This window comes from Sturnus vulgaris, chromosome 3 (genome assembly GCF_052056855.1).
Source record: "Sturnus vulgaris isolate bStuVul1 chromosome 3, bStuVul1.hap1, whole genome shotgun sequence".
NCBI lineage: Eukaryota > Metazoa > Chordata > Aves > Passeriformes > Sturnidae > Sturnus > Sturnus vulgaris.
Genome location: NC_142245.1, coordinates 42,532,809 through 42,593,756, shown reverse-complemented (window position 1 = coordinate 42,593,756; position 60,948 = coordinate 42,532,809). Strand labels below are relative to the sequence as shown.

Here is a 60,948-nt window from a genome sequence, read left to right as displayed (position 1 = left end):
TCTATTGGAATTTCAAATTGTGATGGGCAAAGTTAATGGGTTTCTGTGCTGGTTTTTTTTTTGTTTTCATTTTTGTTTTTTTTGGGGGGGGGATTTGTTTTTTTGTTTGGTTGGTTCTCTTTTTTTTTTTTTTTTTTTTGTGTGTGTGTTAAGATTTGTGAAGTTTGTCCACCTATGCATTTGAAAGGGCTACATTTCTTGGATTCTCTGGGCAACTGAGCGAAATCCATGCATCTTCACAACAGCTGCAGGATTCTTTCACAGATATTCTCAGATATTCTGCAACCCCAGCTCAGGACTCAGCAGCTGAGATCATGATCTTCTCCTTTCACTTCTGAAATGTATCTGCATGTCACAGCAGGTTCTATGTGTAGACCTGCTACAGGGATCCATCCTCCTGCTCCCTTTGGAACGTGATGCTGGAAGCTGTGCTGGCTGTTCCTCAGCATGCTGACCTTTAAAATCCAATGGTTGTGACGGGAGTCCTTGCTTGTGGAGATAGTTCCCAGTTCTCCTAAAGTGACTAGGATCAGCCTAAGAGTGAGGATTCTTGCGTGCCGCTTTCACTAGCCCCGAGCCAAGGCTTCCTCCACAAGGAGCACACTTCAGTAAGCCCTCAACGCCTTCCAGGGAATGAAAGGGGATGGTGCTTCTGGCGCAGAAGAGCGGGACCGAGGTGCTGGGCTCACTTGAGGAGCTGCTGGCTGGCATCCAGCGAGCACTTTGCCGACTGACCAGGGGACGGGGCACGTCTCGGCTCTGGGCTGTTGTACAATTAAAAAAGGATAAAAATGAGAGAACTGAGCCCTCCAGAAGGCCGGGTTTTGCCGCGGTGGCGGCAGGAAAAGAGAGCTCTCAAGCGACAAGTGTCCCCGGGAGAGCCGGGCCGGCCGGAGGGGCCAAGGACGCGCTTCTCGCCCGCAGGGACCGGGCCGGGCTCGGCCCGACGGCGGCTCCGGCCGCGCTCCGGCCCGGCCGCGGGGCCTGGCGCCGCCTCCCGGGGGCTCTGCCGCGCTCGGCCCCCGCCACACCGACGGGACGGCGGGCCGGGCTGGGCCGGGCTGCCGTCCCCGCCCTTCCGCGCCGCTCCGCTCCCCACGGGGAGGCCGCTGCCGCCCGGCCCGCCCCGCGCACCGCCCCTGCACCGCCCGCCGGGGCGGGCCGGGCCGGCGATGGCCCCGCAGGTAGGCGAGGTGGGGAGGGGGCGGCGGGGGTTTATGTCACCGCCGCGGAGGAGCGAGCCGGGGGCGCGCCCCGGCGCCGCTGATTGACAGCGGGGCCCGGCCCGCAGCCCATAAAGGCGTCGGCGCGGGGCGCGGTGCCGTGGAGGGACTTGCGACGGTGTCGGCAGCAGCGCATCGATCGCATCGCGCTCCGCTCCGGACCGGCCTCTCCCCGCAGAGCCCCAGCGCACCGCCGGCTCCCCGATGCCAGGTGAGGCGCCAGGCGGGGAGGTGCCGTGCCCGCCGCGAAGCAAGCTCGGGGGGCAGAGGATGCTCTCCGCCCGCTCGGAGCTCGCCCCGGGCGGTCGCCCCGCTGCCGATCCCGCGGGGGCTCGGGGTGCGGGGATAGGGGAGCAGCCGCGGGGCAGGCGGTGTGTGCGGCACCTGCCCGCAGCAGCCCCGCCGCCGCCCAGGCAGGGTCTGTCCCGCCGGGATCCGCCGGGTTCGAGAGGTGAGAGAGGCGTCCCGGCGGCTGCCCGTAGTTGGCTGTAGCGGTGGTACCCTGGGGATGCCAGGTAATAAGAGTTCCTCGTAGAACAAAGAAAATGTAGACAGGGAGCGCTGGCGGCATCCCTGAGTCCTTGCAATAGTGTGTGGAGTTGGCAGTGCTGAAGTTATTTGGCTGTACCCAGAGAACTGGATTTTTGCACATTCCGGAGAATGCTTCTGCTCCATTCATTGTGAGCTGAGACACATATGGAGATGCAATTATGTGGTTTATAACTGCACAGTGCTACAGGGCAAACCCGGCATCACGGTAAGAGTCACTTTATCCAGCTACGGTTGGGTACAGAGGATTGTGTGTATATACATATATTTATGGAAAGAGAGGAGTTTATATCATGGCACTGAAAAAAGTATTGAAAAGTACCCCTATTACTCAGAATCATCATCTAGTTTAGATCTCATTATCCTACAAGGATTTTTGGCTGAATATTGTGCTCCAAAGTAAAGATGTGCTAGCAATAAGCTGTGTCTCTTGTAGTGTCATATGGTCTCTATGCCAGCTAATGAAATTTCATTAAGAAAATAATATTGTATCTTTTCTGTGTGTCTTTCCTTTTTATTAAGGTAACATTGTTTTATGGACATTTCCATAAAAAGATCTTTAACTTTTAAAATTCCTCTTCCCTTCACCTGATGTCACATTATACTTCTGCCATCAAGAAAAGACCCAGGATAAGTGTTACAAGAATCAGTCAAAATAAAAATTCTGATTATATATATAGTTGCTGTTTATGGCATTTTATGAGGAAAATTGCACTATTGATAGTTGATAAATATAATTTCCCTAATACTTGCTACTTTTTGGTTTATACATAGGAGTTATGCTGAAGAGGAGAGGGTTGTTGTGGCTTGCTGTCTCGATAACCCTGTGGCTTTCCTCAAATGCTCAGGGTAAGTTCAGACACTTCTTAACTGGATACAGAATAACTCCCAAAGTTAAAAGTTGTAAAGTGTTGGCTTACTTGAACCATTGAGCAAAGTAATCACAAAGGATGTTTTAGAAGTGCCTGGGGTATTTTTGGTAGATATACCTTGCCAGTGCTAAATGAAGATTTCTCACTATATCTCAAAATTGCTTTCTTTAGAAATTTTTGGTTAATATGTATATAATCCCAGAAATAATTGATGTTATACTTTTCTGTGTGGTGGAAATGTATGGTGAAAGTAACATAAACAGAATCATAGAGATGAACATTTAAAAAATATAGAGGTAAAGAAATAGACTCCTACAGACCAAATATTAGTAGAATACAAATTGGCACAGTGCCAGACTCTCATTTACATCTTTCTTGGTTGCAGTCTTTAAAAAGAAAATCTCTTTTTTTTTGGGTCATTGGGTAGGCACATGGATTCTCATAATTTGATTTTCTGCTGTCTGATGATCAAAATATAGAAATTGCCTCAAATTCCTTATCCATTCATATATATTAAAAATACTTAATGAATAAATTGCTACATGCATCCGTGTGTAGGCATTTAGATCATACATATATATGTGCAAGTATGTACTATATAATGCCATAAAATATGAAACCATATGTATAAGCATATAATCAAAAGTATTTGCATGCACAGAAGGAGAGAATTGTCAGGTAAAATGAAAATATCACGTAGAAAATAGGATTCACTTGCCTGCTTGTAGGAACAGTTCCATTTGTGGAGGCAGGAAAGTACTGGGTTTACTCTGCTGGTCCTTGATGTCTGTCATATAATCACAGTTACTAAGTGTACTGTACAGAGCTGTTTCTTGTAAGGCTTTTTGTAGACACATTGTCACACACTGTTAACTTTTTCAGATGGTGACAAGGAAGAGGAGACTACCTTTGATTTACTTCAAGTCAGTAACATAAACCGAAAGACAATCGGAGCAAAGGTGTTCCGGGGCCCAGACCCCGCCACGCCAGCATATCGTTTCATTCGGTTTGACCATATACCTCCATGTAAACCGGAGAAACTAAAAAAGATCATAAAACTAATACGGCAGAATGAGGGCTTTATCCTTTCAGCCACCCTGAGGCAGGACAGGCAATCTAGAGGCACTGTCCTTGCTTTAGAGGGTCCCGGCATCAGTGAGAGGCAGTTTGAGATCATTTCCAATGGCCGGGCCAACACCCTGGACCTCATCTATTGGGTGGATGGCTTCCAGAACGTGATTTCCCTGGAAGACGTGGACCTTGCTGACTCACAGTGGAAGAACCTCACCGTGCAGATAACAGGGGAGAACTACAACCTCTATGTTGGCTGTGACCTTATTGACAGCTTCATCCTGGAGGAGCCTTTCTATGAGCAGCTGAAAGCAGAGAGCAGCAGGCTGTACGTGGCGAAAGGGTCCACTCGGGAGAATCATTTCAGGGTAGGTGACCTGCTGAGGCTGGGGTCTCTCGTGTGGTAAGAAGGTAACTGCAAGTAGTTTGGGAAAATGCAGTAGGTGCAGTTCTGTTATCCCAATGCCTCTTGGATTGGATGGGGTCACAGGTGTTCCGAAGTAGAGTGTGCTTTTATTAGTTGACGGATTTCTTTTGTGAGATTTTGGGGTTCCTGAAAGCAAGGGCAAAGCAAAGTCTAAATCCAGAAAAAGTGTGCAAAACCAAATTTTTGGGCTTTCCTATGCAACCATCCCTTTTCTCTCCAGATGTAAGACTTCTAGAGATGTTGGGTTTTTGTAGTGATTTTTAGATTTTTTTGAAAATTTCTTGAATTGTTTTTCCATTGAAATATATCCAAATCATGAGAACATGTCAATATTTTTATTTTTTATTTGAAAGAAGAAGAAAAACCAGAATTTTTAATGGAGCTAAAGCACGTGGTGTTGGTCCCTCCTGTAACAGAACATCCTGGTTTGCTATTTTGAATGTTTCTTTTCAATTTAAATTTTAAAAAGAGGAAAAATTAGAAAAAAAGAAATATAATTCTATTTTTGATCAGTCCTGTAAATGAGATTATTTTTCGTTTTGTGGAAAACATTTGAGGTGCAGCAATTATAAGCTGTCTGTTTTTCCTATCAAATGAAAATGACCTTCTGCCTCATATAATCTAGTGATGTGATCTGGCCCAACTGCTTTAAGGGTGGCTTCTTTTCAGTCACAGGTGAAGTCAGACTTGAACTCAGGGCTCCAAAAATTTCAAAAAGCCCTTTCTTTTTCATCATGTTGTGCCATCTAGTTTTCAGCCAGAGCCTGACCTCCTGGAGTTTGGCTCCATGGGATGACCAATTTTGGCAGGAACTTCAGAAGTTCTTGCCCACAGCCTCTCCATTCCTGCCTCCCTGAGAGTAGTGCTCATACAACTGGTTCTGAAGCTGTACCATTAAATGGCTCACTGAAACAATATGATTTTTACTTAATTAATTAATTTTCTTTCTTCTTTGAGGTTTTTGTTTTTTTTTTTTTACCCAAGTGAAAAGATCCCAGTCTGGTTTTAGAGTGTTGTCTCAGAGTAGTGTCAGCACAGCTGAGGAAGCAATGAGCTATGGTGCATGGGAATGACTGGCTAAGGATGGAAGTGTGATGGTGCAAGAAAGCTGGATTTGACCCTATGACAAGTCTAAAATTCACTATGAAAATGGAGATTTGAGCTTGTAGCAGATTAATATCTTTTATTATGACATGTTTCAGAACATACCTGGTTTTGTGGTTTATAATACTGAAATTGTATATAACAAAGCTATAACCACTTTTTTTTTCTGTGTGTTAGGTTTAATGCCTTATAGATAGTTTTTTTTTTTTTATGTATTTGCTTATGTCTGAATCCAGTCAGTAGCATGGAATTAAGACTGATCAGTTATTAGTTACTCAAAAATTGATCTTACTGCTTTTAATTGCTTTTTAAAATTATTATTACAGGGTCTTTTGCAAAATATTCAGTTAATCTTTGATACTTCAATAGAGGATGTTCTGCGTAAGAAAGGATGCCAGAGAAGCCAGTCAAGTAAGGCTTTTGTTGTCTTGTTAATACTGTTCAGTTGAATCTGAAAATTAGAAACGTCAGTCATGAAATATTGTCCTAAAACCATGCAACAGATCCCTTTGAAATGAAACGGAGAATGAGTTGCTTTTTGGTGATAATGGGAACTTATATGTTTATAAGATGTCATTTCTACTCTCTAGCCTATTATTTTAGTTCAGTACTTAGGTTTATAACTCTAAGACTCTGTTTTTAAGGGGGGAAAAAATGTTAAGCAATAAATTAGTAGAAATTGAAGGGGAAAAAGCATATGTAGGAAAATATATATTTTCTTACATGAGTTTTCTGCAATTCTTTGCATGCAAGACAGGTGGTGTTGGTTCTGAATTCTGCTGCTGACTGTCAATGGGCCCACAAACTAGTCTGCCATTCTTAAAGACACTTAGTTCCTTGGCAATACCTTTGACTGAAAGAGGCTTTGGGTGTGACTCCCAAAATATTGTTAATCAAAACAACCTCAGGAAAATAAGAAATCAAAGGAAGAGATATGGAAGGCATGTGTGTTATGGGCTGACATGTGTCATTGTTAGTCCAGTTCATGCTTACCCTGCCAGGAGGGGAGCACTCTGTGTATGAGTGTAGTGGATTCCACATAAAAGAATTAGGATTGTTTGTCAAATATGTGCTAAGGTTTTGTACTCAAGCTCATAGGAGATGGTGACTGTTTTACTTCCCAGTGCTTCTAGCTGACAAAGGCTCAGTCAAGAATCAGAGCCAGCTCAATCTGTCAGAGGAATGTTGTAGGTGCACAAGGCAGGACTTCAGGGTTTTGTTTGAAACTCCTGCCACCTGAAATGCCATTATTTCTGTTACTTTGCTAAAATATGTGACATACAGTTAAGCAGATTGAACTCAATTTTTTCCTTATTTATGCAAAACCCAGAAATTAAACCATAGCAGATCTTGACTTCTTCAAAGGAATACTAAATGTTTTGAAGTATCACCAAGAAGAAATGGGATGTTACTGTACCTATACTATGAAAAGGAAACCAATGGGAGCCTAAAGAAATAATTGAATTCTTCATGCTAGTACACACCTTAAGAGGAATTTTTGTACAGTTGCTGATAACTAACAAATAATATTTTCTTAATGTATTTTTATCACATGTCAATTGCCACATTTTCAGTTCTATAAATTATACGGATTTGGGGTTTTTGTTTTATCCTTCCTGGAAATTATTTAGCAAATAACTCAATTCACAGTATTTTTGCTTTTACTTTGCAACACCAGGAGAGCACTACAAAATGGAAATTTCTTGTGCAGTAACAAAAAGGAACTAATAGCACGGTGAGGCCATCAAAATTACTTGAGAGGTTTTTCATGTGCATATCAGATTCTAACATTGCCCATCCAGCTTAATTACATACTCATGGACTGTGTCAGGTTGAAAAGGACCACAGGGCATCATCACTGTAACCTCCCTGCTCAAGCAGGATCATCCAAGAGCACGTGGCACAGGATTGTGTCCAGATGATTCTTGAACATCTTGAATACCTCCAGTGAGGGAGACTCTACTCTCTGGGCAACTATTCCAGTGCTTGGTCACCCACACAGTGAAGAAGTTCTTCCTCTTATTTCGGTGGAACTTCCTGTGCATCAGTTTCTGCCCACTGCCTCTTGTCCTATTGCTTGGTGCCACCATAAAGCCTGGTTCCATCCTCTTTAGATATTTATACACCTTGATGAGGTCCCCTCTCAGTTGTCTCTTTTTGAGGCTGAACACGCCCAGCTCCCTCAGCCTTTCCTCATGAGAGGGAAGCTCCAGTCCCTTAATTAATTTTGAAGTCCGTGACTGGACCCAATCTAGGAGTTCCCTATCTTTCTTTTACTGAAGAGCCTAGAATTGGACACAGCACTGCAGATCTGGGTGAGGATGAGGAGAGGGGCAGAATGGTTCTTCTTTGGCCATCTCTTCAGCCTATTGAGATTCTTCTGAAGGTCTGCACAGCCCTCTGGGGTATTGGTCACTCCTTCCAGATTTGTGTCTTCAGAGAACTTGCTGAGGAGACATCTGCCCCTTCATCCAAGTCACTGATAGATGGTTTAAACAACACTGGGCCCAGTACTGAAGCTTGGGGGATGCTGCTAATGACAGCTACCACAGTTGAAAAGCCATGAATGACATTACTCACCACAAGATGTTTTCCCATTTTGATGGCTCGCTAATTGAGCTGAAGTACAGGTGTTAAGATGATGTATTTATGTGTTAATGTCCCATGACAGCAAGGCTGATGTTACCAATGAAGTTCCCTCAGCCCTAAGGACACAAAAGGAGACAGGAGTGTGTTTTCCCAATGTATCTTTAAGCCTAATATGGAAATGTGAATATGGTGAAATGGTGGCTTGGGAGTACTCTTTGGTTGAGGCTAGGAAAGAATGTCTGTAGTGTGGTGGCTGCAAAACCTTTAGGCAGGATTTATACACTGCACTGGATAGGAAAGATGACAAAAACACACATAGGTACATCAATAAAATCCCTTCTTGAGTTATATCAACAGAATGATATTTGCATATGTGAGAGGATGCACATTTTGCTCTTATGGTTTCTCATTTTAATCATCTGGTCCTTAGGAAATTAGCAGGAAGCCAGCAGCAGAGAACTGATTTCCCAGTGATCCCCAGGCATCTTCTTTCAGTCATTGCCAAGTACCAGTAGGAAGTGAGGATTTAGTTCTTCTAACATAGTTTTGGTTTATGTTTCCTGCTGAGATTGCAACTTTATTAATGTCCTCAGAATGTTCCGGTCAAGGCACACTCCATACTGGCTTGAAAAATATGAAATTAATGATCTGAGAAGTGCTGTGGGGGGATCTGAGAAATCTAATGTTTCAGTGTGGTAGGAAAATTGCATTCTTTCCAGGGAATCAAAAAGCAGCTGAAATAAACTGTTATGACACAGAGAGTTCTGATTTGCTGTGTGGTTTTCTCCCATCCTGAAAATGAAGCTGGACAATTGCTTCAACTTTGGAAAACTGCGAACAGCTTTTTGTAGACCTTGGCTGGTGGCAGATGTTTTATAGCTAATTTAGAAGCACATCAAGCCAATAATTTTAAGTTTGGTTGAGAAGTAATCACTTAATGTCATACTGTGGGTTGTTTTTTTAATCTTTTATTTTTAGCCTTCCAAATGAATTAAGAATACTTTGGTCCTGTTTTCATTTCCTTTTATATTTATATATAACACTTTACATTTTGTGCTAAAGCATCAAATCAAGCCTGTAACATTTCTGAAGCTTTGCCACCTTTGATGATTTGTCAACACTGAATGGTATTGGGGTTTTGATGCATAAGTTTTATGGCACATGTTCCTGTGCTGATTTCTTCTTTCTAAAGATATAGCAATTTAAAAAGAATCTTTTCTGTATGGTAATCTTGAGCTATTCCAACATCACTAAATCTGGTAAAGAAGTCTTTATTAAGAGATAGGGAAGTATGGATTGCTGTATAGCTGATGCCAACTGTGAGTTTATCATGGAATCCTTAGAGAAAGCATCCACAGAATCCAAGACATTTACCTGATGGAGATTTAATCCCTTAACAGAATAGACTGTTTTATTTAGTTATCTATGTACTATTTTTATTAATTAAAATAATGCTCTCTATTATGTTCTTTTTCAGGAATTTACTGTAGACAGGGATGTCTTTTAAAATTATATTAGAACACATCCAGTTCTCCCTGTCTAATGCATGCAAAGTTCTGTTTTAATTACAATCTGCCTTTTGGAGGAGTGTTTGGAGTGACAAATCAAATAATCTGTCTGATCTTAGCTTGACCTCCATTTCTCTTCAGAAAGAAACTATTTTTATAACAGCTCCTCCAAGCTTAACACTGGGCAGTGCAATATAGAGCAGCCCAAAATCTGGTGTACATTGCATAAGGGTCCAAATTTGATCCAACCATGGAATTTATGGACAGAACAAGGACAACAACTTTCTGCAAGGAAACTCTCCTGCCTTTTTCTCTGCCTTGAGGAAATGTGATAGTTATGAAAAAACCTGAAACCTCTTATGTCTGAGTGGATAAAATAGGTTTGCTTTTTTGATAATGTGTCCTTTTGTTAGCCTTCTTCATAAATGAATGTGTTGCAGTGCCAACAATTTTGAAGTGAGGGCCACGTGAGACACAGCTTAGCTCTTAATTTTGAAAAGGGAAAGCCTATAATTGGAACCAGCTGACATCTAACCCCTCTTTTATTCATGGGTATAATAAGCATGAAGCTGTGCCAAAATAGATGTGTTTAAACCCTGCCCATGGGTGCCAATCTGTGATTTCAGCAGGAATCTGCAATCTGTGGAAGAGCTTTGTATATGCTCCTCTCTTTCATTCTCTTTCTGCCAGCTGAAGTGAACACCATCAACGAGAGCACTGAAATCCTTCACTTGAGCCCTGCTGTCACAACCGAGTACGTGGGTGAGAAAGCAGAGAAGGCCGAGTTCTGTGACCGCTCCTGTGAAGAGCTGGGATCGATGTTCACAGAGCTCACCGGCCTGCGCATCGTGGTCAACAACTTGGCTGATAACCTCCAAAAAGTGGTAGGTACCTGCAAGTCTGGAGCACTGACAGAGGTCTGCTGTGCAGGGCTCTTTCCTTCCTTCTTTTATGCTGGGCCATTTAATAGAGATTTCTGTATAACAAGTGAAGACTTGTTAGTATATCTACATATATGTAAAGATGCCCTCTTTTCGCTGAGACTAGTTTGGTAGTTCTTGAGAATAACACTCTAATCAAGGCTTGGTTTTCACAGACTGAGTTTAAAAGAGCACACACACATGCACTCATACACGAGGGATATCCTTCTAGGGTTTGGAAACTGAAAGCTAGCAATCCCAACCTTGCTTGCACACTGTTAAAGCCTTATTACCATGTTTACACCATTTATGAATTCATCAGTAAGTGGCTCCATGAGATACCTAAACTGCAAGTAAATGTACGGGATTTTCATAGTTGTAGTATGATGGTGATGTTTTGCTGAAGTCTGCCCCTCTTCTTTTTCTGAATTGGCTAATTATTTCTGAAGGAATTTTATTAGCATGCTGTATGTGTCAGGAGTAAAGTCTTCTCACCTAAAGATAAGCTGTACTAGAGGAAAGCAAAATGGCTAAGAACAGATTTCCCCTAATAATGTGTGATTCTGCACCATTGCTAGAAGAATTGTTATGCAGGACTGCAATACTTAAGATAATCTTCTTTATGTACATAAATATATAAAAATACATTTTTAATGGAAGAATTAAGTCCAGTTATGTCTCAGTTTTGTCTATTTAAAACAGTTTGGTTATGAAACGACATACAATTTGTTTTCATTAACTTCATCTTCTAGTCTGAAGAGAACCAAATTATGTGGGAACTGATTGGGCCTAACAAAACGCTGAAGAACCAACCAGTTTGCTGGCAGGATGGCCGTGTCTTTGCAGATAATGAAAGCTGGATTGTGGATAGCTGCACCAAGTGCATTTGCCAGGTAAGGTTTTGGAAATATTCTTCTCTGCAGAAATGGAGTTCAAGCTCAACTATCCATGTTAATGACATTTATAAAAAGTAGTCCCCATATTCATGATAGAACAAATCAAAGCATTTCCACACATGAAACTTCCCCAGATGCCCACCTTCATTTACCTCTCTGTGAGCATAAATCAGTAAATTGGTTTTTTTGCCTGTAGGATTCCAAAATTGTGTGCAATCAAATCACCTGCCCAGCAGTCTCCTGTGCTGATCCAGCTTTTGTTGAAGGTGAATGCTGTCCAGTCTGCTCTCACTGTGAGTATTTAGCTGAGGAGAAAGATAAATAGTCTTTGGCATTATTTAAAATCACTAGTAGTGTTTTTCAAAGTTCAAAAGAAGTAAGATGTCAAGGCAGGTAAGATCAAATATAGAACTCTTATATATACAAAGATCTTACAAAGTAACTTGGGTACTTGAAGTTAGCCTCTGAAGGACTCGATCTGTCTTCATTGATTATATTGGTTGCTTAGAATTAAGATGATAACCTGTTTAGCTACCTTGGACATAAAATGTTAAAAGCATGCTTCTTCCCAGTCATATTTCCCAATTCAGAGCATAGGGCTTATTCATACAATGAGCTCTTGATCATGTTCACCATTATGCACCTTTCAAAGGTGGGGCCACATCTCATCATACTGACCTGTGTTCTGAAGCCAAAGGATTCAGGTTTTGGCTCAGTCCATTCTAGAGATAAGATGTTCTTCCTTCAAAGATCAATGCTTCGTGCAAGCACACTGCACACAAGTTCATGAAGATCCAGGATTCTTATCTGAGCCTAACCTCTCATTATATTACACCATAATTCCATAATGTCAGTGGCAGCTTGGGAACGCAAAATTAGAAAAGTAGATCTAAATGTTGAAGTGCATATTCTTCAGAAAAAGAGAAGAGAATATCTTCTAAATAGGGTAAGAGAGCAACTTTCAAAGCTAAGCACTTTTTCTTACCTTTTGCTCTGCAGCTGATGACAGTGAGGAGGGCTGGTCACCGTGGTCAGACTGGACAAAGTGCTCAGTTACGTGTGGCTCTGGGACACAGATGCGAGGGAGGTCATGTGATGTCACCAGGAGTGCTTGTACAGGCCCACACATCCAAACAAGGATGTGCAGCTTTAAGAAATGTGACCATCGCAGTAAGTAATACCTTTTTTCCTTTTTAAAAGCTTCTTTGGGGTATCTCAAAGCTAAACCAAGTGTAGTCAGGACTGTATGTACTTGAGAAATCCTATATGCACAATTAACGTAGCTGTCATTAGATTTTTTGCCAATTTTGCCCTTTCAAATATTCCTCCCTTTCCTGACAATTTAATAGGTATGTACATTCTGGGCTCAGCTATGTTAAAAAAAAAAAAAGATGAGTGATCCTTTCTTTAACATTATGGAGTCTTTCGCTTGGACTCAGCTTGGAGACAACACTTTGTAAACGTGATATGCAAGGCTGTGTTTATGTCTGTCATTCATTCCATTAACTTAGCTGTGTTTAGGAATACAGTAATCATGGAAGATTTCTGCAAAATATCAAACTGCTTTTATATTTAAGGTGCTTACAACGATGATATTCCAGAAGTGTAGTTAACGCTATTGCAAGTACCTGTGATATCCAGGCTAATGTAGTACCTAAGGCAATATCTAGCAGCTGAGACTGCTAGATGTCCCAATGTGCATTTTGAACAAGGGTTTGTTTCATTGGAAAAGTTTATTTTTAAGTAAAATGTCTGACATAGTTGTTAGTCATACATTGGTTACTGAAATTCCTAAGAAAGCTGTTCTTGACTACCTGAGCTGGTGTGTTGGACTTTGTAAGTGAAATGGTGGGAAAGAGATGGGACATTCATCAAATGTGGTGAGAGGCTCATTAGAAGGCTAACCTCACAAGTGAGTTTGTGTTACTGCTGCAGGTGGGCTGCTTGCTTGAGTTTTGCTCTTTTCTCTGGCAGTACGTCAAGATGGTGGCTGGAGTCACTGGTCTCCCTGGTCTTCCTGTTCAGTTACCTGTGGAGTGGGAAATATCACCCGCATCCGCCTCTGCAATTCTCCTATTCCCCAGATGGGTGGGAAAAACTGTGTGGGGAATGGACGTGAAACAGAGAAGTGTGAGAAAGTTCCATGTCCAGGTATGTCCGTGATCTTGAATCAAAGGTGGCACAATAATATTCCAGTTGAATTCCTTCTCTTTATTTCTGAATAAAATAAACAATTTCTGCCATTTCTAAATGGCAGTGAATTTCTACGATGGAAAATACAATTTTATCTTACAAGTGAAATAGCACACAAGGGTGTTTTGAAAATTAAGACAACAGTGCAGTCAGAGGTCCTGTAAATCTTCCAAGTTATAATTTGGCTTTAAATGTTAAGAGTCTGAGAAATTTCCATTTTAGAGATATATCTTCTGCATATCAAAAATAAACACTTCCTTTCTAAAAGGAAGCTGTCTCTGTACTTGTTAGGAATAGACATAGAATCTCCCAATAGTCAGATTTCTTTGATATTTGTGCAACATTTTTTACACATTTGACACGATTAATTGCTATTATTCTTTCTTACTCATCTACACTCTTAAACTTTTTTTAGAAACCTTTCATTCCATACACTTTTCCTCTTTTTTCTCTTTGCATATCTGGTGGGCATGGCATGCTGTTTTGAATTATTGGCCAAAAAATGACTATGAAGCAGTTGGGTATTTTTCATTTGTTTCTTCCTGAAATATTTAATATCTCAGTGCAAACATCTGCCATCACCTTTTTATGTACATAGTGAGCAACTGTCTCTAGTCAGGGGTCTGATGAAGGGTTGTTGTCATTGGCACCAGATGTTCCCACCTTATTGCCTGTGATTCTCTGCTCTTGTGCATATCTTAGTGAATGGCCAGTGGGGTCCTTGGTCTCCCTGGTCTGCCTGCACTGTAACCTGTGGAGGAGGAATTCGTGAGAGGTCTCGCCTCTGTAACAGCCCAGAGCCACAGTATGGAGGAAAGCCATGTGTGGGAGATACCAAGCAACATGATATGTGCAATAAGAAGGATTGCCCAATTGGTTGGTATTCGTTCTCTATTCAGTCTGAGTAATTGTTATTGCTGTTATCTCTTTGATGGGTAATTATGAAGTGACACTACAGGAATCTGCTAATAATACCTTTGTTACAGTAGAGGACATTTAACTATTTTGAGTGCTGTTTAGTAGGATTTCATATACATTCGTGATACCAACTTTCTTGAACAAGTATGCCTTTCTTAGATAGGGTTTGAATATGCTGTAATGTATTCAACTGGATGTAGATCTGTAATTTTTTCATATTAAATCAATAGTAATTAGTCTTAAATGCACTTAATAACCCTAACTTTAGGGGTTTTATAAGAGTCTGTTGCATCCAGTGTGATTTAAGCTAATGATAAGAAGATACCTGTTTCTTAAATGAAGTTTTACATGCTTTTTATACTCCTTACTTAATTTTCAGTTTTGTGTGTCTTTCCCAGATGGGTGTTTGTCAAACCCTTGCTTTCCTGGAGCAGAATGCAACAGTTACCCAGATGGGTCTTGGTCATGTGGGGCATGCCCAGCAGGATACCTTGGCAATGGTACCGTCTGTGAGGATCTTGATGAGGTATAGACTTTGTTTCCATTAACATCAGGAAATCACCATGAAAAATACATTATTTGGGAATTACACAACCAACTAATTGGTTTCTCCTTTCTTTCTTTCTTTACCTGCAGTGTATAGCTGTGTCAGATGTTTGCTTTAAAGTGAACCAGGTCCATCGCTGTGTGAACACAAATCCAGGTTTCCATTGCTTGCCATGTCCTCCACGCTATAAAGGAAGTCAGCCCTATGGAGTAGGGCTCGAAGTTGCCAAGACAGAGAAGCAAGTAAGTGATTTTGAAGGGAATTTGATAGCTTTGAGAAATTCTTATCTGAAATATCTTTGAATGATGGCATAAGATAAACTTGGGTACCAAACAAAAATAGCCTGAAATAAATAACTGTTGTTTCAGAGTATTTTTGTTTTGAGTAACAAAACACTGAATTTGGGATTGGCTTTTTTAAGGGTTTGGCTTTCTTCAGGGATTCGCAATGTTGTACCAAATGAGCCTAAAATTCCAGGAGTGAGAATTTTCCCTGCTTTGCACTCCTTTCTCTGAGATTAACATACCTGTTCTGGAGAGTGAAAACTGAAGAATTAGGATTGTTTTTTTCATAAATATGACGCTGTTGATGTCAGTGTTATCAGAAACGTCTGAAGTTCTCACCCCCTAAATTCCATTGGGACAAAGCTCATCAGTGGTGAAGGACAGCAGGAAGTAAAAGTGAGGTTGAAGACTACAGTTTCCTAGGAAAGACAAAAATGTTAAAGTGGAAGTCATAATCTGTGTTCTCTTTGTTGCTGTTGAATCAATCTGTGGTTAGCTCAGCTTGTGAATTCTACATGTGAACCATATGTGTAAGATTCTCAAATACTGTCAATGAAAAATATAATGATAAAGAAGAGGTAACAAAAACCTTCATGAAGTGAACACAAGAATTCCTTAGGGTCTCTTTGATTTAAGAAAATTAGATAGTCCTTTTAGACTGTCAGGCAGAACACTAAAGAAAAGAGGTGAGTACAACCTCCTTTCTGTTGCAGGTAGTTTCTGGGGTTTAATGATATCTGGAAGAAGGCAGATACAGTTCTGAAATTGATAACCACTTTAATTTCTTTTTAAATAATGTCCAATTTTTCCTGTGGTTTGTTTTAATTATTTTTATTGTACATATTTGTCGGAGTTGTGAACTGACAGAGCAGTATGATTTACTAACCACAATCAAATAAAGTTTCTGTCTTCAGACCTCTAAATAACTGGTCTGATTTTGACAAAGTTGAGGCACACACAGCTGGCTATGATTATCAGGTTTCAGTGAATATGCTCCATCATTTATAGGTCTGTGAACCTGAGAATCCGTGCAAGGACAAGACACACAGCTGTCATAAATCTGCAGAGTGCATCTATCTGGGCCATTTCAGTGATCCAATGTACAAATGTGAATGTAGGACAGGCTACGCTGGTGATGGACGCATCTGTGGTGAGGATTCAGATTTGGATGGCTGGCCTAATAATAACTTGGTCTGTGCTGCTAATGCAACATACCACTGTGTGAAGGTAGGTGAAAAAGGTTGATAAAAATTCCATGTGTTAACAAAACATTCATTTTTTCCTAAATAGTTGTGACGAACCCTTTTAATTCATGAAACTGGTGATTGCTTTCAGTAAGCTTTGACTGTTACAGCATGCTCATTTTTATGAGATGCTGTGAAATGTGTCTTCATTTAATCTGGTAAGATACAGTAAAGGATTCTCAAAATTAAATCCAGAGTCCTCTGCTTTGGATTTCTTCCTACTTGGAATACATGGACAATTGGGATGCTTGTGAATGGAGATAGCACACTGAGCAGGAATTGCCTAAAGCATGGATGTGAAGCATATAGCTAGTGAGAACCAAACAGGGATCTCAGGGCGCAGGTGAGTGTGAAATCCTACCTGCAGGGCAGCTATATAAGGGCTAGAGTTCAAAATGCTGTCTTGAACTACCCTTCATTTTAAAAATTTAAGCATACCACACACTGTGAAAACTGGACTCAGAGCCTGAGATAATTTTTAATAGGAGCCTAAGAGAGGAATGAATGTGACTAATTAGAGGAGTTCTCCTTATTGCAAAGGCTCAGGGGCACAGGATGAGAGATTCAGCCTCTTTCACCCTTCAGAGATGTGAAATCCCAGTCCTCACCCTCCCAAGGGAATCATCTGCCTGCCACCATTGGCTCTACACCTGGCAAATGGGACCTGCCCAATCTTGCTGTGCTGCTGTAGTGAGCAATGAAACATTACTCCTCCAATGAGAAAAATCAGCATCAGGGAGCCTAAAAATGGTGGCATAAAGGTTTAGTAGAGTGTCCACATGCTATGTTCCCTGGGACCTGTTTCTCTGCTCATCTGAAGCACACAGTAAGTCCTTTTCCGTTTCATGGCCTGAGGTTACCTCCAGTGGGAATTGCTCAAAAATGGTGAGCCTCCTTGTAGGTCTTATCCTGATGCTGGATGAAACTAGGCTGAAAGTTGTTCCACCAGTTTAACAATGGCCCAGAAGCTGAGGGGCAAAGGCACACCCTGACAGGCAATTCCCTGGATCCTAGTTCTGAGTGGTGGCCTTGCTGATGGTTGGCTGACAGGCACAATGCAGAGGGGCATACACTGTGTGCAGCAGCAAGTTAGGCAGCCAGGATGGAGTTTTGTCAGAGTACAAGGCATGTGCAGATGTCCAATTTTAAACATCTACCTATGGGACCACTGACAACACTGGATTGCCTGTTTATGTTCTCTAGGCAGATGCTCAGGTATTTTGCTAATCAGTCATGGCTGTAAGGGCAAGCTTTCTCTTCTGAGGTTTTTAAGGATTTCTTTTCCCAGACCTGAAACATTTTTTTGCTTCTCCTTCTCCATGTTAAAGTGATCTACCTATAAATCTTGAAGTTTCAGCACAAAAACGTCTGCTTAAAAAAATGAGGAAAGAAATTCAAAAATGACTGAGCTCTAAACTACTATAGTGATTAAAACAAATACAGACCAAGAGACTAGGAAAGTTTGAAATCAGGCTGTTTGAGAGAATAAGTCACTCGTGTGAATCTGGGCTCTATCAGCCAAAAAGCTTCAGATATGGATAGAAATTTGGGCCTCAAATGTTGCTCTTCCTCACTGTAATCGATGTCTGTTCATTGTGGATTCAGCCAACTCAGCTGTTGCAGTTCATATATACTTCTCTCAGTTCCTGTGATCAGAATTTGCACATGTTCACTCATGATGTAACACAAAGCATTAGTTTTGGTTAAACACAGCATGCTGAACCCATTCAGGAAAAAAAAATTGTTTCCAAAGATTGTTTCATGCTTTGTGTAATATGTGTTGCTCTAATAGACACAAGTACTTCCTTTAAGGGGATCTCTCCACCCGCCAAAAAAAATCCCTTAAAAATACCACAAATGTTCAGGCTTTCATATTCTTTATAAAATATCCTAGGGGAGGAATTTGATTTTTATAAACTTCTTTCCTTAAGCTGATAATGATCGAAAAATAACTTACTCTTGTGACTAATTTCTTTCATTGTTTCAATAATTTTTTTGTATCATTGGTAACCAGTGTTGAGGTGGACAGTTAAGACTCTTCACATGTATTAGGTAAAAATTTTGAAGATTCGATATTTATCACAATATTTCCAGTTGTTTTTTTCTTAAATTGTCTGTACTATTAGAACTACGGAGATTGAAAACATCTTACTATAATATTCAGGGTATGTGTTGCAAAAGATATTTCTGCATTCTTTTGACAGATTCAGTTTTGGGTGAGGTAGATCTGGAATGTCAGTAAAAATTCCTAGCAAGTGATAGAATTGCAATCCATTTTAGATGATTTTATTATATTTTAAACAATGTGTAGTAAAATTTGGCAAGCTAATTTACTTCTTATTTTTCAGTGTAACTTAAGAATTGTTTATTTAAAATAATCGTTCATTACAAAGCTGTGATAAAAAACAAAGATCTGTTAGTCTTTTATTTTTAAACCCATGGGAGTGCAAAGGTAGTGTTTTGCAGAACAGTATAAAGACATTTTTTTCAAAATCCTTTCTTAGAGTGTTCCCCTTCATTGCTGTGTAGTCCTTTCCCTTGCTGTGTAGTAACTTTCCATATGAACAGCTGTTTCTGAAGACCTTCTCTTGGCTTGTTTTTTTATTTTTCTGGCAAAAAAACTTGGCCATTTTTTATGTAATCTTCAAACATATCTCATGAATTGTCTATAAAAAGTTGGTGTAAGAGTGCATGTCTGTGCATGTGGTGTGTTTGTTCTCTGCTAGTTCCCTCTAAAATTTACTAGAAACGTGACTTTAATAGCAGCTGGGATTTCCCAGAAAGATTTTCAGCTGCATTTTTCTTACTTTACAATATGAAAGCAGAAAATGAATGCTACCTTTGGCAACAAAAAACCAGGCACTTTAAAAAGTACTTTGCTGATTGCTCTTGTTTCATAGTCTCTAGTGTACCATATCTACTCTTCTGTCCAGGCGAGTTATTCTTACATAATGTAAACATGATGGATTGATTATTTCTTTTGGCCAGGATAATTGCCCCCTTCTGCCTAACTCTGGCCAAGAAGACTTTGATAAAGATGGCAAAGGAGATGCCTGTGATGAGGATGATGACAATGATGGTGTCGAAGATGACAAAGTAAGATGTGTATCTGTCTGCAGTACCTTTGACCTAAACATCTGATTTTAAGGAAAACCATTACAATAGATGTGAACTTTATTGTTCAGAGCTGCAGCTGAGTTATTCTGCACTCTGCTCCCTGAGTGATGTGCAGTGCAGAGCAAAGCTGTGTTCAGTCAAAGGAGAGCAGTACTGTGCAGAGCAAAGCAGCCTGGGAAACCCCAGGAACTATGTTGTCTGTACCAGTTTTGAGTTCAGTTTTGTACATGGAAACGGTTCAGTGGAAAGTGGTATTGGATTTTTTTGTATTGTAATGGGAGAATGACAAGTCTTCTATGTTTGAAATCTGATAAATATTACATATATGATGTTATTGTTTATTCACTGTAACTTGTTTCTAAAAGAAGTATAAACACAGACAGTACCAAAGGAAAATGACGGGAGGAAAATACCTATCCTGGTTCATACTTTGCTTCAGATCTGCCCAGAAGACAAAGTAATTTACCTGCAGAGCCTAAAAGATAGCCACTTAATCTAAAACTGTTGCCTCGTACATTCAACAAAAAGATAGAGGCACTTTGAGAGTTTGCTTCACCCTGTCTTTTCAGAACAAGTTTAGGATGAGTGAATTGGTATTAGAATTTTATTGTTCCTCTTTGTTCCCTTCAGAGGGACCCTAGATGCTCTAGAGCTTCAGATGGTTAAAGATGGGTAAGAGTTGTGTTCATTTGGTCTCTATTTAAAAAACTTTAAAGACCCTCCAAAGAATCATTTGATAAAATATGATCTAGTATGTGTATTTTTTTAAATTGTAGTTAGAAATTGTTTTATGAACAGCATAAGATTTTGATTTGCTTCTATATGTTGCCCTTGATTATATTAAATGTATTTCTGGGGAATTTAAAATATTGTGCTAAAAAATTACTATTAAATGTGGGGTTTATCTATTTAGCAGAGGAAAAAGCAGTTTAAAGATTTTTTTTTTCCTTTTGACCTCCCTTCAGATTCCATGACACTGATGTAGTCCTCACTCCCACTGTTTTGTTTTTCTTTCTTTCTTCTTTGCATTTCACACTGAGTACTTTTTTGTGCCTGTGCAGAAGTCCATGTGCAATTTGGGAATGTGTGAAATGTAAGAATTATTCTGCTGGCAGTTTTTGAAATTAAAGTGATATGAAATTTTCAAAATTCCATTAAGTCTCAGGTCTTATGGACTCAGGAAAAAAGATTTTTGGTAAATGAGAGAATTTCATTTTAACGTTTTTTAAAAAAAAATTACATTTTATTATCTTGGTCAATACAACACAACCAACAAGAAGTCAATATTTGTTTAAATTGAAAAATACAAAAAAGTGATAAAAACTTGACTGACTAGTTTATTCTAAAAAAGTCAGAGTAACAATTCTAGTTGCTTCCTTTATGTTTTTCAAAAGTTCTAAGATGTAGCTGAAGTTGACCTGACTTTGCAACATGTTCTGATTTTTTTTAAGTGCGTGTACCAATGATAAACCTTTATTTAAATGTCTGAGTACATATTCAGTTTAAAATGCCTGTTGCTCTCCCTGTGAGATATGGAACACAATTCACATGCTTTGTACAAAACAGACAGTGAGCCAGGCTGTCCAGATGCCATCCTATTACCACCAAGACCTTCAGTGTAGGTACAGCTTGTCCATTGAAAAAATAAGGGATCAGTATTTGATTTTTAAATTCTGTCAAAGATGAACAGGAGTTACCACTTCATAGTATGCTCTCATGAGTTGTGATTTATATTGTGAAATCTGTTTTTTCTTACTAGGACAATTGCCCTCTTCTGTTCAACCCTCGCCAGTTTGATTATGACAAGGATGAAGTTGGTGACCGCTGTGACAATTGCCCCTATGTGCACAACCCTGCTCAGATTGACACAGACAACAATGGGGAGGGTGACTCATGTGCTGTGGACATTGATGGAGATGGTATGATTTCACTTTTGAGAATTAGGTGCTGTTCCTCAAGAGCAGTTTGCTTTATGTCCAGTGAGGTGGGCTACTTGCTTTTATACATGGAATAAAATTGGGTCTACCAGCTCAAAAATATAGAAGACAGAGAAGGCTGAGGTTCATCTGCCCTGTGTAGTATAGTTGCCCATACAGTCCCTAAATGACTACAATTAATATTACTAAAGAATAAATCACAGCAAGTCTTTATCAGTGTAATCTTAGATGAAGGAAAGATTTTTTTTTTTTTTGTGTTCCAAAGTAATCAGGTTTAATATGACACTTCTGTTGACTTTTCCTTTTAGGGAGAGAAAAGAACATCAGAACATTCACACAGTTAAGACAATATCCATAGTAAAGTAATCTGCTTTTCTGTAAATGTATAAAAGTATGCAGAACTCAAAGTAATCCAAATACACATTTTTTGTATATCTTAAAATATTGTTAAAAGTGCTTATTTCCTTCACCAGTACATTCCTGTATAACCCCAATTTGGTCAGAATTAAGATGGGGGGAAAGACCTTGAATATTGTTCAGAAATCATATCATGTGGCATTTGAAATGTATGAGGATACAGAAATACTAATTTGGGTTTTCCTCAATAAGGTTGTAAACATTTGGATGCTTATCTGACTTTAGCTTCTGAACAATTTGGAGTTCTCTCATCCTGATCATCAGGTTCATACTAGTACTCATGGTAGTTCTGCATTTGAGGAAAAATCCAATCATTTGTTATTGGCTGAAAGATTATGCAAATATACAGGGACCATGTAGTACAGGGAAGAGTCCTGGTATCTTTCCCAGACAGATATGCCAACATGCGTTTGTTTCTTTTCATTGTATAATTTTGAAGTAGATTGTTGGTTTTATAATGAAGTTTCCTGAGTAGTAATAGTTTCTTTTGAAAATTTAGCATCCTATAGAATTAATGATGCACATGTTCTGGTAAAATTAAGTTATTTAATGCTGAGGCAGCTGAATATTGATACAGTTGCTTCTATACAGAAGTTCAGGAGTTTGAACCTGATATAGCTGGGAGTTCTATGGCATTTCTTAGAGCAGGGGAATGAAATCCAAAACAAATTATTAAAAAAAAAATCCCACCCCTTTACTTGTTATTCAGTGAAAAGGACTAAATTCTTAAGGCATAATTAGGCCTTATTCTTCCATAGGAAAATACATACAGAAAACTTCATAATAACAAAAAAAATTGAAATTAATACCATAATTTTTATTTCTAATATTAGTCTTAACTATTTGTAGCAATGATGTTGTAGCTTATGTTGTATCAGAAAGCTTATGAACTCTTTAAGAGCCTTGCTTCTTTACTGGTGACTCCTACAGTCTATGACTGTCTGTGATGGATATTGTATCATTTTGATTTATTCAATATTTTGTTGGGGTTTTTTTCCCCTAGACATTTTTAATGAACGAGATAATTGCCCTTACGTCTACAACACAGATCAGAGTGATACAGATGGTGATGGAGTTGGTGATCAGTGTGATAATTGTCCATTGATGCATAATCCAGACCAGGTAAATGATGAAAACAATTTCCTTAAAGGTAACATCAGAACAAGGGCAGAGAAAAAGCACAGGAATTGCTATCCATCCCTGTACTGAGCAGCTGAAGAGGTGAATCTGTATTGCTCACTTTCACATCTCATATTGTGAGATCTCTTTGTATCAGATGAAAGGGAAGTACAGTGATGATTGCTTTAATCCATCTGCAAATAAGGCCCTGCCCTGCAAATATCCTGGGGACCTGATCTTACCCACTGATTGAAGAGTACGTAGCCATAGCAGTTTGAAGTTCTGATGGTGCTTTAAGCATAGTTGTCATTGTGGTATTTGTCACTACAGAAGCCCTTGAAGAGAAGTATTGAACAGTTAAGTACTAGGCTGTACTTCTGTAGTGAGTAAAAATAATAAAATTACTCTGTACTATTCTTTTTTGGGGTAGACTGATGCAGATAATGACCTTGTTGGTGACCAGTGTGACAATAATGAGGACATAGATGAAGATGGCCACCAGAACAACCAGGACAACTGCCCTTACATCCCCAATGCTAACCAGGCTGACCACGACCAGGATGGTAAAGGAGATGCCTGTGATCCTGATGATGACAATGATGGTGTCCCAGATGACAGGGACAACTGCCGCCTCAGATACAACCCTGAGCAGGAGGACTCAGATGGTAAGAACAAGGTCACATGAATTTCATTTGATTCTTAGTACCTGGTTTTGATCTTGGAGTATTAACATCTGATGAAAAGAGACTTCACATCAAACTGAGCTGCTTTTGACGTTTGAGACACTGTGGAATTTGATGGAACTGAACTGGTCAGTTTGGTCGAAGGTTAGAACATTAGAAAACATCTTTGACAGGAGCTCAAACATGCACATACTTAATTATAAGAGAAAACCTTTAAAACATTTTTTAAAAACCAAAAGAATCTGTGTTTTTGTTAATGTTCTTATTTTCACATTTTATGGAAATATTAAAAGTGTCAGAAAAGATTTCAAATAGCTTGAATTACAAATGTCTTGAAAAATGAAAATTGAGCTGTTTCACTCTCAAAACAAGTTATCATCTGAAAATTAAAATGGAAAAAAATACGGCTTACTGCTGTTTTATTTAAAAAAAAACAAACTGTTTCTTCAGGATGTTTTAAGTCTAAAAGTATTGTTAATTTTAAATTATTTTTTAAAATTTGACTCCTGAGTAGCTTTTCTCAAATTTTCTTTACAGACTGCTTTAAATATGTCTTGATGCTATACATGTTACAGTTTAAAAACTGGATATATAATTATTCTTTCTTCCATTTTTTTTATCAAATGTTGTTGGCCACCTCAAACAGTCCTTCTGTGTGCTTGGCATTATTTAAATAATGAAATAGAGATAGTTTCACAATCATAATTTTAATTTTAAAAATGTTTTTGATCCTTTGTAAACCACCAAATATGTTTACAATAATGACCTTTGCAATAAATGCAGGTAAGCAATTTCAGTTCCAAGTTATACAACTTGCTGGAGCTGTTCCATGGCTGTGCTGTAGAAAATGAAAGCAGAATTTATTACCCACATAATGTTTTTATGTACATTTAGAAAGATAAAATGCTGAACCTTGTCTGATTTCCTGGTAAGACAACTGATGTCTGTCAGTGGGAAGTTTCTGGTTGGTAATCAGTAGCAGCTCCTAATTCAGATAACCTTTCAGTCATATAATATGTGTCCAGAGTATCTTTGTACTTGCCAGTCCCTGGAATAGCCCTTAATTTCACAAATCCAGAATAAGGGTAACCCCAAGCTGAGATAGTTTAAGTCATCCATTACCCAGTTCTTGTAAAGGAAATTGATGTATGGATTATTGATTCAGAAAAAGCATATATTTAAGAAGTTTAGCCAGCTCATCACTGTCATTTGCAGCAGGTCCAACAGAAATCTTGGAAAAGGGGTAAATAAAGCCAAAAATTGCTCTCATGCTCTTGAAGATGTGAGTTTTAGCACATAAAGATGAGGCCCTGGAGAGAGCTGTTGGATCTGATTGGATAAACAAACACTTTCTAACTTTGCTTGACAGGGAATGAATGTTGTCAGCAGCAACTCACTACCAAATGAACATCAGCTGGACTTCTAGTGAATAATTAGATTCTTCTGTGAATTATCTCTTTGATTTGGCAAAAAAAACAAAATAGGAAATTAATTCCCTTTTCTCCAATGAGTGCTAAGACAAACAGGTGGAGGAACATACAGCTGGATTTGGAGTTGTCTATGGCAGCTATCCAGGGTGGAAAATGGGACCATTTTACCACGTATCTGAGCTGCAGAGGGCCCGATATACTGGATGTTTCAATTTTCTCTAATTACTCTTTTCTTTTTTGGCTGTTGCCTAAAACTCATTGTGCTTTCTGTCTGAAAGCTCCACACTTGGGTGATGTTGTGTTGGTTAGTCATGGTAATGTAGGTTTCCATTTTTCTGTGAAACATCTAGTGGTAGGTCAGTATTGGATGAGCTGGGTCACTGCTATTTCCCACTGTGTTTAATTCCCATATTCTTAGGGCAGCCATAAACACTGGGGGGAAGAAAAAAAAAAAGGCAGATGCTCTGCTATGTGAGGATAGAAACAAATTAGTTGGCAGTACTGGTTTTCATTAGTACCCAGAGTAATATCCAGTGATTTATGTTGTAAAAGTTGGAGCCATTTGGCAATTTGTTTCTGTTCTTGTCTAGCCAAGCTTTTCTACGTTATTTTCAGGTCTTTGTGTTATTGTATGCCATGGAACAATATAGTCACTGACAATGAGCTTTTTTATAGATGCCTCCTTTCATTCCTTGCTATTTGAGACAAGTCACATCTCCTGGTTTCCATTAATATTATAGATAAACTAAGAAGGAAGTAATTTTTAGTTTTTCTAAAATATTGAGTATAGTAAAAGTATTGAGCAGAAGCACAACTATAGATGAGCTGTACTTTTTTGTTCTCTAAAACTTCCTGTAGTTCATACAACAAAACCTAATTTTTTCATTCCTCTGAGACTAGTCCTGTTGAATGCATTGCTGCCTTCTTTACTTATGCATTTTTCTGAAGCATTATGTATTTTATAAGTCAAATTGTTTTACCTACAAGTGAAAGAGTGGCTAAGCATGTATGCATATATTACTGCAACACTCTCTCCCCTTTCTTTTGACAGAGTGGTGACACATGCAGTCTGAAGTATCTTAGATTGCAGAAAGAATCTTAAGACAATGATAAGAGTCCGAAAAAAAGTTTAATATGATCAACAAATAAATTTAAATAAAGATTTAGTAATGTGTGCAAGATTAAGATTTTAATGCTATTCTTTTAATTGATTTGCACAGCACACATATTAAAATGTGGTGTTGTATCCACATCTGGAACAAATCAAACTGAAAATGTAATGCAAGTATTAGTGAATTACATCGACATAGCAAACTTCCAACTTTTCCCACCCTGATTCCAAAGTGCTATATCGACTGGGGCTGGATGAATTGCTAACAATTGTCTTTGCTTATTCACATTGCTCACAGGTGATGGCAGAGGTGATATTTGCAAAGATGACTTTGACAACGACAATGTTCCAGATATTTATGATGTATGCCCTGAAAACAATGCCATCAGTGAAACGGATTTCAGAAAGTTCCAGATGGTCCCTCTGGACCCCAAGGGAACAGCTCAGATTGATCCCAACTGGGTTATTCGCCACCAAGGCAAGGAATTGGTGCAGACTGCTAACTCTGATCCTGGAATAGCTGTAGGTGAGTATCAGATGTCAGTCATCATCTGTGAAAAAGTAGCCAGTGATTCTATGATAAGAAAAGGGAAAAAAACGTTAAATATACATTTTTGATGCTGCAGATTTTCGACTAACCACGGAGGCAGTGTATATGCCTAAAATATAAACAGCTCAATGCTGCCTGCATTTTTTGTCTATTAATCTTATCACTGACTGCAACATACATAAAATACACAATTGACAAAAATTACATCAGTATAGTGCCTGCTGCCTTCAATGCCCTTTGTAAGCAACTTATTTCTTTCCAGAATTCTTCATGCAGGCAAGTGTAATTACCTCCTCCTCTACAGGTGAGGAAACTGAGAAATACCACTTGTCTCCTGCCAAAATTCAGGATGTAGCTGGGACTCTTGGGTGTGTGTAACTGGACCCAGCACTGTAAGTCAATGTTTGTCTTTTTTGTCCTTTCCCAGGCTATGATGAGTTCAGCTCTGTTGACTTCAGCGGGACGTTCTATGTTAACACAGACCGTGATGATGACTATGCTGGCTTTGTGTTTGGCTACCAGTCCAGCAGTAGGTTTTATGTTCTGATGTGGAAGCAGGTCACTCAGACCTACTGGGAGGACAAACCCACCAGGGCTTATGGCTATTCTGGTGTGTCACTCAAAGTAGTGAATTCAACAACTGGTACTGGTGAACACTTACGAAATGCTCTCTGGCACACAGGAAACACCCCTGGACAGGTGAGAGATTTTAAACTTCAGGCCACCAGTGCATGACTAGTATTTTGAAAATAAGGAAAATGTGTCAAAAATAATTTCCTTTCACACTTCAGTTTTTCTGTGTGTTTATCAGTTTTTCTTCAATTTCCTTATTGGTAGTGTCAATAGTAACACATATGTTGTATTTCAAAGAAAATCACATGTATAGAAGGGAAGATGAGGTGTGATCAAAAGGAAAATGAGAGAGGTGTCTCAGTTATGCACAAGTCCTTTGTTACTTCTGTATTGGCACTTGCTTCTTTGGTGTTCCAGCTTGTTTGAATTATGCGTAGTTTAGAGTACAGTAACCAGTGACAGAAAAAGAGAAAAGACATTTTAAAAAAGAGAGAAAAACTGCTGCTGTTCCAAATAGGGTTCAACCTGTGGAAGAAACTTATGCATTTTGGAAATTAGGTTAGTAGGGCTTCACATGTGGGTAGGAATTGACAAGACTGTTACTGAGTGGAAATTTTCAAGAAGCAGCCACAGGCAGTAACATGTGTGCAAGCTGCAGTTCCTCACTGTCACTGGAGGCACTCATGCAGCATCAACTCTGTCAGCCTGGTTTTGTGTATGTGCAGACCCAAAGAGTTCCAGAAGCATTTGGACAATACTCTTGGACACATGGTGTGACTCTTGGGGGTGGTCCTTTGCATGGCAAGGAGTTGGATGTGATGATCCTTGTGGGTCTCTTGCAATTCGGCTGATTCTGTGGCTCCATAAGGGAAGTCAAGGCTCCATGCCATAATGGTTTTCAGTGACTCTAGCTATGAAACTGCAGATTAATGACTGATCAGCAGTTTAAGACAGAAATTTGCATTACTCTCATCCCATAAAGGAAGTCTTTTGATGATACAGTCAAATGTTAAACTATTTTCAGTTTCATACTCTGCAGAAAGTAAGCTTTGGCAGTTACTGTGGTGAATGTAGTTACTGGGGCATGGTGTGTTTCTAATAAGGCATTTGTATTCCTGCTGTAGGTGCGTACTTTGTGGCATGATCCCAAGAACATTGGCTGGAAAGATTATACTGCTTACAGGTGGCATTTGATTCATAGGCCTAAAACAGGATTAATAAAGTAAGAAATATTTCAGTACCTCTACATTTTCTAGTAGCAATGCTTTTATCGCTGTTGATTTAAAAGCTATGTTGTCAGTTTCATTGTTGTTTCTGATAATTGTTACTTGTGTGACAGTTTGTCCAACATTTTGGGAACATTTTGTTATCTTCAGAATAAGTTATTTTCCTTTTCAGATGTATTTGATTTAGTCTGGATGGTTCAATATTTACATCAACTAAATACCCTTAAATTAAAGGAAAAAAATAAAGACCTCTTTCTCAATAGCTTTTCTGTAAAGAGACCAAAAATTCCTGAGCAAAACTCAAAGCAAGATTAGAACATGAGATTGCTCCCCAGCCTGTGGAATTTCAGTGAATGAAAATAATTATAAACATGAGCATTGCCTCAGGGAAGTAGGCCAAGGGCCTGTCTACTTCAGCATCCTGTCTCCTGTAGTGGCTTATACAAGACAATGCAGAAGTGGCCATGAGCACGTCCGTAATGCACACAAGGAGCTGTGGCAAATGACTTTCTGTAGAGCCCAGCTGTTTAGCTCATGTTCCAAAGACTGAGCATTAACTGCCCATGTCAGTTTTATCTTTTACTAACTGCTGGAACTGTAAAGAATATTTTTCATAGGGTAGAGTCAGGCCTCATCTCCACAGGTCTTGCTTGTGCTTGTAAGCAAGGAGTTTTCATTTGTCTGTGAAAGACAAAGTGTAGACAAATTGGGATAGATTAAGTTACCTGTTTCTTGGAAAGAGAGGAATTTATTTATGCTTCAGTGTATTTCAGTGCAAAGCATTGACTGATATAGGTCAAAAGGAAACCTGATTTTTATTCATTCATGTTGCTGTTACCTGTAACTTCTTTTACAGAATCTCTACATTGTGTCAGACAAAAGATGTTACCACTGGTAGCACATTAGATTAATCTAGCATGGCAAATTCTGTAGTTTGGGGCATTAAATTCCTTCATACTTTAGGGTGTTCTGATAGAGAATGAATTATTTTTTTGAGTAATGCTGTCATGAAACAGTTTTATTTGTACAGAAATATCAATTTCATATAAACTTGATCAGAGCTATGTAATGTTTTTGGTGAGTTGCAAGAACTATTAAACTCTTCCCGTATGTTTTGGGTTCTTGATATTTTGAGAATTATATTAAATAGGATTATATGAACATGAAAATCTGTCTTTTTTTTTTACATTTCTTTTCACCATCCATTAAATACTGATCTCAGGGAGCAGTTTCATACTTGTCTTTGTGCACTTTTCTGGAAACAGAATACTTTATTACAAGTGCTGGACATGCATTCTGTCTAAACAGAAATCTGCCCCTACCTAACCCCTGGGTTCTAGGAAGCTGCTCAAGTGTTTTTGTCCTCTTGTGAAGCCATCTTGCTGTGTATAACTAATGTATTGTCAATTGAAGCAGGACAATAATCCCTGCCTCCAAAGACTAGTCTAACTAACAAATTATGGAGTAATTTCTCATTTGGCCCAGGAGACTGAGAGCCTAAAAATCTAGACTATCTCAAGGTCTCCCAGGAGAAGCAGAGGATCCAAGTTTGTGGAAATGCAGTCCCTCTGATAAAGAAAATGAAGTGCTGTCTTTCAAGGTCCTTTGTCTCCAGGCTGGATGCCTGAAATATTAAAAAAACCCTCCAAAACAAAAAACAAACAAACCAAAAAAAACAACCAAAAAACAAAAAAACCAAATCCTCATTTTCCAACTTATTATTAGTCTAGCTGTTTGTGTCCAAATCCTTCCAGCTTTCATTAAGCTATTAAAATGTCTGAAATTGAGATTCAGCATGTCTCCAATTAATGCTTTGTTTGACTCTAAAGGGATGGTTCTTCCAATTTCTGATGCTGGCCCTTGCACCGAAAGATAAATAAATCAGCTGTTCATACAGCTGCAAAGACAGCTTTGCTCAGTGATGTGACAAGGTCGTGTGCTAACCCCTGAGTTCACTGGGACAGGGGCTTATCAGCGTATGCTAGTACATGACATAGTTCATTCCAGGAGACATGACTGTTCTAAATAAAGAACTGGGAAATCTTTTGCAGATGGTGTGCATAAAATCACTTAAGGAGCAGCCCCACTGCTTCTGATTAATGTGTTATGGCTGCCAGCCAGGTGGGTGTGAGATAGAGATGAGAAGTTATCCCTACAGTGAGGTTGGGTTTTCTGGTGCCTTGTTAAAATTAATTCTGTTCCAGTTTTTAGACTGTTACCAGCTCTTACACTGGACTCTGTATTATCCTCCTTGTTTAATTTATGTTCTTCTTTACAGAGTTCTGGTTTATGAAGGGAAACAAGTCATGGTGGATTCTGGACCGATCTATGATACAACTTTTGCCGGTGGACGATTAGGTCTTTTTGTCTTCTCTCAAGAGATGGTCTACTTCTCTGACCTCAAATATGAATGCAGAGGTTAGTTACAAAAAATGTCTGGAAGATGCTTAAGCCTCTCATAACTTGAGGAACAAGCACAAAATGTCTAAATGAAAAGTATCCTCTAAATGAAAAGCAATCTGTAATATCATAGCATGGCATAAACCTTTGGTGAAATGCCATGAATGCCCCTTGCCCCAAGAGTAATCTCAATTTGAATAATAAACCCCAGATGTTTAATACTATACACCTGGAAAAAATGAGGTAGAAATTTCTGAGAGACTTGCTTAGAATTCTCTCTGTATATCCACTGTCCTCTGTAGGCTATTTCAGTGTGTCCTGCAGGCAGAGAGATACTTCTGGATCACCCCTCTCTCAAGAGGCATGGAAGAGAGCAGATATCTTTAATAAGCATGTCTGTCTGTAATGCCTTGTCTGAAATGTTTTGAAATACAGAAAATGCTTTTCCAGGTTTTCTTGTATATGATTTTGTATATAAATTTAGATACATAGCTGCACATACACATGCTTGTCTCTTTCTATATGCAGGCACATGTGGTTATATATAAATGTCCTCCCATTTGTAGGAAAATTAAGAACAGAAAGCGTTGTGCTGCTTCTCTTTAGTATCTCATGGTGGAGTTCTTGTGTGATTGACTTCCTAACCAAAAAAAACCCCAACCACAATTAATATATTTTTTCCCCTCTTCTTTCAGATGCTTGAGCAATGGTTGCTGCATTACCAGCAAAGTACTGTAGATGCTATGCAACCCAGACACCTCAGTACACCCTGGTACTCCGAGTTTCTATTTTTGTGTACCTCCTGCCCTCTCTCCTCATGCTCCACTCTCCAGGATCCTCCCAGGTGCTGGAAGTGCTTCAGCCACCCTTCCACCCAAGTGCCTTCTCACCACCAGGACTAATGAAACCTAAACGTGAACGTCGGACCCACCACTGAAGCAAAAGCAGATTGATACATTAGAACACTTTTGTAGAGTGAAAACTTTGCAAAACTTGTTTGTTTACTTGTCTTTTTTTAAAGAATGACGTTTACATATAAAAATGTAATTACTTAATGTATTTATATATATGGAGAAAAAGAGGGGGAATGATGATTATCAGTCATTATGTTTAAGTGAGGAAAAATGTGTCTTAAATTTTTGGGTGTATGGTTGACACTTCCTTGCTCTGGTCAAGACTGGACTTCTGTAACACAGAGCTTCTGGGTCTAATTTTGGCAAAGTAATGGAGGGCCACATCAACAGTGAAAATTACTTTGGCTATTAAAAATCAATGATAAACATTTCTTCATTCAAAAAGGTGTTTGGTTGATAAGGACGCTCTTAGTAACACACTTTATTAATGGTAGAACTGTCAAATTTGCAACCTAACGGATTCTTTCGTAGGGGCTTTATTTAGGCCAAAAAGAATTGGACTAGAAACTCTCATGTGAAAGGGAAGAATGATTAATTTAAACATCTGAAGCTATCGCTATTGTCTGACTTTCAAAAAATTATTTCCAGTTGCCCTGTTTTCATCATATTCTGCATTGCCTTGTAATAAAGAATATACCGTGACCATGTGGAGCAAAACGAACCTGAACCACTTTTCCACCTCTGCTGCAAAAAGCACTTTGACATCCTGAATTCTGATGTGGGTTTTTAAAAAGGTGGCAACGCCACCGTTACTTAATTTGGTAACACATGAATTTAAGGTTCCATTTATAAATATTTTGTTAGTATTTATTGTGATTATCACACCAAGCTACCTTCTCTGATAATTGATTTTAAAGCATATAATCCATCAATAATACATTCACAAATAATGATATTTTAAAGCTATTTTTGAAAGCATATCACAATATGTAGATATTGTCAAAGCATGGCCTCCACTTAAGTATAGCTCCGTGGGTTATAATCATGTATACTTTAAACTTAAATGAATAATAATAAGGAATTTACAAATGGAACCTTAATATGTATCCCGTTACCCTAATTTTAATATTTTTGTATTGTTACGTATGTCTGCTGTATATAGAACTTCTTAGATAATGCTGAAGGGGTACCAGTGTTTATTCTAAACAGATACAACAGTTACTCAGATAAACAATAGTATAGATATGTTTAACATTTTTGTTTTGTTTAAGATGTATGAGCTTTGTTCACAAAAAGAACACAGGCTGGTGTAATTTTATTCATAGATGAGATAGCTGATGGAAGAGTACAGTACCTCTGTCTTCTTCCGGGGCACAGTGAGCTAAATGTCAAATCAATTTTTTCTCCCTTGAAATAGATGTTGTGGCTATATTCATTAGAAAGGAATCAACAGTTTCTGGCTTTATTGCACATTTTATAGTATTCATATTATCTTTTTTTTTTTTAATTTTATCTCAGTTTGTTTTGTTGGTGGTTTTTCTTTTGTTTTGGATTTATTTTTTTTTTCACAAATCCTCTTCATGAGGTTTTTTGAATATTTCAGTTTCTTTTGGTGTTCCAAATGGCATCCCCAAAGTTCCAAGCAGAAGGGAGGATGACTTCATTAAATGTAATGAGTAATGGCTGTGTAGGGTTTTTTGTTCTGTCAGAGAGAGACATCAGTTTAGGGATGAAGATGTTAATATTTGGACTGTATCATAATTTTCCTATTCTATGTAAATTATTTATGATGGGTTTTTTAAAATTTCTTTTTCATTTTTTTTTCCTTACAAGAGTGTGTGAGAGAATGAGTGCTGAAATTTCATTTTGTTTTGCCAAAGATTGTAAATAATTATTTATTTGTTTACAGGGACAGACATTTATCAATTGACGTCCTTATTCATTTAGTCAGATCCTCATTTTGATATATATATTTTAAGAAATTAATAATAGGAAATAAACTGTAAAAAGGTTTTATAATCCAAAATCTCTTTACCTTTTTTATAGTTACAGTTTTTCTTTAAAGAAAATATTCCATTCTGCTTAAGCCCTTAGTTAAGCCTCTTGCCTTGCTGTAAACCAGTTCATTTCAAGCAAACCAGGAAATCTGTTGCTTTGCTAAAAAATCACTGACTGTGTTCTAATGTTGTAAACAGCAGGTTTCCTTGTATCTCCGACAAGACATCATTCCCATGAAGGCTTTATCTGGCAAACAATCACCAATTTTATTTATAGCATTGTGAATGAGAAATTTTGGTCTTGCTTCTCTGTATTGTGTCTTGGCCCATGTGTTTGAACAAATACATCTTATTTTGCAACTGCTGCCTCTCTGAGTCCCATCTGAGTCATTGGGATTCGTTGGTGTGAGTGGGGATTGCCTTCCTGCTGGGAAATTTCAGGAACCACTGAATCATCACAAACCAAAGAGAATAAAGTACAAGATACAAACAATTCTTAGCATGGGACATCTTTCCTAGAAGTATAAACTACTCGCAGGGAGGGGAATTTGAATTGGATTAGGAAAAATAAGAATGCCCAGCATGTCAAAATGCCAGTTTTGAGATGTGAACACAAGTTCTAACTTTTCTTGGCATTGCAAATATCACTGCTATTTGTTTTCCTTGACTTTTGATTCTCATGAGAGTACTTGAAACATTTCACAGGAAAGCAATGTAATCTTCAGTACATTTTTTGATTAGTCCTTTGAAACAATACAAATGTTCAGTCTTGTAGACACCTGCAAGGACATCAATGATTGACATTATTCCACTAATAGAGTGATCAAGACCTTTGAGTTTTGTAAAACTCTGGTATGAATCTTCAGGAGAGTTTTGAACATGAGCACTTACTTATGATTCTATGGGGAAACAATCTCTTCATGGCACAAAACCACCCCCCACAAAGCTAAAGATAGGGGAAATAAAATAACTGGAAATGTGTGACAAGATAATAGCAGCACTTTAGCACCAGTACAGGGTCTCTCAGAATAACAGGAGGGAAGGACCAAAAAAAGCAGAATTGCTGTGGATGAGCAGGTTCACCTAAAGCAGTTGGGATCATCTGACCTGTGTCCATTTTTCTAACTACCTTCTTTAAGGCTTTTGAAGATACGCAGAGGTATTTGAATAATCTGATAAAAATACATATTTAAAAATTTTACAGAGTCTGCACATCTGGTTCCCAAAAAGAGATGGGTATGAAAGAAGGTGGTCTGAAATTCCTGTGGAGAGGCTGTTTTTTCTTCTCTTCCCTGGGCATCAGGTTTCCACCTACTAAAATTCAGTGATAAATTTCCTCACCTTTAAAAAACTTGTTACATCTTATATGTATCTAAGTAGTTTTGGGCCAGTCAGAAAACGAGGAAATCCTGAAATCCCAAAACCCTCCTAAAATTAAGTTCTGATGAGACTTCTTCACCACTCCTAAAATGTGGGGATTTTGGGTAAACTTTGGATAAGCCACTGAGTTATGAAAAGTTAAGCTGAACTCACAGTATTTAAAGATTTCTCCATTATAAGAGAAGCAGATTTCCGGTGGTTTCTTCCAGAAAGAAAAGAAATAATTCCACCCAAGGATTACACCTGTGACTTTGCACATCAGGCAGCCCAAATAATAGAATCATGAATGCTAACATAGGTGTGTACTCCTTGCTGGCTGCATGACGGGTCAGGAGCTGAACACACTCACAGCCAGTGGGCTAAACCCTCATCTTGGTCAGCTCGGTGGGAGTTTTGCTATGGAGTGATAGCTGGATGAGATTCAGTGTTCTGTTTGTGCTGCAGACATCCACAGAGCAAGAGTTCTAATGCTTGCATGGGAACATCTGCTCTCTAAAGCCATTTGAAAAAAAATATGTAACTGTGTAATAACTTGGCACAGCATTGTTTCCATAGTGGAGAAGACCACCCTTGTAGATCAGGAAGGGGAACTTTGAAAGAAAAGAAGCCTGGTGCTGATTAAACCAAAGGTTCTTCTAATCTATTATCCTGCCTCTTGAAAGCTGCTAGTATCAAATTCACTTGAGGAAGGTATCAAGTATTTATCATTAAAAATCATACATTAGCACTTCTAGAAGGGAAACATTCTTAGCCCCAGACAGTTAATGGGTGGGTCCGTCTTTGTGCCTGCGTGGTTTATTTTGCAGTAACATAACTACAAATATTATTGTTATTCATATAAATATCCCAGATTTTTAATCCAAATTCTCCTCCTATTGAGAGCTCTGGAGATTGATGATACCCTCTATCCAGTATTTCCTTTTCCCAGCTTCAGGTTTGTTGCTGCTTAATTTCATTGACAGGCTTGATTTCTCCCAGACTTTGGAAATAATGAGTAGTATATATTTCATAATAAAACTGTGTGTTAGAAAAACAATATCCTACTTTGCTTTTACTGCTTTGTGCAAGTGTCTGTAATGGGTTCATGTGGCACATAAAAGGTACAAGAATTTCCTCTGCTTGCTGAAAAGATCAGCTGCTGTGTTGTTAATATTTTGTTGTAGGTACAGGATGCTCCCCATATTTATGGCCTTCTACAAATCTGTCATTTTAGCTCTTGTGCAGATATGTCATATATGCATATGCACACACAGAGAAAAAAATCTGCATATTTTGCAAAGGTGAAGTATCATTCTGTGCTTGGCTTGTTCTTCATGCCTTCCCTAGCCAGCTGCTACTGGCCACAGTTGGAATCAGGCAAATGTGTTGGACAGATCTTTTGCAACCTTTTTTCTCTTATCAGTTATCACAGATCATTAACTGTTGCCCTTGATATATTTAGAGCTAGAAGAGTTTGGTTTCTAGAAGCTAGAAGAGTTTTTCCTCTAGAAGCAAATGAATTTTCTTTTCAGACACCTGCTGTAATTTCTGAAATCTTTTCAGCGCTAGTAAATGCACCAGTCTCTGGAAGCTGGAGGGTTGCATTGCAAATCACACTTCAAATCTTAGCAAAAACTCTAATAAGGTAACTTGTAACTTAAAAAATAATTTTAGTTATTGAGATTGCATAGTCATTCAGTAACTTCTGGCAGATAGTCTTGATATCCCCTTATGAGCAGACTTTTTCTCTTTTAATAATGTTGATGGAAAAGAAAAAAAGGAGAGGGTAGCAAGCTGCAGGCACTGTTAGCAGCTGAAATGGATCATTTTTGATCAATGCTTTTTTTTTCATATATATGAAGAAAAAGAAACCTAGTGGTTTCAGTTTCATGCAAGGCAATCTTTGACTGATCATTCAGTCCAGTTTACTTCCTGGAGTTGCTGCTTCTGCCTTCTTGCAAATAGGAACAACCTCCAATAGAAAGACATTGTTAAGGCACTCCTTACTGGTGAGACTGGAGTACTTTTGAATTTACAGTATTTTAGAGCTGGAGCCCAAGCAAATTAATCTGTCCTGGTTTTTAAAGATTCAGTTTAGTGTCTAGGTTTTCTCAGCCAGAAGCAAAGGACCACCCATCTGGATATGGATGTAATCCAGTGGGTTTAACTATATGCAGTAGTAGCAGCTCATCCTGGATGCTGAAGAAATAGGGACAGTCTTTCGAGCTGAAAGTAGTGACAACTGGAAGATCAATTGCTTTCTGAAGTGAGATTAAGTTCAAAAGATATAGTCAATCACTGTTCAAGAGAAAAACAGTTCTCCATTTAAAAAGTTCCAATGTTCGTAAAGGAGAGGGAAGAAAACCACAACCTTGTTAAATGCTCGGGTTAAGATTTACACAATTTTCAGAGAAGTGGAGCAGACACAGGCAGTAAAATGGCAATAGACCACATTATTTTTTTTCCTTTGTTCTTGGAAATTCTTCCTTTTAAGCAATTTTTTTAAAGACAGAAATAAAGAGTCACTTTTCTTTCAGATTTGTTATTAATATATCAATATAAAGCTCCCACTTATTTGAGAAGGAAGCAAACTCTAGTTTTACACAGAGAACACTGAGACAATTTTTTTTCTACAGTTCCAAATATCTCCATAAGATTTAATTCATTGATTTTGGTTGAAGAATTTATTTTATTTATATTAGTTTTATTTGTTTATTTAATAGTATTAAAGTGTTCAACAATGATAAATTATTTCTTTGGGTCAGCTTACTTGATGTCTCCACCAAAGACTGGTGTCCAAACCTGAAATACACCTTAAATCAGTATTATTCATTCAATGGAAAGTAATGAAGCCATTCATGGTTATAGATAGGAAGATTTCTCAGCTCTGCATAGAAGCTGTATTGTCCATCACTGGACAATCAAGAAACCTTTTGTGCTTCATGCCTAGCATCAGCCATCGCTGTGATGTGAGAAAATTATATCCTCCCACTCCTAAACATAAGGGAAAGGGAAGCTGTAGATGAACAGAAATGAAGCAGAGACATTCTGAACTCTAGGGCAATGACTTTATCACAAGATCATTCATTTTAAAACAAGAAGGCACAAGTCATTATGACAACAATATGAGAAAATCAGCTCCTGCTATTTCCTGTTCAGAATTTCCACTAAAAATGAATTATCCTCCCTTTAAGAGAAATTAAGATAGGCAATATTAACTGAATGCTTCCATATTCCCTTGTTTACTTTGTAGTTATTCATTCAACCATGGGCCACTATGCTGCAGATATAGATCAAAAGAACTCTTTCCTGCTAACATGTTAGATTTGGCAGGTTGAGACCAATACACTGTAAGGTCCAGACTTTCAAACCATCTGCAGTTTTGAGTATAGAAAAATGTTCCAGAGCTCATGCTTAATTTAAAAAATGACCCTATTATTTAATATATTATCTGGGTTTATTATTAAGACAAATATTTATGGAATATTTTCAAAATGAGGTTGAAATTTTTACTATATTATATTTGAAGATGTGTGGATAATATCCATTTTTTTGCCGTGATTAAAGGGTCTTTCATATAATCTTTTCATTTCTTAGGATTGTTTTATTCTCTTTCCATCTACAGTAGCATAAAAATGAGATGATTTTTGTTCTTAACAACCATTCTTAACTGTGTGGAAGATATGAAGTCTGTTTTTTACTGAAATCACATGCCCTGGGCAGGAATGTTCTATCCAGAACCATTTGACTCTTTTGTGAAGGAGAAGAACTCTTCTCTTGCAGTTCTCTTCCAGAAGGCATTAACAGCAGTCTGATGAGGGAGATAGTACAACTGAGTGACTGAAATCAGAACCTGGCATGTGTGGTATGAATTCACTTAACCTTTCCTGACAGCCAAAGAAATAGCCAAGGTAAGAAGTCCTGCTTACAGCTATCCTGGGTGCAGTCTTCTACAGAGAAGGGGGAATATGTGCCAAGGCCATGGATAGTTACTTCAAGCACTGAGGTTTGCAGATCAGCTCCATGGCTTCTGTGCTGCCTGCACTAAAAATATTTTCCCCTTATCCTTATGCCAATGCATCTGTGTACAATCAAGTTCCAGATTTAACACCTGAATACTGCACTTAAGATTTATTTCTTTTCTTAATGGTGCATACAGACTAAAATTAAACAGTCTTACTTGCTTATTTCTGGAACATTTGTGCCAGTGCTGCTGGTTTTTTCCTTCTATGAATTGGGGTTTCATAGTGCTCCTGTATGTCCTAGAGCATGGAATGATTTGAAAGAGTTCATAGAAGAACTCCAGTGCAAACCACTACAGCATTATAAAACTGGAAGGAGCAATTGCTTGTGCATATTTATTCCCATCCAGGACAAGTTCATGATGTGGTGGGTCCTGTTTCTCAGAAAATATGCATTGCTTAGCTCCCTAATTATATGCATACTTTCTTCCCTCTGTTGTTTCTCCTGACAGAGCATTAAATATTGTGATTTAACAATGCAGTTGGTAAATCACAACCTATTTCATATCACCTATTACTTCATATCAACTTCTTAGGTCATGCACAATTCCCAAAACAGAGTGGAGCCACTGTAGTTTTTGTAGTACCTTCAGAAGTAAAATATTATTTCTAAAACTGTTGCATTAATTTCTATACTTTCAAAAAAAATTATGTGTATGTTTGCACATATGGCCTCCTTATAAAGAGGAAGTTCACTTTTCTGTCCAATTTTATGCTGTGTTTCCATATGGATATGGAAAATACATTATCAATGTACATTTTTGTGCCCCTTCCTGCAATATTCTAATAAAGTTTTAACACTGAGGAATGGCTTGGAAAACCTTTGGGCTCGGGCATCTAAACAATTCAAGACAGAACTGGTATTTCTCAAGAAGAAAGATTAATTTTTGCAAGAAACTGTAAATATTTCACTGTGATTAATAAGTAAGGTAATAAATGGAAGTATCTTTACTTCTTCTACTGTTCATTCATTCAGTAGTTGGCATAGATGTGTCCTTGTGGGATACGCCAATGTTGGCAAATAGCCTTATCATGACTTCCAGTTTTCCATTGACATGGTCAAAATTTTGAGATACATACATCATTTTTGAGCAAAAAGCTTGACACTTATGTTGCAAATATTTTGCATTTGAAATGTAAAATAAACTAAAACTGTTAAAAAGTCATTAATTCAAAAGGAAACAATATCAGAGTATTTTAATTTCCTGCCATAACCATAAATTTCTATCTCGTCACTGGGGCTGTGGCACATATTTATATCTGTGACGTCCCTATTTCATAAGAAATTATTCCATTTCTCCTAGGGGTAACCTATAGGAAAGATAAAAAGTCTTCCCCTTTTTACCTGCCACAAGTGCATAGCAATGCCAAGGTGGTGAGAGTCAGTCAGCATTACAGGTTCTGAGAAGGAAACAAAAGAAAAACTAAGACAAAAAAAAGAATGGTAGGAATTGGTACTGTTATTTGCCAGGTCCAACGGCATCAAATAGCAGTTCCTGATGGGGGTTTTTAAGGATTTCTAAATTTTCTTCAGTTTCATTTCCTGAAATATATTAAGCCAAGGGGATTTTTTAAAAAAACTTGTCTAATACAGAACTGTGAATGCCAAAATATCTATTACCTTGCCTATCTAAAGTTCTTTTTCTTTCCCTTCTATTGATGATACTTCAGGGAGTAAATTGCAAAAAAAAAATTCTCCTTATTTTCATGTTAAATGAAACACATTTTGTATACTATAAAGAGAATTATTAAACTGTCAGAGAGAGATTTTTTTCCTTATTTAGAAAGTGTTATGGAGTTTCATGAGTGCCAGAGATGCTGCCATGGAGAAAGGGAAAACTCTGACCCTTGTGATGAGACTGAGGTAGTGCATAGTGAGCAGTGGGAGTGCATCTGAATTTGTGTAATTCAGTTCTCAGACACAAAACCTTGGGAGCTTTATTAATAAAGTCTATTAGTATAGGCTTTATGTTGATTACTGAGTCAAGGATATTAACTTTACTCACTTCATTCACCCTGTAAGTCAGTCACAAAGCACTTATGATTATGTCTGTACAAATAGACAAACCTGTATTTAGGCATATTAAAATTAAATGCTCAAAGGCGTGCGGCTTTGCATGCAATTCACAGAGAAAAATTAATTTATTGCACAATTCTCGTCAACAGCGGCATAGTTGCTGACTCAAAATAGTTATAGACAAAAAATACCAGTACTAAACTTTCAGGCTTGGTGGCAGATGGAGACATGTTGTGACGATTTGTGCTGCAAAGGGGCCTCCACTTTTTTACGGTATTTATGCCAATATCACTTTACTGAAGCTATTGAACAGCCAGCAGAAATCTGTCAGATGGAGACATGTAACATTCCAGATGTGGCTTAGAGGAATGAGCACAGGAAAAGCAGCAGCACCAGCAGTAAACTTGCATGAAATTTTATAGTGACTGACAAACCACACAAAAGAGATGGGCAGAGGGAGAAAAACACTCTGCTCAGGCCATACTCAGTACTTGCAGAAATGTATGGTCTAGTTTGCAGAGACTATCAGCCAGTATCTGACCCACCAAAGATTCCTGGCAGGATACCCTGGGGAACTGCTGTGCTGTGTGCATCAGAAGCCAGCTGCTAAGCTTTCTTTGTTGCTGTGCATTTTTATCAAATAACTAAAAAACAGAAAGCCAAATTCTTGCTTCAGTTGTGCAAAGGCAGGATGAAGAGTTTGATGTATGCATAAAATACAGATGTTGTCTTCCTCAGAGTGAATTTACAGAGATGGCAATCTTCACTAACATTCCTTTTGCTTGGGAGATTTTTCTCTTTATCTCGTTTCTTAATACTTTCAGAACAGTATGAAGGCCACTTATCCATGTTCATAGCTAGGAAATACTAAGAGTTCTTAAGGATGAAAACAAATTATTTGAGATTGTTGAGCTGAGGGCAACTGTTAAATCATGTTTCCCAAAGGAACTCTGGTCATAAAGGATTGGCTGTTCCATTCGGTCTGTGTACCACAATGCCCCATTTGCAGATATAGCTGTAAGTAAAGATTTATTTCCAGATGGGTGAGACAGAAGATGTTACAGTAAATAAATGGGGAAGGGGAGAAGGCAAGAAAACAAACCACCAAACCCGACCAGAAATGGCATTTAACCATCTGAGTAGACATCTACACTTGGCTTAATGTTTTATACATTCTTCTCAGATAACGTAGGAAAACAGTTTTTTCTTGGAACAATTTTTTTGTTTTTTAACTTAGATGTGTAAGATAGGACAAAGCTGAAAAGCTCCAGTCCAAGCTAAAGGAAGTATGTACTTAAAAACTTTTCTTTTGGATGCAGAGGGAAAGCACCATTCCTGTTGTGATCTATTCAAAAGTGACTATAAAATCATAATTATTCCATATTTTTCTGGTGCAGCCTTTAAATGAGAAAGTTTCTCTTACGAACTCCTAGTGGGATATAAATAAAATTATTGTTTTCAAGGTACACTTAATTTTATCCAGGCAGATGAGACCAAGTGTTTGTTTGACTGTGTAGATTCAGGAGGATTCACTGCCTGTCCTCACTGGATTGACTTCATCCAAGTTGACCTCGTGTTTGACTCGCATCCCTGCACTAAGACATTTGAATAGAATTACTCATTAATGACATATTTCTGACCTTAAGCAAACAAACAGACAGAAGGACTCAAATGCTTGTGATTCTGGATCCTAGCAGCTGCATTCACCTGACATTGCTAATTTTAGAGCTATTAATAATACTGGAATAGATATGTCATCTCCTAAAAATTTAGTAATGCTGCTGTGATATATAGGTCATTGCTTGGATATAAGAAACCTCATCACTAAACCAAAAATCAGTTTTGAGTAACTGTTCCAGCTGGCTCTGCTTGGAGCAGGGGGGTTGGGCTAGACATTTTCCAGCAGTCCATTCCCACTTCAGCTGCTCTGTGACCCTATAGAAAATGATGGAAAAATAAAGGAGCTCTTACGATACTGCTAGAAGCACTGGATTCAGTTGCTTCATTGTTAATGGCAAAGCTTCAACAGCAAATTAGACTGAGCAAGAAAATCTGTAATCAGTGGTGAACTTTAATCTGATTTTAGGACAGTGATATGTGTGAGGCTGCGCAGTTATCTTATATTTAACCTGTATTTAGCACCACATGCAGACTACCAAATTACACAGATCTTGAAGGAAGACAGGGTCCTGACTACTCTATTAGACAGATGCAGGAAGTGAGTGTAGTCCTACTTAGACCATTAGATGTCTAGAGGTGGAACTGGCTTTAACCACTAACAAAACTACCTGAGTGGTCCCAAAATACATACTTTCCATCAGAAAATTAGGCACTTGGAGAGAATTGTGATGATGCATCTTTACAAGCACTTCCATCTCTTTATTTCTCTGACTGAAAATGGTTTACTTTGACAGCAATTGAAATAAGAAAAGTTTAAAACAGAAAAAAATAAACACAAAAGAAGTAAACCATTAAGGATACAGAACATGCTTTGTATCAACTTTACTATGAAAAATAACTAGTAACTGAAGTTGGGTTCTTACAAGTACCAGTTTCTCAAAGAAATTAAGCTGGCACAACCACGCTCTCCATCTGTCTATCATCTGCTAGTAAATGTCTTACAGAAGTTTTAAGCTCATTGGACATTGGAGTTTTTTAATTGACTTGACAGAGCTGAATTTGACAGACATTTTGATGATTATAAAGTACATATGAATTTTGTGCCAATAGGATTGATTAAGTTTTCCATGTGGATTCTCTTTTTAGTAGTATGTTGAAAAAAGTTTGAAATCTTTCCTCATAATTAGCAGATCTCTAATCTCTTTCTCTTTGATATCTTATAAAGGTCATGAGGAATGAAAATTCAGCTAAAAGACATAAATGGATTAGAAGCCAGTCATTAGTTCCAGTGCCCATGGAGTCCATGGAGCTGCTTGTGTCTCTGGAAATATCTCAGGACCCTCAAGAGTGGTCTATTCAGGTGAAACTAAAACAAACAAACAAATCCAAGCTGTAATCTCTTTGTTCTGTATTAGTACTAGTCTAGCCTCTTAGATAACTTGCTTGGTACTGCACAAGCACAGTTGGAGGTGCATCTTGCTGTCCTGGAAAATCTGTTAAGTGCTCAGGATTGAAGGGACACATGTTCAAGCCTGTGTGGAAGTCATGAGTGGAGGGAAGGGCAGATGGAGAATAGTGTAATAGGCAGGTCAAGGGGGCTTCCCCGAATTTCCATAGAAGGTCATAGAGGAACAGAACAAAACACAGTTTTCCCAAATGCCAGGTTTTGTCCTTTCTCATTAGTATCTAATGGGAAGTCTTAGGCAGGATTTGAAAAGCTGTGGGGAATGAGTTTAGTTTGTCCTCTAGCAGGTGAGATCTTTTAGAGTCATTATCTTCCTTCATGGTATTGGACACTGTCGTTGTCTATGGTAATATAGATAAAAGTAAAAGATAAGCATTCAGGGGGAATGGTAGGAAAAGATTTAGGGAAAAAAAACCCATGCCTTTCAAGGGTCTGCTGCTTTTACTTCAATGAAAAATTGTTTTATATTGGATCAAATAATTGCTGTAAAATAGGAAAGATCCATGGCCTAGATCCCTGCTTCCTCCTCAAGACAAGGCAGCCTCTATCTAACCCATTCCTGACAGATTATTTTCTTGGTCTGTTCTTTAGAGAAGGAATTTCACAACTGCCCTAGATATTATGCTTAACCACAGCTACAGACAGAAGAATTTCCCTAATTCATAAAGTATTTCTAGCTGCTCTTTGAACGAATTACTTCTTGTCCTATCCACAGTGAACACAGACAATACTTCACTGCCAAGCTCTGTGGTAACCTCTTATATATCTGAAGACCTACTTTTTTTCTGAAACACTTCCTCCCATGCAATCCAGTATCAATTTATTCTCATAAATAACATATTACAGGCCCAAAACACCTTTACTGTTTTTCACTGTAGTGTTTTCAGGTGTCCTGTTTTTTTTAACATGCTTGTTAAAAAATGCCCCAAATCTGATTAGAAGCAGAGCAGAAAGATTGCATCATGTGTCTTGCAAAACCACTCTCCAGTTTATAAATATCCAGCACGAAGTTTAGTTTTTTCAGAAGCTTATTTTGCGGTCTCATGCACAGTACTGCTGAAATTTTGTACTTTCTGTTTGGACAATTGGTTGCTTTTCCACTTGTCTGTATCATTTGTCCCCTGTTATAGATGTACTGAAGGAATAGTTGGTCCCTTTGAGAACAGAATTGATTTGTTCTTACAACATCTGGATGTCCTTTGCTGCTGTGATTCTACTCTGTGCTGTTAGTTCTTTTCTGAACCAGCATGGACATAGGGTAAAGAAGCAAAAGTGTGTAATGATTATTTCCCTTCTATTAATGAACTTAACAAAGCCACTGGTCTCTGTAAAAAATGTTTACTAGTTATTCCAGTCTCCACATAGATAATTAGGTAAGGACATGGCTACAGATGCTGACTAGGTCTCTTTAAATACTTCATGCAGTTTCTGAGGTCTTTCTTGGTAAAAAGGTGCTTTCTTTAAGCAAGGAGTAATTTTATCTTAAAAGATGAGCATTGTTTCAGTCCAGCAACCCCAGTGTGGAATAGTTTATCCCAAAGAAGGAATCTCATTTGATTTCTGACTACAAACTAAATCTGATTAGAGAACTTTCAGGGAACAGCTACCTAATTAGCACTGTTAAGCTAACACTACTGACTATTGACTATAGAACCAATGATTATCCTGGGAGAACATGAATGCTGAGGAGAAACTTTGCTATTATACATGAAATGCCCTTTGTAGTTTTGGCAATACAGCAGGTGGACATAGAAGTAGGAATGTCCCCAGCAGATCCTGCTGGCCAAAGACTTCAAATTGCAACCCCATACTGTGTGTGCATACCAATAAGGGAGTACACATATGGACAAATACTCAAAGTGGAAATAAATGTTTCAGCAGTCACACTTCATAACAGTAGTGAGAATCAGAACCTCATGTTTGCAACTCTTCATCACTTCTGTGTGGGAATATCTGAAAGCCTTAATTGTCCATGGACCTAATCATGAGGTGATGATCACTGCCAACAAAGTGCTGAGAGCTCTCAGCTCTCACTGCAGTCAGAGTGGGGACATGAGGCTACTCGGTACTTCCCAGCAACAGCAGCATCATCCTGCCTCTCCAAACACATGCTGTTTTCTGAAGTTCCTGACTGAGAACAATTGTTCCTAAACAAACAACAGCAGCTCAGCTGGAGTCCCAGCTTCACTCAGGCCAACAGCCTCAAATCCCTAGTGTCATTTCCATGTGATCTGTTTCTGGCTCTGGTGAAGAAAAAAACATTTGATCTGTGATTAGGAGAAGACCATTCTTTCTGCCATCCTGTGCCTTTTACATCTCCTTGAACTGCATCTCCTACCATCAGTGTGCCAGGGAGGCCAATTGTGGTGATGTCAAAAGGTCTCCTCCAAGCAGACCACGTGTCATGAAAGAGCTGCTCCTCCTTGGAGACCTGGAGCAGTGCCTGGAGTGAGCACAGGCTGCCAGCCATGGAGAAACATTCCTGCTCTTGAACAGGGTCAAGGGGCAGTGGCGGCCCAGTGACTCATCATATCAATCAGGCACCAAGGAGCAATTCCAGCAAAAGCCTCCAAAGTAAACACTGTGATTCTGAGAAGGATAAATGACACAAGAAGCCAAAGGAGTCCTTGAAGAAATGGTATGGCAATATTTCATTAGGCTACCTATTGCCACAGTTAAACAGCTCCATTCTGTACAAGCATAAGGTGATGAGATCTTGAAAAATAGAGAAGCTCTGCAGGAAGAATGGGATGTGTTCTCACTCAAAAAGCAGACTAAAAAAGAGCTTCAGAAATCCTTGACCTGAAGCTTGTTAAAAAAAAAAAAAAAAGAAATAAAAGGCCAACTTTGCCTACAAGTATACTTTGAGGTGGTTGTTCTTTCTAAACGTATGCTGACATGAGTTGTTTTGGGTTCTTTCTAATATGCAACAAAAGTTTACTGATGCTAAGACTACGATAATGAGATTACTATCAGTGTTTTAAATCCCATAACCAATGACTGTGTGTAAAGTATATTATTTTCATTTTTACTGGTAGATAAGGTTTTGTGCAACTTGATAGAAAGGACATAGTTTTTTTAATGCTACTCTCCTCAAAATCTGTTAGGCTAGATCTATTCAGAAAAGTGAGACTTTTTAAAAGCTAAGTCCCATATTAGTAAATTCATGGTTATCTTGTAGTCTTAATGCTTGTGGTCCCTATCTTTGACTATTGTCAGTCTGACAGTGTGGTTATTTTAAAGGGTACAACAGCCTAGCCTCTCTCTAAGTCAACTCCTATAAGGAAGGGAAGGAGGGAACGAAGGAGGCAGGCCACACAGGGCCCTGAAAAATTGTTATTCAGATGCACTCAGTTGTTATTCTGAACTTCTCTGCTCTGAAAGATTTGGCAGGGCTGACTCTTTTGTAATACTTGAAGTAATTTGTGGTTTATACCAGGTTTGGTGGTCTTTTAGTGAAGCACAGAAGCATCTGCCAAACCAGGTGGTTCAGAGATGCAAAGACCATGTGAAAGGTTTCTGCCAGCCATACAGACAAGTTACAGTTGCATTCATGCTCACTTTTTCAGAAACCAAAAAATCAACCATAGGAATCTGATCCAGAAGTTGTATCTGTTCCTTAGAGCTATTTTCCCTGCTGTGCTCTTTCAATACAAAGTTTTGCCTTCCAGCAGGACGACAGCCATCCCACTGCATGAATTTCTGCTGCTTCTTCACTAGGGAATTAAATAGGACGTGCTGTGTTGTAATGTAGTTTCAGCTTTGCTGGCATCCCACTGGAAATGACCTTTGGCTTTCACAGACAAATTATGACATTGACACAGGCTGTGCTGGTGGAGGAGGCTTGATCTTTTTATTTCAAGAAATTCTCTAATGGAGAAACATAAGCGTTTTGGGATTTTTAAAAATTGTCATAGAATTTTTTTCCCCCTTTTCATGATAGTCATCTCTGCTCTTACTGGTGCACTCTCAGAAATGAAACCTCAGCCCTGCCACTCTGTTAGGATGGACAGAGGAGCCATTCTGTATCCCATCACCCCTGTTGAAAGGGTTGTGTGTGAGCCAAGGATTCTACAGTAACCAGGTGCAGCTGCACATCAGTGCTTTCACTGTGTTCTCAGGAGTCCAAAATGTCTTTGTAATAGTCTCTTCCCAGTGCAAAATACAGTTAACTTTGTAGACATATATATTTATACTGTTAAATCAATACATATTAAATATATGATTCCATGAACATGTGGCTTGGGACAGTTCTGCCACGCCTAATTTCAGTGAGATGGTTCCTGTCTATCAATGACACTTATGGTTTAACAAGGTATTCAGTATTATTTATAGTTTCTATGTGGCAAGAAAAGTGCTTAATATGAGCAATGGCTGATATATAGCCTGCCCTCAAATTATGAGCCTATAACTAAAGAGCTCTGGAGGTAGAGGTGGGACTGGGGTTGAGACTGAAGAATTGGGTAACAGGGAAATCTGTGTGAAAAGTGTCATTGAATATGTGCTGTTTGATATTTAGATAAGTGGACAATAGCAACCAGGAAACATTTTACATATTTATTTAGATGCTCAAAACCAAAAATGCAGACACAGGGCATTGATTTTTATTTTTTAAAATAGAACTAGTTAGAATGGAAAGTAGAATTAACTATACATACTTGCAAAAGACATGGATGCATGACTACACATTATTTTCTTTTTCAGGTCTATAAATGACTTTGCAGGTGTTTCACACATTCATGAATTTGACATGACAGAATGTGCCCATATTATCATAGAAAATGTTGCACACAATTAGTGAAATTTTATGTTATTGAAATTAATATAATAGGGATTGAATTTCAGACATTGGAAAAGAAACAAAGGGACAGAAGAATTTGCAATTAGAATGAAACATTAAATAGACTTTCTCATTATGGTATAGGCATATAAATCATAATTGCATAATGGAGAGGAATTAAGTGGTCAGTTCTAATCCATGTTTGGGTAGGAAAATAGATGTCATACACAAGACAGAAGTTACTCTGATTGTCTCATAGATATTTACCATTAGATAGTAGCTATTTACCACTGGGAAACTGGATAAAAAACTTTCTTTTAATAAACTCTGAGTAGCAATTCAGGACTTTTATGTCTTCCCCTGTTTTCTGCCAATCTCAGTTTGTTTAATCTTTCCTTTTAACTCAAATTTTCCAGACAGTTGATCAGTTTCCAACTGTCTCCAGTTAGTTCACATCTTTCTTGAAATACAGAGCCCTACCCCTTACATAGCCCTTCATCAAGCAGTGTCTGCACAGTGCAGCAGAAAGAAGAACAACTTCATTTATTTTGCAGGCTGGATTCTTATCTTAATATGCAGACATGATTTGTTTGGATTTGTTTGACTGGTGTTTTTTTGCATCTGTTTAACAATGCTGACAGATTCAGCTGGTTACAGTTAGTCCCACATCACATTGTTTAGTTGTTGCTCTCCATCTCATGTCTGTCAGCTTGATTATTTCTTTCTGACACTACCTATTGCTTGCTCTGATAAATTTAATCCAGCAGGTTTTTTTGAGAGTAGCCTATACTATGATATGTAACTATTGAAATTAGTATAGTTTGTTCTGCATTCTGCATGGATTAATTTGGTTTCTAAAAAGGCATGTAATGACACATCAGCAACACATGCGGTAGAAAAAAAAGATTTTTCTTTTGTGACTTTTGAGGTCACAAACCCAGTTTCAGCTGCATTCTCTACTATGCAGACAGGAAAATGTTTATCTTTGCCAGAGTTCCTTACTCTGATTTACCATACTCTTTAGTCTAGGTCTCCTTTGCTTATGAAAAATTACCTTGCTGACTCCAGTGTTTGACCTGAGCTATCCTCTTGTGCACTAGTGTAGAAGTCAGCTCTTGGAGAGCTTGGTCATGAAATCAGACTTGCTTCCAAGAGCAGTGAGGTTTGTATAGCTAGATAGATTGAGAGTTTTTGGCAAAAAGATGCCCTGACAACAGACAGCTGGAGCAAGCACTGCATAAGTGTTTCAATAAACTTTGTGGAAAGAGGAGGAATGGCTACCATCTGAAGATATGTCTTTTAACCAGTCTTCAGCACTAGGTAAAAAAGATTGGCATGTCTGGGTTTCTGAGGGATGCTGGAGCAATATGTTCTCTTCCTTTAAAATTCTCTGCTACCATTTATCAGGACATGATGGGAGTGTTTTTTTCATTATCTTCATGTCTCAAGCAGAGTAAAATATGTGGAGAATCTGTAGCATGCCCTTCTACTCATTAACCTCCCAAGTTGTTTCATAAACACACAAACACATCATACTGTGAGGGGATTGTACAATGCTATTTATTAATTCATGTTAAGTCTATAGTCTAAAATGTCATAATCTTTGGAAATCTATATGAGGGCTATAACCCTTGTGAGACCTCAGAACTCTTTTCTCATGGCCAGTGAAGGTTAGATAAACCACAGTGGGATTGTTATTTATCTATCTTATATTTGTTTTATTTACTAATTTTTTTATTTATTCCCCTTGAACCTTTCAGAATGAAATAGTATTGCTTAAGTCAAGGAAAAAGAAATGCAAGCCAAGGTTAAAAAAAGAAAGAGGAAGATTTATAGTTCAGACAATTCTGTAATTGTTTTGTCTGGGTCAATATGATCTACAAAAGCTTCCTTGGCAATGAAAACTCAAATGAAAAGTTTTGGTCAAATCTGATTAAATTTGTGCAACAGCGATAGAAGAACTAAATCATCCTGATTGATAGACACATTCTTCTCTTCTGTGCATTATTATTTTGCTTATTTTTTTGCTACACAGTGGTCCTTGGAGGTTCTAGTGGTCATTATTCCCCATTCTGTCAGCAGAAGGTAAGAGACAGTCTTCTCTTGAAAGGTCCTGTAATGGAAACAAGCAGGCCCAGGAAAGGGTAGAAATGCATAACCCACATGATGATTTGTAAATCCCTTGCTTCAAAATTATTTTTTTGTTTAGTCATTCCAGTTTTTATCCACCGGTGGATGGGACTAGAGTTTGTTTATTGTACCTTAATTTATCAAATGTGAGCTAGAGCAATGGTGGGTATAAAAGGAAAAAAAATAAAGGCAGAATCAGGTGAAAGTAGGGTGGGTGATGATGGTGAACTGATGTGCTCTGGTCAGATAGTTAAGCTTGTTAAGGAATAGAATGAAAATGTTAACTAGGTAGAGAGTATATTTTCAGAACCATATCAGTTCCTGAAGGTCCCTCAGAAAATGTTTAGTGCTAGAACCAAACCTCAGTCCAAATTTTCTCTCTGCTATACAAGTCCCTACAGGGCAAGAGTAGAACAATGCCTATTCCTATTGTTAACCTTGTCTGTTTACCTTCAGTGAGTGAAGAAGAGGACTATTGTTTTAGGAAATCACTCCTCCTGACTGTATCTGCTGAAGTTTCTAAGGTGTAAGTGAAAGCCCTAGCAAATGAGCTCTGACTTCAGTGCCTTGGGTGACCTCAGATGTGTGTGCTTTTCACGGGAATCTCCTGATCTCACTATCCATGTGGTGGTTCCTGCTGCAGAGTCATCCTGGAGTGTGTGAACCTGGTGCCTATGAATAAAGTGAAACAAGCAGACGTGCTCCAGAAGCAATGAACTGCTCCTGCCCATGACCTGCTGCTGCAGGACAGCCAAAAACCAGAGCATCCTGTCTGCCATCCGTGGAACAAACGCAGCAATGTATCCCTCCCTGAAATGGCAGATCTGCTGGTCTTTCTTCCACATTTTGTTTCCAAACAGAGGTGTTGTTTCTCTGAAGGTCCACTGGGGTTGAACTAAAATCTTGTTTCAGTTTCATGCTGTGAGCTAACTCCTGGGCACCACGGGTTTGAGTCAGGTGGTCAGAAATGCCCACCTGATGAATCCATTGTTGCTCATAACTACTACTGGATAAAATGTCTGCATGCCTCACATCAAGACAATATAAATCTTTGATACTTCAAGGTAATGAAAGTAAAAATATGGAAGAGTGCAGAGGCAATAAAATACTGCCCTCATCATCCTTCTTCTTTAGCTGTATGATGAAGCTGAAAAACAAAAGCTTAGATAAACTTCAAGTAGAGAGTAAGTTATCACTGGAATAGAGACAAAAGTTCAGGCTGACATGAAATTCGAGCTGGCATGACTAAAAAAAAGGTTCCTCTCTAGAGTTTGAACTGTATGGAGACAAGATTTTACGTATTTTTTCTCCTCCCATCTTGGTTGCTGCAGTGAATTGTCTTCCTTTTTTACAGTAGAACTTATTAATTACTTGAGAAAATATAAGCTCACACAGTCATGCAAGGCAGCACCAAAACAATCCAGGGAAGTTTAGAAAAACGTGAAAAACAAACAAACAAAAATGTACCAGTCATCCTCTGTGCATCTCTATGAGTCTGTAAGTCAATCTATTTCACTACAAATATGCAATTTAATAAAGGAGTCAAATGATTTCTTTCATGTACATAAGGAGGTTTTATAAAAAACCCCAAACAGTCATGAGCAGAACAGTAGCAACAACAAAATGGATTTTGGCCTTAGCTTATTGCTCCAAATGCATTTGTCCTTGACTCCTGTAGCAGGGCTCAGCTGGTGAGTATTCAACATATTCAATCTTTTCTGAACTCTTCTCTTTCTCTAGTGTGTATGTTTATGCTCTGGTTTTCCACTGAGCCTTACCCCCATGATATATTTTTGGTGCATTCTTTAAAGTTTGTTTGTCAGAAATATTTGTTTATGCTTAGGTCAGATCATCTGTGAGAAAATTTCAATTCTATTAGTGTTAAAGCAGGTTTTCAGATTTCAAGATTGTTATTAAAATGAATTTTACTAGCAGTGAATGCCAATCCCTAAGCCAGGTGGAAGTAAGGGAGAGGGAGAAGAAAGGACTTGTCTGAAGTGTGAAATACTTTGATATATTTGGGTCAGACATAAAGAGAAACCATGAATTTCAGGAGATGGAATAAAACCCTGAGTATGTACTTGGGGAATTTTTGCCTGAACTAGGAGTCAGATCGTTGTCTACAATCCTCAACCATTGCTTGCTTCTGGTGGGCTGCACAAGGCATGTGCGAAAACAAAGAGTTAATTAAGTTCCTAAATATGAGTAGTACTTCAGCATGACTAAGAAGTGTGCAGACCTGATGGATATTCCTTTTTACCAGAACTAATTTCACCTTAGGAATACTAAGAAGTGACCTGCTCAAGGAAAAAAAATCAAGTGACCTGGCTTTTCTTTATTGCTGTTCTAAAGAAAGAATTAATAATCAGGAAAAGATCTATCACCAGAATATTTTCTCAGTAAGAAGGATTTCTGCACTTCATTTGGATGGAGAATTTTGAATTCTGTGGCAGGGAAGCCATATAAATGAGGCCTTGGAAGGAATGGAAAAAAAATCTGATTTTGCTGAGAGCAGTTGAATATTTTTAAAATATTTTGGACTTGAACATTAGAACTGGTTGAAAGACAAGCCTGGGGAGGACTTAATAGAGACTTACTAACTATTTTGGAAATATTTATATATACTACCTTAGCTCCACTAAATTATAATCTGGATGACCAGGTTCACATAGACACTAACAATATTCCAAAGAGGAGCATTTTGCCATTTTCTGTTTCTCTGGACTGCTGCTAACATTACTGAGATAATTCTATGAATATTATAATCTGCTCTGTAGCTTCCTAATGTAACAAGTTCCATTGAGAGAAGGATAAGTGAATTGCGGGTTTCAGACTATTTCATATTCATTTGACAAAAAATATTGTAATTTAAGTCCTGATAAAATTTCTGCATGGACATTAAAGATGAAAGACCAGAAGAGTCCTTTCAGAAAGCTTAATAATTTTATTATTAAGTAGGAATTTAGAATAGTTTGAATATTCTGTTTAAGAGTGTCTTAACTTTCTAGATGTATATATTTTCTTTAAGAAGTTCCATGAAAAATCTGCTCAAATTACAACTAGGAGACTCTCTCTTAATTGGCTAAAAGCCTTGAAAAATTAATCACAAAATCTAAAAGTCTGTCTGAGCTCCTTCTGGCTCCAAGTTAGCAATGAAGGTTCTGGAATCACAATTCATGTAAAATTCTACTGAAAACATTGTACACTGTGGCCCGCAATAGAGAAGAGAAACTTTTTTAAAGCGCTGAATTTAGAAGATCAGATGTTGATACAGGGCAAGAGCAGGTGCCTTGAATAGAAGAGTGTCAATTTTGCATAACTGTACTTCAGAGTAAAAGATTAATTCAGAGAAAATTTTAAATATTTTCTTAGTCAAATCTGCTTAAACAGAAAATGTGTTACAGTGCCCAGCTATACACTCATTTATGTGCTGTGTTAAATCATCCAGGATGTAATTGAGCTGATGTGTTCCCTGCTTTGTTATGTCATCTTTTATTTGGTAGGGGAAAACAAATCTGACTTTAAGGAATAGATTGTGTTTAATCTTTTAAAGTGGGAATGTATCTGTTGTTTCAGAATCTCTGCATCAGCCCCTTAAAGCAATTAAAAGACTCTAATCCCAACTCTAAAAAAATCTTCTTTCTTGATGTATGTAGAGTGGTCAGAGCTAAAAACTTTTCATTATTTCAGCCATAAAGAAAGGCTTCATGACTGGTCATGAAAACAATTTCATGACTTCCAGCCATGTAGAAGAACTAAGGAAGTTTGTGTCTGAACCTACCCCTCCTTCTGATTCACAAAAGTATTTTCCACATTCAGACTTGCACCACATTTTGCTGGGTAGTTCCTTTTGCTTTGTAGTTCCTTGGCTTTCCAATTCCTATGGAAAAGGCATTCAAGGACGCATAATGTGGTTTTTAAAATGTTTGGGTTTGTAGGTTCAAAAAAATGCTATTTGTAATAGAAGTTCTGTCCTCTCAATGCTGCAAAACTTTGGTCATGTCCACTATAATTTTTTTTCTGAGCTCCCTATTTGTCTTGGATTGCAATATTTATTCAAATCTCTGACAACGGCTAAAGCCACTGGTGATTTTAAATGTTACTTGTATTGTGTAGGTTTATACCAAGTGTTTGTATAGTAAATGTAATACCCACACATATATTGACCTGAAATATATTCTACTCGAGGTAACTGAGCATTTCACAAGTTTGAAGTCAGACAACAAATTTTGGACAAATTTTGTCTGGAGGTTTTGTACTTTGTGGAAGATGCTGTGGAGGAGACAAGGGGCATGGATCCCTCATCTTTCAGATCTGCTTTCACCACAAGCTTCAAGTCACTGCCTGCCTGCTCGTTTGTGTTTACCAGTACTCGAAGAACTAGAATAAAATGAAGTCTCTTAGCTGCTTTGTTCATGCATACATGTCACTTTCAGGGATTTAGAAACAATTAGTTCCTCCAAGGCAACCAAAGCCTGAAATCTAAATAAAACAAGACTACTAACACACCTTTGCCAATAGAATCATCTCTCCGGATGCTTCTCTGTAAAGCTATGTGTTTGATTTCCAGCTTTTTGCATTATCACTGTCTATGCTAGGGAGATTTTTAAACAATGGTGCAGAAATTGCCTGTGGCAGAGGAGTTTGAGATTCTCTAAACAAGCTGTATGATCCAGAGCCTTATCAGGACTACCAGAAGCTGGGAAGATGGTCTTTCATAGCCAGTAAGTAAAAACGTGAGTAATTGAAGTTGCTATGTCCTGAGAATTCCTTGCGAAAAAGATTTGCATATGGTACTGTTGTCAGAGTATGGGAATCCCTAAAGAAAGGCTAACGTGTTTGGCTGTCTCTTACACAGAAATAAAGTAAAGCAAAACAAAGAAGGAAAAAACAAAGCCTTTTTGGCAGGGGGGTAAATGACTCATTGGGTAAAAATCCTGCAGCTGGAGAGCACTGTAGCTGAGACAGTTAATTACATACAAGGAGATGTCAGGATATAGCTCAGACAGCAAGAGGGAATGGAGCAGAGCTTTGGTCATGGCAGTCAGTGGTCTCTCAGCTGAGAAGTGCTGAGCTTGCACACAGCCTGGATACATGTCCTGGCCAGTGGGATCCAGCCTGTGGTATGAGGGCATGGAAGCTGGGATCTGTGTGTGAACATGGGCTCGAAGCAGATGTGGCTATTTGGAGATCTGAAAATTCCCAAGAGATTAAATATGTAATTTGGAATAAAGGCTAGCTCTGCTTTTAGACGTTCTAAGGTGAAAACAAATATTCAGATACTCAATACTTAAGTGATTAAAAGCACAGAACTGAAAAACCGAGATCTTGCTCTAAGTAGGAAAGAAGATGCATGTCGCAATTGCAACACAGCAGAATTAAGATCAAGAAAGATCTGAGTAAACCATTCTGGGCTATGCTCAGTGAGAGTGGGATTCAGCTCTGATTTTACTCAGGCTTCTGTATATGAACTAAAGTCTGGGCACTGACTGACAGTCCAGTCAATAAAATTAATGGAACCCATATTGAATAATTAACTTGACCCTATGGCAGATAATTGGCAATAATTAATAGAATAACATTCCAGACTTCATCAACATCCATACAGCTGCTTGTACATGGGGATTCAATACCCCAAGGCACCCCACCCATTCATCAGGAAGGCACTAATCCTCTGTAACATATTTGTCAGTTCTGTGTGGATCCCTTGGATCTATGTCTCCAATGGGTTAATAATCCCTCAGCACATCACCAATGAAGAAGCCTGTATGGGGGCAGCAGAATAAAGCCTTCTTGGTTATATAGACTAAACCATTATTGACTGTAATACCTAAGATCCAGCAAGTAGCAGAAAATGCTTTTAAGTAGGTGCAGCAGCTGTTAGACAGCTACTGAATGGAAGATTCAGGTACTCTGTGTTTGGGCACTGGATAGTTTGATTGCCTCTACCACACTTCAGAAAGAATTGCACTAACAGCATGCATTAGGAAAGGCATTAGGTTATGGCTAAATATTAAATACTGTCATTCGCTCATGCTCCTGCGGCCCAGCAGACTCTTTCCTGAATGGATTAGCTTCTGTAGTTTAATGAAAGACATTTTTTTAATTTTTCATTTTGTTTTCTCCTTCCTTGAGGAAAAGTTCTTCTCTTATGAAGAACATTTGATCATTGTCTCCTCCCTCCCCTTAAATCCACTTGTTGATTTCAATATAGATAAAAATGTTTTTTAGTCCAAAGCAAAGCTAAAGGAAACATAGAACAAGCATATGGCTAGGCATTTTAACCTTTACCAAACACTGTAAATTTGTTATGAGGAAAAGACAAAATATTTATGTTTGCTTCTTCTTCTTCTTGTACTAGCATTTGGGAGACAACATGGGACATGGAAGCAGCAAGAATGAGCTGGGATGCAGTATGGCTGGAGCAGGTCTCATTAAAGGAAAGGAAAGGTCCAGCTGCCTGTCCTATCAAGCCAGGCACTGAAATTTGGTCTTTATTTACTCAATCACAGCCCTGCATTTTAGGTCCACAGTCAAAAGTCTATTATGGAACTGCAATCCCTGCCAAAGGTTAAATGACTACTCCAGTCTAATAATGGTTTGATTTCTTTTTACCTGCGTACTTTTACATTTCTTAATCATAAAAACTCTTCTCCTGATACACTTGCTTGCCATACATTCCCAGCTTGGATACTACTTGGCCTTGGCCTTGTCTTTGTCCAGTTTGTGTTTGCATTTTAAATTATACTTAAAATATGTGTCTTAGGGAAACCTATAATGGGTAAACCAACAGGACATAGAGACTCCTGAACTAATAACAACCTCAGCTAATATTTCCAGATGAAAAATAATGGCATGGTGCTGATTTACCAGTTTCTGGCTGGCAGCTAATGGAGGTTTTACTAGAGAAATCAGGGTTTCTCACCCAATAAAGTAATAGTTTAGAAACTTGTGAGTAAGTGGTCTGAAACTCCTATGAGTGATTATTTTGATTGAAGTGCTTCAATTGTTTGTAATGCTTTTAGTGCATTTGCCCAAACACCCTTTTAAATTTGGCAATAAAGACACAGAGTTAAATCCTGTTGTCACTGGAGCTAATGTCAACCTCTTCTTGACTTTCCCTAGAGCTCAAATTTCACTCATAACTAGTACTTTTTTTCCAATCTTGCTAACAAAAGTGATAACCCATTATGACTCCACTGGTATGTTTTTCCATCTCCAGAGCAGAGCATATTCCCCTGAGCTAGTTCTGGGAGGAGCCATTCTGGGAACTGCTTTCCCTTCTCTCTGAAGTGAGGACTTGGGCTGCCCATGTGCTCCCATCAGTCTGGTGAAGCCCTTGTGTGTGGTCCAGGTCCAGGCTATATATTGGATAAAGGGAAGAGACATGCCAGAAAGAGGAGATAGTGGGCCAGTGCCACATCTGACACTGTTTCTTCTTCACAAAAATCAGTGTGAAAAAGCTACATACTTACCTGTGCTAAACAACCAGATGATACTTTCATTTCTCTTTCTGTTTTAGTGTTTAATGCACCTTGTTGCCTTGCTTCTTAAGTGGAAAACCTCCACAGCAAACTTTGATATTATGGACCTTCCTTCTGCCATGCACTGTGCAAGGAGCTGGCAAGCAAGTCCAAATCTCCTGTCTGCTGGCTCATATCCCACAGCTGCAGGAAGTCTCAAATTTTTTATACAGAAAGAATTTCTGACTCCAAAATTATTTCCAGGAGCTTTCCATTATGGGAACTGTCTAAAGGAAAAAAACCAGCAGGAACAGTTGAAAGAACAGCACTGCATATGGTCACAATCTATGTCCTAAGTAAAAAATAAATTCTTCCACAGTGCCAGATATAGTAATTCTGAGGGGAGAATTTTTTTTCTTTTTTTTTCTTTTTTTTTTTTTTTTTTTTTTTTTTTTTTTTTTTTTTTTTTTTTTTTTTTTTAATTCACATATATTACCGGCACTATCTCTGGTAAGAAGAATATCTGAAAAGCTCAACTATATCCTGTATATGAAAAAAGCAGACAGCTGCACATAATGTCACTTTCCTGGGTATTTGAAAGAGAAAAGTGGGCTAGAAGTGCATTATATGTTCACATAATGTTAGCTATTTGTACTAACAACTTGATTTTTATTTTGTAGAGAAGATGATCCATTTTAGAACCTGAGTTCAAAGTTTAGCAACTGATCTGCAGCTATCAGTACTAATTCATCTTTATTCCTGCACTGCTAACCCACTTTCCTGCGGCATTTGGGCCCCTCATAGGGATGGTTTTGAGATTATCCCTCTGAAACATTACTGATGAGCATCAGAGACATAGCAACAACCTCCAGGGCAAATATTTTTTTTTTCATTTATCAGTCAATATTGTCCAAGATTTGTTTTTCTTTAAGTTCAGTGTGTCCCCTATTTTCTTTTTATTCACGCTCTTTCAGTCCAAAGAGTCAGCAGTGATATCTAAGAGACATTCTTGTGCAGTCAGAGGAGACTGTTTTATCTACCATGCTCAGCACTGAGTTTTTAACACAGGTGTGTCACAAAGCCTTAAGAGAAAAGAAAAGGACATTAAGAGGAAAAGCAGAGCTCTGAGAGTATGGAAATAATTTTTCCTACTAATTTTCCTTTCATGATGTTTCGTGTCTAAAAGCTAAAAAATGTGGTAAGAAAAAATACAAAACAAAATACAAATGCTATCTGTCCCAATCAAACAATCCCCCAAACAAATAGAAATTAATTCCAAAATATTCCATACTATGGACTATGCACTCTCCAATACTCAAAAATAAAACTTTACCACATGTTTCCATTACTTCCATTTGCAACTCAGAACCGTGCTTGGCAACACACCTCTTTCTATTGTTCCTGCCATAACATTTATCAAATTACTGTTTGCAGTGCAGTCACTCCTGTGTTTGAGCCCCATGTAGACAAACCTCTCTACGATTTCAACAGTCTAACACAGGCAGTGCTGGCAAGAGAGCTGTGATACCACAGATATCAGCTTGGGAATGCCAACCAAGTGTCCAGGATTTCCTGGGCATATTTATTTTTCACCTTGAATCTTCTTTTGAAGTGGAAATGCAGTACATGCCTAGGCTGGCTGGCAGCCTTTGCAGGGCAGACAATTTTATCAGACTTTTCATCTGCAGACCCCAGGAATTGTGTCTGTCACGTGTTCCAGGATCCCAGGCTGCTCCCTGCCTTGTTTGGAAGCACTGCAGAGGATTGCCATGTGCAGCCAGCCCAGCACTGTGCAACTGCTCAGCTCCTGGGAAGTGCTGCCTGAACTCCTTGAACCTCTCCATCTCATGTGGGCTGCACATGCAGCGGAAGTTAAACGTCAAATTTATTACTTGTGCTCAGAAAAAAAAGGCACAGCAGGTCTGATTCTCATGGATGGGCTGTTCCCTTTGTTCACTCATATTATACTGCGTACAGGATCATGTACTTCCCTAAAATGACATGGTCTTGGACTAACAGGGGACAGAGGCTCAGCCACACTTCACTGGACAAATGGGGCAATTGCCTCTTTTCTGACAGAAAACACAGAGCTGAAGGAGGGCATGTGGCACAGCAGGCAGTCCAGGCAGTGAGCCCACGGGGTGACTTGGGGCAGCTGCATGGCCAGTGTGCATGAGGGGGCCCACCCAGAGCCCCAGGGGAACTTCTGCAAAAGCTGCGGCTGTGAAAAGTCATGGACTGAAGAGCAAAGCTAGAGAGAAGGATTTGTGGTGAGAAGATATGCTGGGTTAGAAAAGGGCTTCTCTTTTTTCCAAACATTTGATTTTTAACCT

General features: G+C 38.5%; 1 protein-coding gene across 2 annotated transcripts; it reads left to right on the top strand.

The window, feature by feature from the left end:
- Nucleotides 1-1,308: 1,308 nt before the first annotated feature.
- THBS2 (thrombospondin 2) lies at nucleotides 1,309-34,124 on the top strand. 2 transcript variants are annotated; one of them, XM_014875599.2, is made up of 22 exons: nucleotides 1,309-1,434; nucleotides 2,547-2,621; nucleotides 3,527-4,083; nucleotides 5,573-5,657; nucleotides 10,034-10,227; nucleotides 11,016-11,156; nucleotides 11,356-11,452; nucleotides 12,159-12,329; nucleotides 13,134-13,310; nucleotides 14,055-14,228; nucleotides 14,669-14,796; nucleotides 14,907-15,059; nucleotides 16,110-16,328; nucleotides 19,334-19,441; nucleotides 21,222-21,381; nucleotides 22,820-22,938; nucleotides 23,366-23,600; nucleotides 26,458-26,685; nucleotides 27,137-27,408; nucleotides 28,407-28,504; nucleotides 30,787-30,926; nucleotides 31,604-34,124. In XM_014875599.2, exons 1-22 carry the CDS (start codon nucleotides 1,428-1,430, stop codon nucleotides 31,609-31,611), a joined length of 3,546 nt encoding a protein of 1,181 aa, XP_014731085.2. In that variant the 5' UTR covers nucleotides 1,309-1,427; the 3' UTR covers nucleotides 31,612-34,124. The 2 variants fall into 2 exon arrangements, with proteins under 2 accessions (XP_014731085.2, XP_088017583.1); XM_088161457.1 differs by lacking the exon at nucleotides 1,309-1,434 and adding an exon at nucleotides 1,960-1,980.
- Nucleotides 34,125-60,948: the final 26,824 nt, after the last annotated feature.

What these genes read in the sequence shown, in the direction of transcription:
- THBS2 (XM_014875599.2), top strand. An exon ending in TGAGAAAGTTCCATGTCCAG is followed by an intron (nt 13,311 to 14,054) that starts GTATGTCCGTGA and finishes TGCATATCTTAG; the next exon opens with TGAATGGCCAGTGGGGTCCT. An exon ending in TGTGGACATTGATGGAGATG is followed by an intron (nt 21,382 to 22,819) that starts GTATGATTTCAC and finishes TTTTTCCCCTAG; the next exon opens with ACATTTTTAATGAACGAGAT.